Source organism: Trachypithecus francoisi, unplaced genomic scaffold (assembly GCF_009764315.1).
Source record: "Trachypithecus francoisi isolate TF-2019V2 unplaced genomic scaffold, Tfra_2.0 Lachesis_group3, whole genome shotgun sequence".
Taxonomy (NCBI): domain Eukaryota; kingdom Metazoa; phylum Chordata; class Mammalia; order Primates; family Cercopithecidae; genus Trachypithecus; species Trachypithecus francoisi.
The window spans coordinates 82,538,421-82,609,395 of record NW_022681468.1 but is presented as its reverse complement, the minus strand read 5'-3'; the positions used below and the strand labels follow the sequence as shown (position 1 = coordinate 82,609,395).

Sequence of the window (70,975 nt, the reverse complement as noted above, 5' to 3'; positions counted from 1 at the left end):
GCACGATCCTGGCTCACTGCAACATCTGCCTCCTGGGTTCAAGCAATTCTTGTGCCTCAGCCTCCTGAGTAGCTGGGACTACAGACATGCACCACCGTGCCCAGCTACTTTTTGTATTTTTGGTAGAGGCGGGGTTTTGTCATTTGCTCACGGCTGGTCTCAAACTCCTGGCCTTCTAGTGATCCACTTGCCTAGGACTCCCAAATGCTGGGATTACCGGCATGAGCCATCGCGCCTGGCTGCATTTGTTATTCTCTTTTTTTTTTTTTTTTTTTTTTTGAGACGGAGTCTCGCTCTGTCGCCCAGGCTAGAGTGCTGTGGCCGGATCTCAGCTCACTGCAAGCTCCGCCTCCCGGGTTCACGCCATTCTCCTGCCTCAGCCTCCCGAGTAGCTGGGACTACAGGCGCCCGCCACCTCGCCCGGCTAATTTTTTATATTTTTTAGTAGAGACGGGGTTTCACCGTGTTAGCCAGGATGGTCTCGATCTCCTGACCTCGTGATCCGCCCGTCTCGGCCTCCCAAAGTGCTGGGATTACAGGTTTGAGCCACCGCGCCCGGCCAACATTTGTTATTCTCTACGGTTTTGGTAAAAGCCATTTTAATTGGGGTTAGATGACATCTCATTGTGATTTTGATTTGCATTTCTCTGGTGATTAGTGATGCTAATCATTTTTTTTCACATAGCCGTTGGCCACTTGCATGTAATCTTTTTGAGAAATATCTATTCAGATCTTTTGCTCATTTTTAAATTGGATTATTAGTTTTGTTTGTTTGTTTGTTTTCCTATGGAGTTGTTTGAGCTCCTTATGTATTCTCATTGTTAATCTCTTGTCAGATGGATAGTTTGCAAATATTTTCTTCTATTCTGTGGGTTGTCCCTTGTCCTTTCACTTTAAGGTCTTTCCATATTTTTGCATCCTCTTCAGTTCTTTTCATCAGTGTTTTATGGTTTTGCTTGTGTAGATCTTTCACTTCTTTGGTTAGATTGATTCCTAGGTCTTTTGTTTTTCTTGAGATGGAGTCTACTCTGTTGCCCAGGCTGGAGTGCAGTGGTGTGATCTCGGCTTACTGCCACCTCCTCCTCACGGGTTCGAGAGATTCTCCTGCGTCAACCTCCTGAGTAACTGGGATTACAGGTGCGTGCCACCACGCCTGGCTAATTTTTGTATTTTTAGTAGAGATGGGGTTTCACCACGTTGGTCAGGCTGGTCTTGAATTCCTGACCTCGTGATCCACCCTCCTTGGCCTCCCAAAGTGCTGGGAGTTACCACGCCCAGCCGATTCTTAGGTATTTTATATTCTTTGTAGCTATTGTAAATAGGATTGCTTTCTGGATTTCTTCTTCAGATTGTTGGCTGTTGGTGTATATAAATGCTACTGATTTTTTTTTTTTTTTGAGACGGAGTCTCGCTCTGTCGCCCAGGCTGGAGTGCAGTGGCCGGATCTCAGCTCACTGCAAGCTCCGCCTCCCGGGTTTACGCCATTCTCCTGCCTCAGCCTCCCGAGTAGCTGGGACTACAGGCGCCGCCACCTCGCCCGGCTAGTTTTTGTATTTTTAGTAGAGACGGGGTTTCACCGTGTTCACCAGGATGGTCTCGAACTCCTGACCTCGTGATCCGCCCGTCTCGGCCTCCCAAAGTGCTGGGATTACAGGCTTGAGCCACTGCGCCCGGCCCGCTACTGATTTTTTTAATGTTAATTGTATCCTGCAACTTTACTGAATTTGTCAGTTCTAACAGTTTTTTGGTGGAATCTTTAGATTTTTCTAAGTCTAAGATCATGTTGTCTGTGAACGAGGCTAATTTGATATCTTCCTTTCAAATTTGGATGCCCTTTCATTGTTTCTCTTGCCTGATAGTTCTGGCCAGGACTTCTAGCGTTATGTTGAATAAAAGTGGTGAAAGTGGACATCCTTGTCTTATTACAGATCTTAGAGGAGTCTGGGTGTGGTAGCTCACTCCTGTAATCCCAGCACTTTGGGAGGCCGAGGCAGGTGCATCACTTGAGGTCAGGAGTTCAACACCAGCCTGGCCAACATGGTGAAACCCTGTCTCTACTTAAAAAAAAAAAAAAAAAAAAAAGCCGGATGTGGTGGTGCATACCTGTAATCCTAGCTACTTGGGAGGCTGAGGTGGGAGGATTGCTTGAACCAGGAGGCAGAGGTTGCAATGAGCCGAGATTGCGCCACTGCACACTCTCCAGCCTGGGGACTCTGTCTCAAAAAAAAAAAAAAAAAAAAAGATGAAAGGCTTTCAATTTCCCCCTACTCAGTAGGATGTTAACTGTGGGTTTGTCATATATGATTTTCTTTATTTTGAAGTATGTTTTGTCTACATCCAGTATGTTGAGTTTGTTTATTTTTTGAGGCAAGGTCTGTTTCTATTGCCCAGGTTGGAGTGTAGTGGGCTCACTGCCACCTCCACCTCCCAGGTTCAAGTCATCCTCCCAGCTCAGTCTCCTGAGTAGCTGGGATTACAGGTACGTGTTTACTACCATGCCTGGGTAACTATTTTTTTGGTATTTTTTTGTAGGTGGGGTTTCGCGGTGTTGCCCAAGCTGGTCTCGAACTCGTGAGCTCAAGTGATCTGCCCACATGGGCCTCCCAAAGTGTTAGGATTACAGGGGTGAGCCATCTCGCCTGGCTTGTTGAAGGTTTTTTTTTAAAAAATAATAAAGGGATGTTGAATTTTATCAAATACTTTTTCAGCAACTATTGAAATGATCATATGGTTTTTGTTCTTGGTTCTGTTAATTGATGTATCACATTTATCAATTTGGGTATGTTGAACCATCCTTGTATCCTTGAGATGAAACCTGCTTGATCATGGGAAATGATTTTTTTAATGTGTTGTTGAATTCAGTTTGCTAGTATTTCATTGAGGACTTTTGCATCTATGTTGACTAGTGGTATTGGCCTATAGTTTTCCTTTTTTGTTATATCCTTGTTTGATTTTGATATCAGGGTAATACTAATCTCATAGAATGAGTTTGGAAGTATTCCCTTCTTGTCAATTGTTTTGAAAAGTTTTAGTAGAATTGGTAATAATTCTTTAAACATTTAGTAGAATTCAGCAGTGAAACCATTGGATCTTGGGCTTTTCTTTGACAGGAAACTTTTTATCATGGCTTTGATCTCTAACTTGTTATTGGTTTGTCAATATTTTCTATTTCTTCATGGTTCAATCTTGGTAGACTGTATGTGTCCGAGAATTTATCCATTTCCTCTAGATTTGTCAATTTGTTGGTGTATATTAAGAGTTGCTCATAATAGTCTCTAATGATTCTTTAAGGTCTTTTGTTTGTTGTTTTGTTTTGAGACAGGGTTTCTCTCTGGAGCCCGCGCTAGAGTGCAGCAGTGCAATTATGGCTCACGGGGTCTCTCTCTGTAGCCCACGCTAGAGTGGAGCGGTGCAATTATGGCTCACGGCAGCCTCAACCTCCCTGACTCAAGCCATCCTCTTGCCTGAGCCTCCTGAGTAGCTGGGACTATAGGTGCATGCCACCCCACATGGCTAATTTTTACATTTTTTGTAGTGATGGAGTCTTGCCATGTTGCCCAGGCTGGTCTCAAACTCCTGAACTCTAGCAATCCTCCCACCTCGGCCTCCCAAAGTACTGGGATTACAGGCATGAGCCACTGTACCTGGCTGATTCTTTGTAGTTATAAGGTCTCAGTTGTTATGTATCCTTTTTTATTTCTGATTTTATTTGTTTGGGTCTTACTTCTTTTTTTCTTAGTCTAGTTAAAGGTTTGTTGATTTTATTTATCTTTTCAAAAAATCAACTTTTAACTTCGTCAGTTTTCTGTATTGTTTTGAGTCTCAATTTCATTTATTTCCCCTCTGATTTTTTTTTTTTTGAGACAGAGTCTTGCTCTGTTACCCAGGCTGGAGTGCAGTGGCGTAATCTCAGCCCACTGCAACCTCCGCCTCCTGGGTTTAAGCAATTCTTCTGCCTCAGCCTCCCGAGCAGCTGGAACTACAGGCATGTGCCACCACGCCCAGCTAATTTTTGTATTATTAGTAGAGATGGGGTTTCACCATATGGCCAGGCTGGTCTTGAACTCCTGACCTCGTGATCCACCTGCTTCGGCCTCCCAAAGTGCTGGGCCTACAGGCGTGAGCCACTGTGCCCGTCTCACTCTGAACTTTATTTCTTTCCTTCTGTTAATGGGTTTAATTAATGTTAACCCATTAACAGAATGTTAATGTTAATTCTGTTTTAGGTTTGATTTGTTCCTGCTTTTCTAGTTCCTTGAAGTGTATCATTATGTTATTTATTTGAAGTCTTTCTACTTTTTTTTTTTTTTTTGAGACAGGATCTTGCTCTGTCAACCAGGCTGGAGAGCAGTCGCATGGCCATAGCTCACTGCAGCCTCAGATTTCTGGATTCAAGAAATCCTCCTGTCTCAGCCTCCTAAGAACTATAGGTGCACACCACCATACCCGACTAATTTTTCAGTTTTTGTAGAAATGAGGTCTTGCTATGTTGCCCAGTCTGGTCTCAAACTCCTGGCCTCAGGTGATCCTTCTGCCTCAGCCTCTCGAAGTGTTGAGATTACAGGGATGAATCGTCATTCCTGGCCAAGTCTTTCTACTTTTGGATTTTGATGTTTTTTGCTATAAAATTCCCTTTTAGCACTGCTTTTGCTGTGCCCCATAGATTTTGGTATGTTGTATTTCCATTTGCATTTGTTTCAAGAATTTTTAAATGTCTTTCTTAATTTCTTCACTGACCATTGACTGTTTAGGAGCATGTTTAATTTCCTTGTGATTGTGTATTTTATGAGGTTCCTCTTGTTATTGATTTCTAGTTTTATTCCATTGTGGTCAGACAGGACATTTGATACGATTTCCACTTTTTTGAGTTTGTTAAGACTTGCTTTGTGGCATAAGGTATGGTCTATCCTGGAGAATGTTTCACGTACTGGCCAAAAGAATGTGTATCCTGCAGCAGTTGGGTAAAATGTTCTTTAAAAAAATATTTTGTAGAGATAAGGTCTTGCTATGCTGCTCATGCTAGTCTTGAACTCCTGGGCTCAAGTGAACCTCCTGCTTCAGCTTCCCAAAGTGTTGGTATTACAGGTGTGAGCCACTGCTCCTGGCCAAAATGTTCTTTACATGTCAGTTGGGCCTATTTGATCTAGCGTATAGTTTAACTGTGATATTTCTTTGTTCATTTCCTGTCTGGATGATCTGTCCCTTACTGAGTGTGGGATGTTGAAGTCCCCTGCTATTTTTGTATTGAAGTCTATCTGTCCCTTCAGATCTATTAATGTTTGCTTTATATACTGGGGGAGCTCCATTGGTGGGTGCATAGATATTTATCTTTCTTTTTTTTTTTCGAGGCGGAGTTTCACTCTTGTTGCCCAGGCTGGAGTGCAATGGTGCGACCTTGGCTCACTGCAACCTCTGCTTCCTGGGTTCAAGTGATTCTCCTGCCTCAGCCTCACGGGTAGCTGGGATTACAGGCATGCACCACCATGTCCAACTAATTTGGTATTTTTAGTAGAGATGGGGTTTCACAATGTTGCCCAGGGTGGTCTCAAACTCCTGACCTCAAGTGATCTGCCCGCCTTGGCCTCCCAAAGTGCTGAGATTACAGGTGTGAGCTACTGCACTCGACCTGATATTTATAATTGTTATATTCTCTTGCTGAATTCACCACTTTATCAAGATATGGTGACCCTCTTTATCTTTTTAAATTGTCTTTGATTTGTAGTCTCTTTTATCTGATATGAGTGTAGCTACTCCTGCCCTTTTTTGGTTTCCAGTTACGTGGAATATCTTTTCCACACTTTCAGTCTATGGCTTTATTGGTGAAGTGAGTTTCTTTTGGGAGCAAGATTATGCATTCAGCCACTCTGCGCCTTTTAATTAGAGAATTGAGTCCATTTACATTCGGCTTTATTATTAAGTAAGGACTTACTACTACCATTTTGTTGCTTGCTTTCTGTTTTATAACTCCTGTCTTCCTTTGTTGCTTTCTTACTTTCTTCCTTTGTGGTTAAGTGATTTTCTCAGGAGATCCACCTGCCTCTGCCTCCCACAGTGCTGGGATTACAGGCATGAGCCACCGTGCCAGGCCTATAATGCCTGTCTCTTAACAGGTTGCTGTAGGTATCATTGTTTTTGATAGATTTGTCTTTCGGGCTTCATATTAGAGTTATGAGTGGATAGCACACCACATTTACAATATTAGTGTTTTGGGTTTGTCTATGTACTTAATTTCCCCAATGGATTTTTTTTTTTTTTTTTGACACGGAGTCTCGCTCTGTCACCCAGGCTGCAGTGCAGTGGCTGGATCTCAGTTCACTGCAAGCTCCGCCTCCCAGGTTTACACCATTCTCCTGCCTCAACTACAGGCGTTCACCACCTCGCCCGGCTAGTTTTTTTTTTTTTTGTATTTTTTAGTAGAGACGGGGTTTTACCATGTTAGCCTGGATGGTCTTGATCTCCTGACCTCGTGGTCCGCCTGTCTTGGCCTCCCAAAGTGCTGGGATTACAGGCTTGAACCACTGTGCCCGGTCCCCAATGGGTTTTATGCCTTAAAAAATTATCTTTTTCACATTAGTGCTTTTTCTTTCAGACGAAGAACTCCCTTTAGCATTTCCCTTATAAGAAATGAGAAGAAAAAGTTAAGAGGTGAATTCTCTCACCCTTTTTTTTTGTTTGGGAAAGGCTATATCTCTTTCAAATTTGAAGGATAGCTTTGCTGGATACAGTACTCTTTGATGGGAGGTTTTTTGCTTTTGGCACTTTAAAAATGTTGTTCCACTCTCTTCTGGCCTGTATAGTTTCTGTTTTGGAAGTCTGCTGCCAGACGGTTTGGAGTTCCTTTATATGTTATTTACTTCTTTTCTCTTGCTGCTTTTAGGATCCTCTCTTTGTCCTTGTTCTTTCAGAGTTTGATTCTTATATGCCTTGGAGTAGTCTTGTTTGAGTTGGATCTCTTTAGTGTTCTCTGACTTTTTTGTACCTTAGTATTTATCTCTTTCTCAAGTTTTGTAAAGTTTTCTGTCATTATTTTTTTGAATAAGCTTTCCACCCCTGTTCTTACTCAATTCCCTCTTGAACACCAATACTTTTTAGATTTGGTTGGCCTTGAGGTAATTTTCTGTATCGGTTTTTTCTTTTTGGAACAGGATCTCACTTTGTCACACAGGCTGGAGTGTGGCACTTGGCTCACTGCAGCCTTGACCTCCTGGGCTCAAGTGATACTCCCACCTCAGCCTCCCAAGTAGGTGGGACTACGGTATAGGCCACCATGCCCAGCTAATTTTTAAATTTTCTTTTTATAGAGATGGGGATTTCACCATGTTGCCTAGGCTGGTCTTGAACTCCTGAGCTCAAGCAATGCACCCACCTGGGCCTTCCAAAGTGCTGGGATTAAGGCATGAGCCACTGTGCCTGGACAATTTTCTGTATCTTATACATGATCTTTGTTTCTTTTCATTCTTTTTTCTTTTTGTCCTCTGACTGAAATTTCAAATAATCTGTCTTCAAGCTCACAGATTCTTTCCTCTCCTTGATTCGTTCAGCTTTTGAGAGCCTCTATTGAATTTTTCAGTTTAGCAAATGTATTTTTCAGTTTCAAGATTTGATTTTTATTATATCAAACTCTTGTAAAATTTCTGTGATAAATTTCTGAATTGCTACCAGTCATAATGGAATAGAGAAGAAAAGAAAAAAAGTTCTGAATTGTTGTTCCGTGTTATCTTTTTGATCACTGAGTTTCCTCAAAACTGATATTTTTAATTCTTGGCCAGAGAGTTCAAACATATTGCTGTCTCATTAGGGCCAGTTGCTGGTTCCTTGCTTTGTCCATTTGAGGTCATCATTCTCAGATTGCTGTTGTTTCTTATGGATGTATGTCTATGTTTCAGCATTTAAGGATTCATTACTTATTCCAGTTTTCTCTATCTGCCGTTTTTTTTCCTTTTGAAGGTATTTTTATCCCTCATTGTTTTGTTTTTTATTCAGTATGTTTGCTTAGGAATTCTTTTTTTTGTTTTTGTTTTTGTTTTTTTTTTGAGACGGAGTCTCGCTCTGTCGCCCAGGCTGGAGTGCAGTGGCTGGATCTCAGCTCACTGCAAGCTCCACCTCCCGGATTCACGCCATTCTCCTGCCTCAGCCTCCCGAGTAGCTGGGACTACAGGTGCCTGCCACCTCACCAGGCTAGATTTTTGTATTTTTTAGTAGAGACGGGGTTTCACCGTGTTAGCCAGGATGGTCTCGATCTCCTGACCTCGTGATCCGCCCGTCTCGGCCTCCCAAAGTGCTGGGATTACAGGCTTGAGTCACTGCATCCAGCCTGCTTAGGAATTCTTTGTAATTTACCTGTCGATTTTCTTACTTCTTTTTTCCCTGCTAAGTCACTGCCTCCTTTTTGGCACTAGATGGTGCCTTAAGCCCAGATTTGCCTCAGTTTTAGTAAACAGTGTGCCTATTAAGAATGGGGGAGGTCCCAAAGGTAGTGTAGTGTAGGAAGGCTGCCTAAAGGTTCATGCCCAGGGACTTGTGGAATGAACTTCCTATAGTGTGGTGCTGCTGAAGAGCTGCTCTTGTTTGACATCTCCTTTGGCTGGGTTACAGAGCAGAGTGTCTCTGAGATATTTCTCCCCTTAGGGACTTCCAGTGCTTCCCCTGGGTTGAGGCAGGAACAGATCTTCTGCCGGGGGAACCCAAGATAGTGGGGAAGCTGGTTGTCCACGTCAATCTTTTTTTTTTTTTTTTTTTTTTTTTTTTTTTTTTTTTTTAGTGTAGAAACTGTGAGTCAGGGGAAATTTTCTATATACTTGGTGCTGGACAGATTGGGGGCAGGGACATTGTGGATAGGGAAGTCTGATTCTCTTACCATCTGCTTGGAGCTTTTTCGCTTTTTTGTGGCCCCAGAAACTGTCTCATCTTTATATTTGAGTTCTGGACTTCTGGGATATTGCTGGTGATAATCTTGGTACTGTATGTTGGTTACTAGTTTTCTGTGGAGAGGGAGTGAAGCCAGCTTGCTTCGTTTGTTTGTTTTTTGAGACTATCACTCTGTTTCCCAGGATGGAGTGCAGTAGCGTAATCTTGGCTCACTGCAATCTCCTCTTCCCGGGTTCAAGCAATTCGCATGCCTCAGCCTCCCAAATAGCTGGCATTACAGGCTTATGCCACCACACCTGGCTAACTTTGTATTTTTAGTAAAGATGGGGTTTCACCATGTTGGCCAGGCTGTCCTCGAACTCCCAACCTCAGGTGATCCACTTGCCTTGGCCTCCCAAAGTGCTGGGATTACAGGCATGAGCTAGTGCGCCCAGCCCAACTTGCTTCTTTATTGCCATTTTGGAATCAGAAGGCTAGAATTCTTAGTTTCTGATGTTTACTCTGAACTCAGTGGTTCAACCATCTTATTTTCCAGGGTGGAATTTTACTTCTCTCTCTTTTTTTTTTTTTTTTTTGAGCTGGAGTTTCACTCTTGTTGCCCAAGCTGGAGTGCAAAGGTGCAAACTTGGCTTACTGCAACCTCTGCCTCCCAGGTTCAAGCGATTCTCCTGCCTCAGCCTCCTGAGTAGCTGGGATTACAGGCATGCGCTACCACACCTGGCCAATTTTGTATTTTTAGTAGAGATGGAGTTTTTCCATATTGGTCAGGCTGGTCTCGAACTCCTGACCTCAAGTGATCTGCCCACCTCAGCCTCCCAAAGTGCTGGGATTACAGGCATGAACCACCATGCCTGGCTTTTTTTGTTTTTTGAGACAGAGTTTTGCTCTTGTTGTCCAGGCTGGAGTGCAATGGCGCGACCTTGGCTCACCACAACTTCTGCCTCCTGGGTTCAAGCGATTCTCCTGCCTCAGCCTCCCGAGTAGCTGGGATTACCAGCATGTGCCACCATGCCCAGCTAATTTTTGTATTTTTAGTAGAGATAGGGTTTCTCCATGTTGGTCAGGCTGGTCTTGAACTGCCAACCTCAGGTGATCTGCTCGCCTTGGCCTCCCAAAGTGCTGGGATTACAGGTGTGAGCCACTGCACCCAGTCTTTTTTCTTTTTTTTTTTTTTTTGGAGTTGCCCAGGCTGGATCGCAGTGGCACAATCTCAGCTCACTGCAACCTCTGCCTCCCAGTTCAAGTGATTCTCCTGCCTCAGCCTCCCAAGTAGCTGGGATTACAGGCACCTGTCACCAAGCCTGGCTAATTTTTGTATTTTTTGTAGTAGAGATGAGGTTTTACCATGTTGGCCAGGCTGGTCTTGAACCCCTGACCTCAGGTGATCCTCCCGCCTCGGCCTCCCAAAATGCTGGGATTACAGGCATGAACCATGGTGCCCAGCAGGAATTTTACTTCTTACAGCTGAGCTGTTACTTTGCACAGAACTTCCTTATTAAACAGGAAATTAGCAGATATTAAAGATATATTAACATCTAGTTGACTCTCTCTGATGAAAAAAGAAAAATTGAAAAACATATTTTTAAAGCAACATATTTGAAGAAAAATGGGAACAACTGTTCAGAATGATGTGTGCCAAAAATAAATGCAGGAGATTTCAGGATCTGTGAAATCCATTTTCAGGTAAAGAAGCTTCACCTTTTGCCCCATGGGGCCAACAGAGGCCCCACCCCTTTCTTCCCTTTGCCTTTGTGTGACGCCTTCTTCTAGACAAGGCTACCATGAACTCAGTTCCTGCTGTTTATACAAGAGCAGTCCTTGACCAGGATTTGCCCTTGTATAAATGTAACGGTGTTCACAACATGAGGTTAACCCTTAGCCTTACACTTCCCTAACGAAATCTTTGCATAAGCACATCAACCTTTCCAATTGGTTCTTTGACTACATAGTTTTCCCACAACCTTGGAATAGGTGGTGGTAAAGACTCATCATTACATGGAACATGGAGAAGTTGAGGTTGATTTCACTCTTCAGTGAGGACTGAGCAGTCGGTATGTACCCTGTTCCTTTGTGTGGGAGATATAAAGGAGGCGTCACACCTGGCAGGTCATGCTTCATGAACCAGGGCACCTCCCAGAAGTTCTCAGCTCTCCTTCTCTCACTACATGGGAGGGAGATATGCCTCATGTCTTTTTGTCAATGCTGTGGGTGCTTGACAGATGACACTGACCAGATAACTCAGGAAGAGGGCACCATTAGGCTGTGGATTCTTTTTGGTTTGTAGATTAGGTGGGAGATAATGGTGATAATAATTGGCATTCACTGAAGGTTTACTATGAACCAAGCCTTGTGCTAAGTTCTGTACTTGTAGTATCTCATTTAATTCTCAAAATAACCTGAGGTAAGCATTATTTATATTTGAGCCCATTTTACATGTAAACCCATTTTACAGATGAGAACACTGTGGGTTAGAGAGGTTGGTAACTGTATCTTAGGTCAATGGTTCTCAAACTTTAGCATACAATGAAATTAGTGGCAGAGCTTGTTAAAACAGTTTATGGGACCTCACCCCCAGAGTGTGATTCCATAGTCTGGGGTGGGGATCAAGAATTTTCCTTTCAGCCGGGCGCGGTGGCTCAAGCCTGTAATCCCAGCACTTTGGGAGGCCGAGACGGGCGGATCACGAGGTCAGGAGATCGAGACCATCCTGGCTAGCACAGTGAAACCCCGTCTCTACTAAAAATACAAAAAACTAGCCGGGCGAGGTGGCGGGCGCCTGTAGTCCCAGCTACTCGGGAGGCTGAGGCAGGAGAATGGTGTAAACCCGGGAGGCGGAGCTTGCAGTGAGCTGAGATCCGGCCACTGCACTCCAGCCCGGGCGACAGAGCGAGACTCTGTCTCCAAAAAAAAAAAAAAAAAAAAAAAAAAAAGAATTTTCCTTTCCAGCAATTTCCCAGGTTAGGCTGATGCTACTGGACCAAAGGCCACATTTTAAGGAATACTGCCCTTGGCCATACAGCTGCGAAGTGTAGAGTCATGTTCCTTTTCCCCCTAAAATCTATGTTTTTTAAACCACTGCACATGCTGCCTCATTACAAACTTTTCTATATAGATTCCCCCAAACCCTGACCTTGGTGGGAGATGAACTGGGTGAAGTAGACAGCCAGCCTCCCTCTCTTTACTCTAATCATACCTGTAGCTTTCTCTCTTCCTGGGAAGACTTGCCCCAGCCTCCCAGCTATTTTTCCATATGGCTGTGTGCTATGGTCTGAATATGTCCTCCACCTCAGATTCATATGTTAAAACCTCATCTCCAATCTCCTGGTGGTATTAGGAGGTGGGGCTTGGGAGGTGATTAGGAATAAGAGTGTAGCCATCCCAGAGAGCTGCCTTGCCTCTTCTACCATGGAAGGACGTAATTAGAAGGTGCCATCTGTGAACCAGGAAGTGTGCTCTCACCAGACACAGTCTGCTGGCACCTTGATCTTGGACTTCCAGCCTCCAGAACTGTAAGAAACAAATTTCTGTTGTTTGTAAGCCACCCAATCTGTGATACTTGGTTACAGCAGTCTGAACAGACGAAGACACTCTGTTACCCTGTCAGGAATATCTTCCTAATGATACCCATTCTACCGTCTCCTCTGTCCTTGATTCTGAAGGGCATCCTGCTCCTACCCAGTGGATGGAAGGAGCCTACAGGAGTAATTTGATAGTTTGGCTTCAAGGCCATGTGGCTGCTGGTCTTGAGATGATCCTGGGGCTCTTTTGTGCCATTGAGACTGACCTTGTGGCTTCATGCTCCAGATCACATAATGACTGAAGATCCTGCTTGTGGGTCCCTGACATTAACAGCCAGACCTCTTTTGTTTTGTTTGTTTGTTTTGTTTTTGAGACGGAGTCTCGCTCTGTTGCCTAGACTGGAGTACAGTGGCGTGATCTCGGCTCACTGCAAGCTCCGCCTCCCGGGTTCATGCCATTCTCCTGCCTCAGCCTCCCGAGTAGCTGGGACTACAAGCATGTGCCATCACGCCCAGCTAATTTTTTTGTATTTTTAGTAGAGACGGGGTTTCACCATGTTAGCCAGGATGGTCTCGATCTCCTGACCTTGTGATCCACCTGCCTTGGCCTCCCAAAGTGCTGGGATTACAGGCATGAGCCACCATGCCTGGCCACCAGACCTCTTTTGTACTGACCTCCTGCTCACTGGTATTGACAAGTCTCTTCCTGCTTGACCAGCACTCTGCTTATGCTGGCACAGGAGCTGTTCTGAATATGTTCAGAGTGACTGCGGGCATTCTTTCCTCTGGGGTGCATGTCTAAGGTCATAATCCCATTCTTGGAGGTGGGCTTCCCTTCATCTTAAACCACTACCATGTCTCCTTGCTGCTAAGCTACAGGAAAAGAAGAGAAGGGTAACTTTAACTGCACTAATATTTAGTGGTGATCCCGGCACCTCTTCCCTGGCAGAGCAAAGTCTTGGGGCTGAACTGAAGAGGTAGTGTGATCCTGTTTTATAACAGAAAGAACATGCAGGCATAACATGAATGCTGAGACCTGTCACCACATGGGCAGCTCAGGTGCCTAGTGAGGCTCCCACTGCAAAAGGCCACTGTTTCATCTTTAATAAAGCAAGCATTAGATAAAGCACATTAGAAGGCCAAGTGACTCATTTCTATTTCTGGTCTTCAGACATCAGTGACAGTGGTGACCTCAGGATGTGGACAGGAAGGATGGTTGAAGGGTTGGCAGTGGTAGGATGGGCCCCAAACCCTCTGCAGGAGACCCTGAACAACTTTGGAAAGACTTCTGACCATTTTTGCCTTGACTGATGATGCACCAGGGCCCTTCAGTCCTTGCCTTTGTTCAAATCTCACTTCTGTGCTCTCGTCTCCATGAGCTTACCTGTGAGCACCTCTCTTTCCCACCACATTCTCACCAGTTTCTGGATCACTCTCCCAGCAGAACTCGTGGCTCTCCCCTTTGGAATCCCATAGGACTTGGTTCCTCTGCATCTCAGGAGTTTCTTACATTGTCTTATCTGTGGTTGTGCTACCAGCACCTGACCCCTAGGCCCTAGAGGGCAGGGACCCATTCCCAGTGCTAAGCAAAGCCTGATAGTGATGACTAAAAAGCTACAGGCTGTCACATGACACTGGGGGCTGCTAGCGCTGCCTCAGGCCCCATTGGGTTGCCAGAGCCCAGGTATTAGATCCCTGGTTTTCTAGATTTGTCCTGAAATTCAAAGCTCAAGCTACTGTAGCCGAATGGTCACAGTGGGCAGGGAGGAGGCTGGCAGGGAGAGGGTAGACAGGATGCAGGAGCTCTGCGGAACTGTGCTGGGAGGAGAGGATTGTTCCTGCCTTGAGCCAGGCTCTGGAAAGGGAAATTTGGTCAGAAAGGAAGGGAAATGTTGGTGGGAGGGGTGCCCAAAGGACCCCAGCAGTTAGAGGAAAGAGGCTTCTGGAAGCCCATCTGGGCTGGACCCACCCACCCTTTGGAATGCATTTATGCTAATTAGATACCATGTCATAAAGTAGATTTAGAGGTTCATGTTTTTATTAAAAGAAAAGAATAAAAAGATACCATGTCAAATGGGTTTGGGATCTGATGGGAAGGTTGGGAAGGTGAGAAGTCCTGGGGTACCCGACGGAGAGGAAGCAAATGTGAAATTTGTGGTTTTGGCCGGGCGCGGTGGCTCAAGCCTGTAATCCCAGCACTTTGGGAGGCCGAGACGGGCGGATCACGAGGTCAGGAGATCGAGACCATCCTGGCTAACACTGTGAAACCCCGTCTCTACTAAAAATACAAAAAAACTAGCCGGGCGAGGTGGCGGGCGCCTGTAGTCCCAGCTACTCGGGAGGCTGAGGCAGGAGAATGGCGTGAACCCGGGAGGCGGAGCTTGCAGTGAGCTGAGATCCGGCCACTACACTCCAGCCTGGGCGACAGAGCGAGACTCCGTCTCAAGAAAAAAAAAAAAAAAAAAAAAAAAAAAAAAGAAATTTGTGGTTTCTTAGGCCAGTAACCTATCTTCGCTAGACCGCAGTTGCCTCTCTAGACACAGCTTTGGTGTTAGGTCTGAATTTATCCACCAGTTCCTCACAGACCACTGGGGCCCCTAATGAGGCTCCTGGGGGCTCTTTCCAGCACATCTGAGCAGGTTCTGGCGTCAGGAGGACCCTGCCAGGTTGTAGCTTCTGTGTCTTTGGAAAAGTTGTGCAACCTCGCTGAAACTCAGTTTTTCTTACTGTTAAAAAGGGTGTCATGGGCCGGGTGTGGTGACTCACGCCTGTAATTCCAGCACTTTGGGAGGCCGAGGCAGGAGGATCACAAGGTCAGGAGTTTGAGACCAACCTGATCAACATGGTGAAACTCTGTCTCTACTAAAAATACAAAAAAAATTAGCCAGGTGTGGTGGCATGCACCTGTAACCCCAGCTATTCAGGAGGCTGAGGCAGGAGAATTGCTTGAACATGGGTGGATGGAGGTTGCAGTGAGCTGAGATCATGCCATTGCACTCCAGCCTGGGCGACAAGAGTGAAACTCTGTCTCAAAACCAAACCAAACCAACCAACCAACCAACCAAACAAACAAAACCAGTTTATTAAGAAAGTAAAAGAATAAAGAATGGCTACTCCCTAGGCAGAGCAGTGGCTTGGGCTGCTGGTTGACCTTTTTTTTTTTTTTTTTTTTTTTTTTTTTTTGAGATGGAGTCTCGCTCTGTCGCCCAGGCTGGAGTGCAGTGGTGCAATCTTGGCTCACTGCAAACTCTGCCTCCTGGGTTCACGCCATTCTCCTGCCTCAGCCTCCTGAGTAGCTGGGACTACAGGCACCTGCCACCACACCCAGCTAATTTTTTTGTATTTTTAGTAGAGACGGGGTTTCACCGTGTTAGCCACAATGGTCTTGGTCTCCTGACCTCCTGATCCGCCTGCCTCGGCCTCCCAAAGTGCTGGGATTACAGGCGTGAGCCACCACGCCACGTTGACCATTTTTATGGTTATTTCTTGATTATATGCTAAACTAGGGATGGATTATTCATTTATTCATGAGTTTTCTGGGAAAGGGGTGGGGAATTCCCAAAACTGAGGGTTCCTCCCCATTTTAGACCATACAGGGTAACTTCCTACATGGCCATGGCATTTGTAAACTGCCATGGGGCTGGTGGGGGTGTCTTTTAGCAGCTAATGCATTACAATTAGCGTATGAGCAGTGAGGATGACCAGAGGTCACTCTCATTGCTATCTTGGTTTTGGTTGGTTTTGGCTGGCTTCTGTTTTTTTTTTTGAGACAGAGTTTCACTCTTGTCACCCAGGCTGGAGTGCAATGGCGTGATCTTCCCACTGCAACCTCTGCCTTCTGGGTTCAAGCAATTCTCCTGCCTCAGCCTCCCGAGTACCTGGGATTACAGGTGTGCACCACCATGCCCAGCTAATTTTTGTATTTTTAGTAGAGATGGGGTTTCACCATGTTGGCCAGGCTGATCTCAAACTCCTGACCTCAGGTGATCCACCTGCCTTGGCCTCCCAAATTACTGGGATTAGAGGTGTGAGCCACCGCACCTGGACTGGCTGGCTTCTTTAGTGCATCCCATTTTATCAGCAAGGTCTTTGTGACCTGTATCTTGTGCTGAACTTCTATGTCATTCTGTGACTAAGAATGCCTTAACCTCCTGGGAATGCACCCCAGTAGGTCTCAGCCTTATTTTACCCAGCCCCTATTCAAGATGGAATTGCTCTGTTTCGAACACCTCTGATAATACGTCACAGGTTATTAAGATAATTATGTGAGAAAGTACCTGAGGATGGGCACTACCAGGACTGGTCTAGAAGTTCTTGGACCTGGCCTCCCTTCATTCTTTTCCTCTAGCTCCAGGGAGTTGGGAGTTATGGAGTTACTATGTGGCTCTCTGGCAAAGTTTTTGGGCTCAGAGCCTCAATCCCCAGCCACTGTGGCTTCTCAGAGCCTTTGGCTTGGTGCTTCCAGTCCCCAGTACTCTCCCTGGGGCTCTGGAGCAGGAGGTTGAGTGCCAGGCCAGAGACCCCTCTGAGTTCTCATGGCTAGCATCTCCAGGCTGGGGAAGAGGGAGAGGGTGCTTGTTCCCTGATCTTTGCAGAGTGGAAACCGGCTCAAGTCCCACACCCTGAGTCAGCCACCCAATGTCTCTTCCTTCAAGGTTTCATTCTTTCTTGATGCCATTACCTGTCAGGAAAGGGGACAGGGATTGGCTATAGGTACTTCAAGCTTAAGCCTTGCATTGATTCACATAGGGCCCTAGCTTGTCAGAAAAAAAGGGCCCTGCTTAGAGGTGAATGTAGAGGCGTTAAAGATGACACATTTACTGCCTGCATTATTCTGCCAAGCCTAGCCCTTTTTGTCTTCACTTGTCTATACACAGAAGCTAGGTTGTCAGTCCTGACCCAACTGAAACCAGTGATTCTCGACAGTAGAGAAGATCTTTTCTCTGGCAGGGCATATCTTCCATAGAGCTTCATAAATAGGAAAATCCACCAAGAGTACAATTGTAAGAGGTGGAGAAAAGTCCACAGTTAGAGAATAAACTTGAATGGGCCAAAAAAAGAGATTTGTGCCAATAGCAGACATAGCTCTCTAGATACAATTAACAAAGGATTTGAGCTCCAAGCACTTACCAGAGACTCTCCCAGGGCACTGCTCATTGAGTTTTATACATGGTGGTTGCTGACTGAATGACAGCACAAAAGACACAGACAGAAGGGAAGGAAAAACACTGGGAAGAAGCGCTTGTGGAGGGAGACAGGCCTGTGTACAGCCTGGGCTGCAGGACAGGTGGGAAACATTGCAAACAGAAGGCGTGACAGGAAGCCCATTTATGCCAAACATGCACGAAGTCAGTGTCCCAGTCTTTGCGTGTCCGATGGCTATACCAACACATCACAGGATTGTCTGGCTTTTGATTTTCCCCGTGGCATGACACTCCTAATTCATGTTTAGGTTGTGGCCGACTGACTCACAGCTTTTCTTCTATTATTCTTGTACTCAGCCACTTAAGTACCAACCTACACTTGTGGGATTTGACTTTCTAGCTCTATTTTTAGAAGAGCAAGGCAATTCTAAGAACAGAGGGGTCAGTCATCTGGCAGTTTCTTCTCCCCACAGTTGTCATGGTCAGTCTTTTACATGAAAATCAGATGTGTCCCTTCTGTGTTCAAACCCCCTGCTCAGAGTAACATCAGAGTCCTCATTATGACTCGAAGCCTAACCCTCTCTGGGTTAGTTCCTATCCCTCTCTCTCAGCCTATTCACTCCAGGTACACTGAGCCTCCTTGCTGTTCCTTGAACTATGCCAAACACCCTCCTATCTCCTGCTTCTGCTTGGTTTTTCCCACTACCTGGACCATTCTTCACTCTTTCACTTTTTTAAGCCTCTACTCACTTGTCAGCTCTTCAGAGAGGCCATCCTGATATGGGAAACAAAAAAAATCACTTGGATCCTGCACTCCCTGTCTCCCTCACCTTGTTGTATTTTTCTTCAGAGCACTTCTCAGCACCTGCCATTTTTATGTCTACTTGTTTATTACCCGTCTTTCCCACAAGAATGTAGGATCCTTGAAGGCATAGACTTTTTTTTTTTTTTTTTTTCCACTCACTGCTGTATCAATAGCATCTAGAGTAGTGCCTGGCACACAAGAGGTGGTGAATAAATATTTGCTGGATTAATTAATGTCATGAAGACATTTAAAACACCCACAATCCTCTGTGCTCACAAGACAGTTCTTGGAGGGGTATCCCTAGCTGTCATGCTCTGGTCAGCCCTTTGCAAGGGCTGAGGTAGCCAGAGGTAATTCACCTGTGCTTGCTTACCCATGAGGGCAGAGGCCATCACAAGAATATCTGCAGGAACAGGGACCGTCAGCCAGTGCCCAGGTGTGTTCTGTAATCAGAGGCAGGGCCGGGAGAGTGCAGTATAGGGAGAGTTATCAGGAGGGAAGGCAGCTACCCCCGGGGTTCCATGTGTTTGCCAACAGGGAGGATTGACAGTCCTGATATGGGCTGAGCCGTCTCCATGCCTTTCTCCTGCATCATAAGAGACCGCCTCAGACCCTGCCTCTCATATACTCTCACAAGAGGAGGCTGTGTCTGCCTCCAGCTTGCTCCCAGGTCCCTGCCATCCCCTGAGGATGATTTCTGGAAGTTCTTTAGCTCATTACCCTCTTCGCAGGCATCCTCTTTACCTCTCAGCAGCGGCAACTGCTGCTCCCCATGCCCTTCTTCCTGAGCTTCTTTTCCCTTCAGTGTGGGGACACTCCTAATTTGCCTCTTCCGTCGCTGGCTTCTCCCTTTTGGCTTCCTTTTCTTCTTCCCATCTCTAAAATGGAAGGATTTCTGTGTCAGTCGGAGTCCAAGCAGGAAAACAATTCCATGCAAGGCGTTTCCCACAGAAGGGATGTGGATTGACTACTCCAGTGTTGGAGGGTTGGAAGGGCAGATGGAGATGCTGCAGTGACCAGATATGGTAACTGTAGGAGTTCCTCCTCAGGGCTGGAGGGATAGAAGAGAAGAAGCGGTGCCACCAGAGCCTCCAGGCTCAGCTTTGCCTGGCCCATGCTCAGACCACAGAATGAGAATGCACAGTGATGGGGTTGAGCCTCTGGGGTGCCAGTATTTCCAGGAAGTGTAGTTCACCTGCTGCCAGGAGTGTGAAGACTTAGGAGCTAGCATGGGCAACCTATTACCCATAGGCCAAATCCAGTTGCCACCTGTTGCTCCATGGCCCATGAGCTAAGAATGTTCTTCACATTTTGGCCAGGCACGGTGGTTCACGCCCATAATCCCAGCACTTTGGGAGGCCAAGGCAGATGGATGGTCTGAGGTCGGGAATTCGAGACCGGTCTGGCCAACGTGGCAAAACCCTGTTTCTACTAAAAATACAAAATTAGCCAGGTGTGGTGGTGCACACTTGTAGTCCCAGCTACTAGGGAAGCTGAGGGAGGAGAGTCGCTTGAACCCAGGAGGTGGAGGTTGCAGTGAGACGAGATTGCGCCACTGCACTCCAGACTGGGTGACAGAGCAAGAGTTCATCTCAAAAAACAAGCGAACAAACAAACAAAAGGAATATTCTTCACATTTTAAAAACAGCTGAAAATAAAACCGAAAAGGGAGATCTATCTCATGGCACATGAAAATTGTAAAACACTCAAACTACAGTGTCCATGAATAAAGTTTTATTGCAATGCAGTCACCCTTATTCATTTATATATTGTTTATGGCTGCTCTTGCCTTACAATGGCAGAGTTGAGGAGTTATAACAGAGACCATATGGCCTGTAAAGCTTAAACTACTTAATATCCAGCTCTTTACAGAAAAAATTTGCCAAGCCCTAGCCTAGAGCCCTCCCAGAGAGACATTGACAGGAGCTGGAAACAGGAGGAAGACCCTTCTCTCACCCTATGTCCTTCCAGCCACATCTCAGTGCCTCTTAGTAGCAGAATTGAATCGGAAGCCAGCTGGCAAGAGAGAGTCTGGCAAAGGCTGTTGGCTGAGGGCCCTCACACCACAGAGGAGGGTGGCGTGGGCCCAAGAGACAACAGACAAACAGCACAACTTGCAAGTATCTTATACTGGCCTTTTCCTCTTCTGTCTCTGCCCTCCCTCCCTTAGTAATCCTATGCACAGCCATGGCTTCTATCACATCTCTGTAGACAATGCACAGATCCATGGCTCCATGCTTGACTTCTTTTATCAGTCTTGCATTTCTAACTGCCTTCTTGACAACTCCATTTAGAAGGCTTCCCTTCATCTCAAAGTCACTATATCAATTGGTAGAATTCATATTTTGTATCAAGCTTGTTTCTTCTCCTCTGTTACCCATTTCTGTTGGCAATGCCAACATTGTCCCTGGCTTCATGTTTGGATCCTTTGTCTCTTTTCTCTCATGTCAAAGCACTTAGAAAGACCAGATCTTTCTCTGTAAGACTTTGCAACTATTCTCTACTTTCCCTTCCCAGCACCATCACCTGGGGTTGTGCCACCATTACCTCTTGCCTAGATTATGTATATGATCCTGTAATGGGTATTACCCCACACAAGTTTCATTCCAATTCATCTCACACATAGTTGCCAGATTAATCTTCTGAGCCATCAGATTCAAAGTCCTTTTGACTTCCCTTCGTCTATGCATTAGCCGAAAATTCAAAACTTTTATATAGTTCTGTATTAGTTCGTTTTCACGCTGCTGATAAAACATACCCAAGACTAGGTAATTTATAAAGAAAAAGAGGTTTAATGGACTCACAGTTCCATATGGCTGGGGAGACCTCACAATCATGGCAGAAGACCAAGGAAGAGCAAAGGGACTTCTTACATGGTGGGAGGCAAGAGAGAGAGCCACGCAGAAGGAGAAGCCCCTTATAAAAACATCAGATCTTGTGAGACTTATTCACTACCATGAGAACAGTATGGGGACAAAGCCAAACCATATCATTCTACTCCTGTGCTTCTGCAAGGTACAATCTCCCTCCCGATTTCTTTTATGGGCTGGTGTTGAGTGTCTGTGACTTTTCCAGGTGCATGGTGCAAGCTGTTAGTGGATCTACCATTCTAGGATCTGGAGGATGGTGGTCCTTTTCTCATAGCTCCACTAGGCAGTGCCCCCAGTGGGGACTCTGTGTGGGGGCTTCAACCCCACATTTCCAGGCCCCCGCTGCTGTGTATGGAAATGCCTTGATGTCCAGGCAGAAGTTTGCTGCAGGGGCAGGGCCCTCATGGAGAGCCTCTGCTAAGGCAGTGCAGAAGGGAAATGTGGGGAGGTACAATTCAAGATGAGCTTTGGGTGGGGACACCGCCAAACCATATCAAGTCCCAGTAACTACAGTTTGGTTTTCCAAATTTGTTTCTTATTTCTTTCTTTCCTGTTATCTTCCTTTCCAATACTTTCATATATCCTCTTGTTCCTTCAGGTTCTGTGCACTTTATTTTTACTCTCCCCTCTGCCAGAAATGTTTTTGGTACTTGTTAGGATTAGGTTCAGTTATGAGTGACAGAAAACCCAGTGTAAGGGGCCCATTGAGGTTGCACCAGAGCCCTTTAACCCGTTTAATCGTTTCCCACAGCTTCTGAACATTGAGAGAAGCAGGGGCAGCCTTTAGCTGAAGTAGATAAAAGCCTAGTTCCATTGTCTGAAATCTGGGCAAACTTTGAGGTGTAATTTACACTCCAGAGCTGACCTTTGGGACCAGGCTAAGCCTGGGGCTTTGCTGAAACATTCCCTTGCTTGTCCTCTTCCCTTCCCTGTCTTACTTTCCACACTCCCTTACTGGTTTCTCCTGGGAGCATTTCTTTAATTTTTATTTTTGAGACAAGGTCTCACTTTGTCACTAAGGCTGGAGGGCAGTGGCATAATCATAGCTCACTGTAATCTCAAACTTCTACGTTCAAAAGATCTTCCTGCCTCAGCCTCCTGAGTAGCTGGGACTATAGGCACATGTGACCTGACCAGCTAATTTTTAATTTTTTTTTTGTGGAGACAGGGGTCTCACTATGTTGCTCAGGCTGGTCTGAAACTTCTGGCCTCAAGCACTCCTCCTGTCTTGGTCTCCCAAAGTTCTGGGATTATAAGTAGGAGCCATTGCTCCCTGCTTGGAGCATCTGTTTAATAAACTACTTGCACATGAAGCCTTGTCTTAGGATCTGCTCTGGTAACCCAACCTAGGACACTTGTAACGGTGGCTTAAACAAGATTGTAGCAGGTCTCATATCATGCCTTCGTGATCAGACTGCCTCAACATTGTAGTCCACATCCTCAACATGTGCCTTCTGAGGCCGAAGATAGCTGCTTTGGTTCCAGTCATCAGAGTCACATTCTAGACAGCAGGAGGGAGACAAACAAAGGACGTGGGCATGCTCCTTCCGCTTGAGAACACCTCATGGAAGTTTCATCCCTGACTTCTCTATAACCTTTTGTGCAGAATGTGGTCAGGTAGCCATGCCTGGCTGCAAGGGAGGCTGGGAAATGTAGCCTTTATTCTCAGTGGTCAATTGTACAGCTACAATTTTGGAATATAATTGCTGTGGAAGAAGAGGAAACAGACATTAGGAGACAACTTATAGTTTCAGTTACATGCTCCTTCTCATCTCTGCCTGTCTAGAGTCTTCCAAACTCAGTGCAAATGCCACTTTCACCTCAAATCCTTCCTTGAGTGACTAGTTAAAGTTATCACTCCCTCATGGCACTTTGTATGCCCTTTACTTGTGGCACCACAGTTTTTCTATCTGGCTTGTAATTATTTAAATATGCCTTCCCCACAGGACTGTAGACATCTTTAGAGTAGACAGCAAGCTTCAGTGAATTTCTGAGTTGAAAATTGAAATAGTACAATCCCATACTCTGGAGAGTGTGGTTTTGGAGCCTGACAAATCTGGTTCAAATCAGGCTTTATCTTTAAACCAGTTATGCAACATTCATTTGCTTATTCTACAAACATTTATTGGTGCTTCCTCTCTGTCAGGCACTATTCCAGGTGCTGGAAACTTGGTGGAGAACAGACAAATGAGCACCCCACTCCCATGAAGGAACCATAAAGGATGAGGGCTAAGAGTACAGACTCCGCCAGGCGCGGGGACTCATGCCTGTAATCCCAGCACTTTGGGAGGCCAAGGTGGGCAGATCACCTGAGATCAGGAATTCGAGACCAGCCTGGCCAACGTGGTGAAAACCTGTCTCTATTAAAAGTACAAAAATTAGCTGGGCATGGTGGCGCACGCCTGTAATCCCAGCTACTCAGTAGGCCAAGGCAGGAGAATCGCTTGAACCCGGCAGGCAGAGGTTGCAGTGAGCCAAGATCACGCCACTGCACTCCAGCCTGGGTGACAGGAGCGAGACTCCGTCTCAAACAAAAACAAAAACAAAAACAACAACAAATAAAAACAGACTCCACAGCTAGACTGCCTGGGCTTGCATCCCAGCTTCATGACTTACAAGCTGTGTGGCCGTAGATAAGTTACCTTGCCTCTCTGTTGCTCAATTTTATCTCCAGAAACACAGAGATGTTCAGAGTGCAACTTTTCAGGATAGTGGTGGAGACTAAGTGAGTTTACACATATAAAGTACTTAGAACAGTGCCTGGCACAAAATAAGGACTACATTAGTGTTAGTTATTAGTATAAGCTTGCACAGCTTACATTCTAGTAGGTGAGGAAATAACCCAAACAGACAAACAAACAAAAAATATTAGGCAGGTGATAAATGCCATGAAGAAAATAAAAGAGAAAGGTGGGAGAGAGCACTACTGAGGGTCTGTCTCGTACCAGGTGACCTGGGAATGTCTGGAAGGGGAACATCACACACTGGGGCCTATCATGGGGAGGGGGGAGGAGGGAGGGATTGCATTGGGGAGTTATACATGATATAAATGATGAATTGATGGGTGCTGATGAGTTGATGGGTGCAGCACACCAACATGGCATAAGTATACATATGTAACAAACCTGCACGTTATGCACATGTACCCTAGAACTTAAAGTATAATAATAAAAAAAAAAGGGAATGTCTCTATGAGGGTTGACATTTAGCAGCAATGAAGTGTTTGTGGGAAGAGCTTTCAAGGGCCAGCAGATACAGGGGCTGTGAAGGCAGGCCTGAGCTGGCCGGCTGGAGGCTGGAGCTCGCAGGTGGAGGGGAAGGTGCAGCAGATAGTCTGGGAGGAGCTTGGGGCCAGACACCATTGGGGCTTTGTAAGTCCGGGAAATAATTTGGATTTGATTCTTAATACAATGGCAAGCCATTGCAGAGTTTTAAGCAGCAGAGACTGATGTTTAAAATGCTAATACTGTCTGCAGGTGGAAGGAGAATAGCTTGTGAGAGTGTACGAGTGTAATGAAGGGGTCAGATGAGAGAGCACGGCGGAGATGGAGAGAAGCAGAGAACTTGATGCATATTTTGGAGGCAAAATCAACAAGATTGGCTGATGGATTAGAAGCAGAAGGTAAGGTGAAGAGAAAACTCAAGGGCAACTGTAAAATTTTCGGCTAGAACACCTTTCGGAGATGGGGAGATGTGGAGAGACGGGTGGGAATCAAGAACTCTACTTTGGTTACATTCTGTTGGGCAAATCACTTCAGCTCTCTGGGCTTCAGTTTCCTGATCTAGAGTATGAAAATAATAATAATGTCCCCATACACAGAAGAGCACTGTGGTTAAGGGAAGAGGTGCCTGGGCTTAAATCTCAACTCTGTGTTTACTAGCTATGTGACCATGTGCCAGTTACTTTCTCTCTTTGTGTCTCAGTTTCCTCATCTGTGAAATCAGAACAATCCTAGTACCTATCTCAAATGGTTGTATGGAGAGTAAAATATTTAATATTTACAAAGTGGCTAAAATAATTTCTGGCACATGGTAAAGCTATACTAGAATCATAGATATATAAAACCAAATAGGGTAGGCCAGATGTGGTGGCTCATGCCTGTAATCCCAGCACCTTCAGGGGCTGAGGTGGGAAACTGCACGAGGCCAGGAATTCGAGATTAGCTTGGGCAACATAGCAAGACCCTGTCTCTACAAAAACTTAATAAATTAGCCAGTTGTGGTGGTGCACGCCCATAGTCCCAGCTACTTGGGAGGCCGAGGCAGGAGAATTGCTTGAACCCAGGAGTTTGAGGTTGTACTGAGCTATGATCATGCCATTGCATTCTAGCCTGGGTGACAGAGCGAGACCTCATCTCAAAATGCAAACAAAAACAAATAGGGTAGAATTGAACCTTGTATTAGATAAGTGACTCACCTCTACAAGATAATCATTAACCATTGTTAAACAAAGAAAGAAAGAAAGACTTGTCCCCTCTGGAATATACTAGAGAGATCTGCCCAATTCCACATAATCTCTTCCAGAAGTGGAAGAGGAGGGAATATTTCCCAATTCATTTTATAAAGCTAGTTTTATGCTGATATTAAAATCAAACGAAGATAGTACAAAAAAAGAAGAAAAAGGAAAACTACAGTCCAATGTCCCTCATAAATGTAGATGCAAAAACCCTTAACAAAATATTAGCAAATAGAATTCAGCAATTTCTAAAAAGCAGTATATACCATGACCAACCATGCAAATCTCATTCAATATTCAAAAATCAGTCCATGCAATTTACCATACTAAGGCATTTTTTCTTCTAAATGTTTTATAGTTTTATGTTTCACCTTTAAGTCTGTGTTCCGTTTTGAGTTAGTTTCTGTGTAGTGTGTGAGGTTTATGAGGTGGCTGACTTAATCAACACCTCTGGTACTGGAACCTAGGAGGGAGTGTAGGGAGAGGGAGGGCAGGAAGGAGTACAGGGGGTAGAAGAGAGTCCTGGGGATGTTAGGTGTTTTATATTGTGAAATGAACACATTACCAATTCCTAGAAAAATAACTTATGACTTGGCAACAGTTTGTTGAATCAATAACTAGGATTAACAGATGGAATATATCCTCAAGAAAGAAGGGGATAGGGGAAAAGCCTCCTGAAGGTCCTTGGCATGCAGCCTTGGAGGACATACCATCAATTTTTTCCATGAATTAACCCCTAGTTTCCAGGAGTCTGAGCTGTACTCACCTGGTGACGTCTTGGGGGTGGATAGGAATTGATAGACCCTTGGTTAGGTGTAGTGTCCCAGAGGAAGAAGCTGGAGCTCTTTGCCTGCTGACAGGGGATGGTGGGAAGTGGTTGGCTGTGTGGGAGTGCTCTCTGGGTCATTTTCCTCAGGGCAGGGTGATGGGGATCTGGGGGAAGCTCTGTCCGGGGGCCTGGCTATTTGTCCTGCTCTGCATGGGAATGCCCAGCCAGTCCTGGATGCCCCTAGGGCAATCTCGAACCTACTGCTCTGCCCCGCTGGTTGCCAAGTGGGCAACTCAGACCTGGGAGGCTAAGGGTGGGAAGGCATTGTAGGGGAGAAGGTCATGTGGGTTCAGGAAGGCGGGCAGGTACAGGTTGGGAAATAGGTTAAAGCCTTAGTTAAAATGGGAGGCCCTCAAAATGAGTCCCTGGGAATTTGGGAGTGATGGTGTCAGATTCCCTTCTCTCATCTTTTGTAGGGCAACAGACTGCCTCATCTGGCCATCCCTTACCACCCAGGGGCTGTGAGATCCATGGTGGGACATACAGGTGATACAAATAATTTGATGAGTGATTGTGTCGTTGAAAAGTGGCAGTCCCCAGGATTTCTTTCACTGACTTTTTATCCAGTAGGCCTTCAGTGATGTCAATGTATAAGGTTTTATTATACCTATATTATCTCAGCCTTTGTGTGGGTATCTCCAGCTACTGTAATACAATAACTTACCCTGGACTTCTCCCAGCTCTGGCATGGGGTGGCCAGAAGTATTTGGGGCTAGGCATGTAATATATGGGAAAGGAAAAGGGAAAGGGCCAGCCGCAGTGGCTCATGACTGTAATCTTAGCACTTTGAGAGGCCGAGGTGGGTGGATCACATGAGGTCAGGAGTTCGAGACCAGCCTGGCCAACATGGTAAAACCCCATCTCCACTAAAAATAAAAAATTAGCTGAGTGTGGTGGCAGACGCCTGTAATCCCACCTACTCAGGAGGCTGAGACAGGAGAATTGCTTAAACCTGGGAAGTGGAGGTTGCAGTGAGCCGAGATTGTGCCACTGCACTCCAGCCTGGGCAACAGAGCAAAACTCCATCTCAGAAAAAAAAAAAAAAAAAAAAAAAAGAGAGAGAGTTACCATCCTATCACTGTTTGCTATGTTCCAGGTATGCTGCTAGGTACTTCACAGGTATAAACCACTGCAACTCATTGGAAGAATCAGGCAGTTGTCAAGTTCATGATGGCAGATACAAATTTTTTACAATTCTAATTTTTGCTGGAAAGTTCAAATTTTATCATTGGCAGCAAATATTGTCAACTAATTTTCTTGAAGTGAGAGTCTCTTTGCATTTCTACGAAAGTGCCTGCAAAATACTCAGATCTGAATAATCATAGTTTGTCATTCTTTCCAGTAAAAATCGTGTTTCTTTTTTTGGTTTTTTGAGATGGAGTTTTTGCTCTGTTGCCCAGGCTGGAGTGCAATGGCATAATCTCAACTCACTGCAACCTCCACCTCCTGGGTTCAAGCGATTCTCCTGCCTCAGCCTCCTAAGTGACTTGTTTTTCTAAGACCACCAGAGCAGGCACAAAAGAACCAGCGACTAGGCAAGTGTAGGAGCAAAACTGCAAGTTTTTTTTGGTCACCTAGCTTCAGGGGAAGAAGGTGGGTGGGGAGAGGTCTGTCGGCCTCCGGCAAATGAGGCCCACAGAGTCGCCCGTGTAGCTCTCCGACGGAGTTCCGACAGTCCCGACCGCAGTGGGGAAGCTGGGAAGTCCGTGCGTGGCATTCGTCCGGAGCGGCTTTTCTAGGAGTGGGAGGGCGATAGGCGGGGCACGGGCGTGTCGGGGGCGTTCCGCAGGTGCGACCAGGTAAATCTTGGTCTCTTCGGATTGACATCACCTGGCGCATGCCTAGTTGGTCTGCACCTTCCCGGGTCACCGGCTGCATTTTCGCGCGCGTGGGAAAAGTTGGGGGGATGAAGAAGCCGGAAGTGCACCATCTTGCCTCCGTTCATCCAAACACTAAGTAGCTGGGATTACAGGCGCCCACCACCACGCCCGGCTAATTTTTTATTTTTTTGTATTTTTAGTAGAGAAGGGGTTTGACCATGTTAGCCAGGATGGTCTCGGTCTCCTGACCTCGTGATCCGCCCGTCTCAGCCTCCCAAAGTGCTGGGATTACAGGCTTGAGCCACCAAGTCCGGCCAAAAATCGTGTTTCATAAAAAATGTAGACAGTTCAGCTATCTCACATGATTGCACAAGTACTGTTTCTTGAGATATCATTGTTCTTTAGTATGCAACAGAAACCTTTAATGTATACTTCCCATTTCTTCACAAAGATTGTTGAAAAGACATGTTCTCATGAATCAAGATTTAAGAAAATAACCTGAAGTGAAACTGGCTTTTCTCCCTCATTGCAAGTGTGTGGCATTAAGGAACAGAATGACTACTGGGACAGTTTGGTGCCACTGCTTTGATTTGTGCTAAATGCCAGCAGTTTTACCCACCATTGCTTTTGTGTCATCAAAGAAAATATCAAAACTGTTGTTCTAGAAAAAAACATGAAATTAAAAAAAGGACTGAAAATTTTACCACCCTTAGTGTTTTTTCACGGCCAGTTTGAAAAGCTAACAATTTTTGGATTTTAAAGAGCTCACCATACCTACATTTAAAATGCTTAATTCGTTTTTCTCTAAACTCTGAATGATTGGTCTCAAAATGATGCTGCAACTAACTATTTATAGTGTACAATTAAGTTTAGTAATAGTATTGCTAAAATATTCTTCAAAATATTCTGTTGAATAAGACATAAGTTGAACTATTACTATACATATAGATGAGGAAAATATAGATTTCATTATATTTTTGGTTTTTATTTAGTTTTTCACAATTTCTTTGGCATATATCCCTCCCTTCAGCTAGTCAGAGAACCCTCTGATATGCCAATTTCATCTTTAAAAAAATTTATTATTTATTTATTTTATTTTTAAATTAAATTGATATAAAAAATAAATAGAGGTGGGGTCTTGCTGTGTTGCCCAGGCTGGTCTTGAACATATGGCCTCAAGCAAGCCTCTCACCTTGGCCTCCCAAAGTGCTGGGATTAGAGGTATAAGCAACTCCACCTGACCTAATTGCATTTTTTTTTCAGTATTTTTACACTGGGATGGTGCACCTGGGGGTTGAGAAAGCAAATCTAATCAATCCATCTTATGCCAATGATAAATCCTTTACTATAAGAATACATATATTGTAAAGGAATGGTCTAATAACAATTTTGGTTAAAATTACACAATTCATTAGGGTTTAAAAAACATTTTAAAATGTTATTACAAAACAAGACAAAGTGTATTATTTCTTGTGTTTTCAGATAGATGTAAGAAAAATTTCAGAATTTTAAAATAAAAATTTATTAGACAATAGTATTGCAATTACAGCAGGTATAACTGAAGACAGCTAGGAAGAACACAGTGAGAACACAAGAAGAAACTGAGTTATCTCCAAACAAGCATATATGTATACCCTAAATCTACTTCTTTAGAAAAGTTTGGAAAACAATGTATACATACACATTTCATTAGCTGTCAGAGCAGTGGTGTTATAACTTGCCAAGTAGCCTCTGGAAAACTCCACTGTACGTTTGTGAGAGAGTGAGGGTATAAAAGGCAAATAATGTCCTACTTCTATTATGAAAATAATTTGACCTCTTGGAACCCTACAGAGGGTTCTCCAAGGGGTTCCCTAGCTACATTTTGATAACTGTTAAACAAGGGTGATATTTATTCTGTGGAATGTTATGCAGCTTTACAAAGCAATGAGATAGATATACGTTGCCATGCAAAAAGTTGTACAACAATGCAATAGTGTTTACAATATGATACACACACACACACAGAACAAGCCTACATATTCTATACTTACATATATATATTCAAATGCATAGAAAAGCTCTAGAAGAACACACTGTTAACTGTGTTTACTTTTCAGAAGAGTACAGGAATCTGGTGGCTTAATGTTGGAGAACTTCTGCTTTATCTATATTTTTTAAATGGTTACAAGGAGAATGTACTCATTATTACTGGTGTCATTTAAATCTATTTATAAAGGATATTTTGTCTTCACTTTTCTTCTGGATGATGTACAAAATTTATACAATTTAGATTTTTTTTCAGATCAATTAATTGTCACTGTTCTCTGGAGAATCAGGGCAAAGGAGTATGATTGCTAGATAAAATACAGAATATCTAGTTAAGTTGGAATTGCAAATAAAACACATATCAGTGTTTTTTTTTAAATGTATGTATGTCCTATGCAATATTTGAGACATACTTATACTAAAAGGTTATTTGTTGTATACATGAAATTCAAATTTAACCTGGCATCCTATATTTTGATTTGCAAGTCTGGCAACCTCATAAAGGGGACATGGGGGGGTGGCCTTTAGTGCCAAGATGTGGAATAGAACCCAGATCCATTGGCAACTTACTGATGTTAACCAAAGTGTATGACATGCCACCCTTGACAGTCAGAGCTCACTAGAGGATAAGGAAGCTCTGACAGGAGGATAAGGAAGAATAAGGAAGGAGGATAAAGAGGATAATGAAGCTCTGATAGGCAGATAAGAAAGCTCTGACACGAGGATACTGGGGGCAAAGTCATGTAGGCAAGCCAACTTTTCTCCTGATAAATGCCTCTGTGGCTGGTCAAGTTAGTGAACTATTATGATAATGGGAATGGGGATTGAGTTGGAGGGAGGTTGTAAAATGTTACAACTGGCATTTGGGCTTTGTGTTTAAACACATACAACTCTTGCACAAAATGTAGCCCTTGGAGTTGCGCTTGCATAACTCTCCTGTAGCCACCATAAGGTTGGTAATATTTCCTGTGTTTCTGGACTCTAGTAAGGCACCTATCTTTCTACATTACCCAGTGGCTATCAAAGGCTGTGGCTACTACGGGGGATTTCCTTGAGATGGTAAAAAGTTATTGCAAGAACTTTCTTTTCCACCTTATTTTCTTCCCCTCAGGGAGATGTACATATACCATTTCCCCCAAAAGTGTTTTTCCACACTTTTTTGTCTTATGAAATTTCACCATAGTCAATACTTCCTCAAATGTGTAAACCCTTAGTATTTTTCCTTAGGGTTTTTTCTTCTTTTCTCAGTTTTTTACCTCTTTTCTCTCTTCCAGATTTTGCCATAGAGAAATCTCTTGCTTTTTAATCTCTCCAATTTGTGAACCAACCAACCAGTCTACCAACCAGCCAACCAACCAACTACTCCACCAGTCAACTAACTCCTTCCACAGACAAAGATTGGAGAATGCTTCAATCTGGTACAGAGATCAAAGCAAAGTAATACTGTATCATGTACAGATCTCAACTCTGTGAAGACAGTCCCTCATGCTGTAGGAAGTCAGCCTTGAATATCTAGGCTTAGGGGAGGCTGAGAAAGGTCAACACAGGAGAAGTAAGTGGTTAGGGGCAGGCCAGGATGCAGGCCTCTCAATCTCATGGAGAGATTTTGCTTTTTTAAAACGTCAGACCTACTGGTGTTTGCACTCAGTTTTCTTTCTTATAAAAATCAACTCTATTGAGATGTACTGCCCAATCAAGATACAGAACATTTTCATCACCCTAGAAAACTTCCTTGTGCCCCAAATCCCATCACTGATGTGATTTCTATTACTATTGCAGAGTTTTGTCTATCTTAGAACTTTGCATAAATTGTCCTTTTCTTTTGACTTTGTTTATGTAGTTTTTTTCTCATGTGGAAGAAAAAGAATTATTGCAGTTTTATGGTTTTTTAAAAATATTCAAATCAGATTCATCTGACATTTATTTTGGTGTAGTGTGTGAAAGGCACAGATCTAATCTCATTTATTTTCTCCCAGAGAGCTACCTGGTTGTTTCAACGTCATTTATTGATAAATGTATCTTTTATCTCACTAGTTTAAATGCCGCCTTTATCATATATTAAATTCCCAAGTGTGCTCGGGTATATTTCTGGACCCTCCTTTCTTTTCCTTTGATGTGTTTATTCATGTCTTAATACAATACTCTTTTAGTTATGGTTGGTTTATTTTTAAAATGTCTCATGTTTTAGAATTTTCTGCTCTATCTCTTCAATGGGTTACCTCTCACCAAGGTTCCCATATTGGTTATCTATTGCTGCATAACAAATTATCCTAAAACTTAGTAGCTTGAAAATGTGTTATCTCACACTTTCCGAGAGTCAGCAATCTGAGAGCACTGTAGCTGGGTAGTTCTGGCTTAGCGTCTCTCATGAGGTTGTGGCTATGCTGTCAGCACGGTTGCAGTTGTCTCAAGACTTGATTGGGGCTGAGAGATTCGCTTCCAGGCTCACTCACATGATTGAGTGAACAAGCCTTAGTTCCTCACTGGTCTCAGTTCCTCACTGACTGTTGGCTGGAGGACTCAGGTCTTTGCCACATGGGTTTGCAATAGGGATGCTCCCAATATGGCAGCCAGAGTGCTGAGAGACGAGAGAGAGAGAGAGAGAGAGAGAGAGAGAGAGAGCGCAAGCCTAAGACAGAACACTTGGTTTTTTACATCCTAACCTCGGAAGTGATGGACCATTACCACCTCTGGCAACTCTGGTGTGGTGTGAGGAGCTTACATGCGTGTGAATACCAGTGGGCAGGGATCATAGTGGCCATCTGGAGGCTGGCTCCCACAGTTCCAGTCCTGGCTCTCTTCTCTTTTCACTTTATTCAGGCTCCTGGGAGCTCTCTTCCATTTAATGAGGCTGCTTCTACCTATGACCAATAATCCCCAAATACTTCTCCTTTTCGCTAACTCAGTCTTGAAGTCCGGAACTATTTATCCAATTGTAGGGATACCGCCTCTGAAATATCCCATAGTGATCTCCATGCCTTTTATTTTTTTTATTTTTATTTTTATTTTTTTTATTTTTTGAGACGGAGTCTCGCTCTGTTGCCCAGGCTGGAGTGCAGTGGCCGGATCTCAGCTCACTGCAAGCTCCGCCTCCCGGGTTCACGCCATTCTCCTGCCTCAGCCTCCCAAGTAGCTGGGACTACAGGCGCCCGCCACCTCGCCCGGCTAGTTTTTTGTATTTTTTAGTAGAGACGGGGTTTCACCGTGTTAGCCAGGATGGTCTCAATCTCCTGACCTCGTGATCCGCCCGTCTCGGCCTCCCAAAGTGCTGGGATTACAGGCTTGAGCCACCGGGCCCGGCCCTCCATGCCTTTTATTATGCTTTCCTTGGGTGCCCTCTGAACCTTAGACCTTCTATTTTGATATGTATCCCTGCGTTGCATTTATTTGATCCTCCATTAGACTATAAGCTGATATTTATTTATTTATTTCTGTAAGCTTATTGAGGGTAGGGACTATGTTTTCATTATTTTTTGTGTTTGCAGTACTTGGTGCCTAGCACGAAGTGGGGTCTGGAGCCTACTTGAGTTTGGGTCTGTGGACTCGTGGGTTCATCTGTTTCCATCATGTGACAGCATCTTTGGGGACAGCCAGACTGCCAAGAATGCGTCCTTAAACTATGCTTTGTACTTTTTTTCTTCTTTTCCTTTCCCTCTTCCTCCTCCCAGTCTCAAGATATAACTTTGAGACAAACTGCATATGTGTTACCTTTCATCTCGAAATACAATCTCAGAGTGTGCTATGAACCTCCCTTTCTTTCTCATGCTATGCCCCCATGCCTTATGCACATTTATTTACCTAAATGCTTGTTAAGCACAAACCACGCTCTCTTATCTGCGATATATTTCCTTAGAAGCTTTGTTGCAGTAGGTAGTCAGGCAGACATGAGCAGGGCAGGAGAGGGCTCCCCACCCCACACCAGGAATACCAGTTGTTACGCTGTTTCTCTAAAATAATAATTGGCCACAGATGGTGCCAGGGAAAGGCCATCTCCCAATATATAGAAACACCTGAAGCTGGTGATCAGCCGCTTCCAGATAAGATCTCAGGAGGTGGGTGAGTAGGCTCAAGCATGCACATCAAGAGGTAAAATGGCTGAGTTTAACTGGTATATGACCTTCTTCTAGGAACACTCAACTGGTAAGGGAAGAATGCTTCAAGTGAGCATGCGTACAACTCCAGTATACACACTGCACATGAAGCCCCTCCTAGGTGCTGGCAGGCCATCACTGCACATGCAGAATGCCAATATATAAGAACCCAAGTCCAAGGTCAGACCTGGCACTCGATCTCTCAAGTTGCTTGCTTGGGCCTCCTTCTAGCATACTTCCTTTCATTCCTGCTCTAAAGCTTTTTAATAATCTTTCACACCTGCTCTAACACTTGCCTTGGTCTCTCACTCTGTCTTATGTCCCTCAGTTGAATTTTTTCTCCTGAGGAGGCAAGAATTGAGGTTGCTGCAGACCTGTATGGATTCACTGCTGCTAACATACTTTGGTGCCATGTGCCACGTTCCCTAGTGGTAAGAGATCTCTACATGTCACCTTCTTCAGCTGGAGGTGTTCAACTCCCATACGCAGTTTCCTTCTCTCTTTTCACTCTCCTGCCTACTAACCAGCCCTCAGAATGATTCCTCTCAGCTACAGAGGCTCTGCTACCCATGGCTGATCTCTCAGTTCACCCTAACAGGTGGCTTGAGGGGTTGGGAATGACCTTGGAGTCTGCATTGAGTAGCTCTGAGGGAGTAATGGCTCTCCTGGAGAGGAAGCTCACAAGAGTAGCAGGGCTAAAGCCTAAAACCATGCAATACCAGGGGTTTCCTCTGCTTTTTCAACTAAAATCCACTCTTTTCCAAAATCTGCAGTGTCTATTCTCCAGTTTTCCCTGTGTGTATTCTGAAATGGCCTTGCACACCCACTGACTGTCCGCCTCAGGGGCAAGTCTGCCTCTTCTCTGGTTTCACTTTGCATGCTGTGTGACTGTCTTCTCTGCCTTAAAACTCACACTCCCTGTTATTTGTGTACCCACAGCTCTTTGATGCATCTGCTCAGCAGCAAAGACAAGCGCTCCCTTTGTGATTATCCCCTGAGATTTATACTTGTTTTTACTCTACCAGCACAGATGACCTCCAGCCTTTCCCCTATCTACTGGCTCATTGCTGGGACAGACATTAATTGGAACTCTGGCTCTGCCAGCTTCTTATGACTCACAATATGCTCTTCACTCCTTTTATACTCCCAGGGCCAAGTTTTCTGGTGGCATTTGAAGCAGTTTGTCTGCCTGCATAGGACCTCACTCTGTTTTTTTTTTTAAATTTTTTTTTTGAGTTAGCACTCCTTTGGGGAGAGGGAAATTCTTCCTTTGTCATTTGCGAGTTCTTAACCCAAGCTCCATGTCCTGTGGAGGTTACTCGTTTATGTCAAGAGGGCAAATAAATGTTGCCCTCTCAAATCCAAGGGCTGATACTTTTGTGAGCATAAGACGGCTTTCTTTGAGTTTTCCTCTTGCTTCCTTCCACTTTCTCCAGCAGCCTCCATTTCTCTAACTACTTCCACGTCCTTGTCAATGTGCATCAAGACCTTCAAGGTCATATTCGAAGGGAGAGAAGTCCAGCCCCTTGAAGCAGTTAGCCAAAAAACAGGCTTCTGGTCCACTTAAAGAACATGGGAAATGGGAATCTGAGAAAAGAGATAATCATTTTGTTGCTCTGAGCGAGCGTCACTATAAGGTCATGGAGACAAGGATACAGGCCAACCCAAGGCTGCAGGAGCAAGAGAGCCATAGGACAGAACCAAAGGCTGGTCCCAAGCTAACAGATAACCATTAGAACAGAGACCAAGGCAAGGTTAGAGGTACACGGTAAGATCAGTTTCATTCTGGAACCCCAAGGATGAACAGGGGGCCCTCTGTTCACTCCAGTATCTCCTTTGTTATCAAGTGGGTAATTGTGATGAGATGGTACCAAGGTTAAAGGTATACAGTAAGACCAATTCATTCCAGAATGCTAAGGACAAATGGGGGACACCCTATTCAGGATAATAGGAAAGTAAGAAGGGGCACCATATTTTTCCTTTTTCCTCCTCTGTTCTTTCTTCACAGATGGGTAATTGTGTCTCCAGACCATCCCTTGGATTCATCCCCCAAAACTGGAAAAAGTTTGATTCCCCTAAACCTTAAAACAAAACAAAACAAAAACTTAGTTTTTCTTTTTTTTTGAGACGGAGTCTCTCTCTGTCACCCAGGCTGGAGTGCAGTGGCCAGATCTCAGCTCACTGCAAGCCCCGCCTCCTGGGTTTCTGCCATTCTCCTGCCTCAGCCTCCTGAGTAGCTGGGACTACAGGCGCCCGCCACCTCGCCCGGCTAGTTTTTTGTATTTTTTAGTAGAGACGGGGTTTCACAGTGTTAGCCAGGATGGTCTCGATCTCCTGACCTCGTGATCCACCCGTCTCGCCCAAAGTGCTGGGATTACAGGCTTGAGCCACCTCGTCCAGCCTAGTTTTTCTTTATAATATTGTTTGATCTAAAAATAAACTGGGAGAAAATACAAAAGTCAGCCTTAGAACTTAGTGCCTTTATGCAGGAAATCCTCAAATTAGCCTCCTTGGTCTTTTATAATTGAGAGCAGAATAAGGAGGGCAGGGCCAGGGAGAAAGAGAAATGCAGGGACTAGAGGCAGGCTGAACTACTAACTGCTTTGCAAGCCCACCAGTCCCCTCCAGGTTGCCCTAAGGACACTCCTCCAGGTAAGTGCCATTGGTGCTGAAAGCCAGGTCTCTGGAAGGCAAACTGCCCCAACGAGATAAATGGGAAAAAGGCCTACATGGCTTGCCTGTCTGCCACAAACTTGACCACTGGAGATGGGACTGTCCTGAAGGTTGAAGGGCCCCTGGGACAGAATCCCAGCCTCTGATGGCCCTGAGCTGAAGGGACTCTCCACTTCAGCTGGCTTCCAAATCAGTCATTGTCATTAATGTGACAAAGCCAAGGGCAACTCGGGAGGTGGCAAGCAAAATTTAAAATTTTTCTTTTGGGTTTAAGAGCTGCCTCCTCTGTGCTAATCTCCTTCTCTAAGCAACTCTCCTCCAAATCTTGTAGGGATCCACACCCCTTTATATTACTTAAGGGACTAATTACCATTCTCTCACCAGTCCCTGGTAATGTCTGGATACCCCACACCTCCTTGGGGCAAAAATATACTTTCCAAGATGGATGCCTACTTAATATTTACCCTATCTTGGAATTCATCTTTCCCTCTGGTAGCCCTATTTCTCCCAAAAAGCTACCTAAATCTTTAACCTAAACATTTCTACCTCAGGGGCTTAGAAATAGCCCACTATTAATTGAACAAGCCCTAGCAAAAAAATCTAACTGAGCAATCTCTTGAGAGGGATAACTTCTATAGTATGTAGACAATCTCTTTATCTGCTCCCCCTTCATGGGACTCGTGCAGCAACATGTAGTACAATGTTTAACTTTCTTACAGAAGGAAAATTACTTTTGTTTAATTCAAAGGTTATAAAGATAAAGAGGTATTTTTGGTGAGGAAGGTTATAAAGAAAAGAGATTTTATATGAGAAAGGTTCTTGTATGATAAATTCTTGTCCTAAAGTAAAATTACTGGTTGTTTAGAAAGAGAGATGTTTAGGACAAATCAGAAAGTCCAAGAATGTTGTAGATGGTTTGTGTAAGTCGTAAAATGATTTGTGAAAGGGAATTTATGAAAGAAATGTACAATTTTAAAGGTTAGTGGTCTACTAAATGCTTTAAGGTCATAAGCAACTACTATGACTCTAAACTGTACAGTTTGCCTGCTTTAAAGCTATTAAATTCTAGGTAAGTTCTTGGGACATACAGAGTTAATCATGCCCCCTAGCTATGCTGGAAAGTCAAACCTTATCTGCACTTCTGTCTGGTGTTTTAGGCTCCAAACCTAGTACATAATTAGAATATCTTACTTACTAGGATTTTCATCAAAAGTAAAAATTGCTAAGAGTTAACAATGTAACTTGTCTGGAAAAGCAGTTTTACATGCAAGTTGTATAAGGAAAATAGAATGTGTTTTTGGTAAAACATTATAAGAAGGCATGGCAAGGTAGACATTTTTGCCTAGTTTAGAGGTTAAATAATGGTTTTAAGTTAGACAGAATAAAGCTGAAGATTTGAGCAAGTTGTAGGAAGTCTGTGAAAGACTAATCTTGTAAAAGAAATTCTGTGTGTTTAGCTAAAATTAAAGGAGCATTATTCAGTTTATCCATAAATTGAACACTGGAATAAAAGTACAACAAGGTTTTCTTAGAGCTTTGTTCTGTTCTTTAACAGAAAATTGTAAAGGGTTATAAAAGGTTTATAAAAATCTTACCTTATGGTCAAACTGATTAAGATTGGACAGATTTATCTACAAAGTTTTATTAAGAATTGTGTTTGACATCAACAGTATACTAATGCAAAGGTAATATTTGGCCAAAATTGTGTAAAACCCTTGTAATTCTGATATGTTAGTATATGTTACCAGTGATAATTGTAATTGTTATGTTAAATTATTGTGTGCTACAAAGATAGCAAATTTCCTTGTCAATTACTTCTTTGGCTGTGGCTGCCCTAAGACTTTTTGTCATCCACAGACCATTATTGTATGTCTGTAAAAGGAGGTTTTATAATTGCTATAGGACTCTAATGGGTGCTCTTAAATCCAGGTTTCTGATAACTTTGGAGATTGTGACATTAGAATAGAAGAAAAAACTTTCAGGACTCTCATGGAGAGCTGAAATGTTCATGAATATCAAGCAGAATAGGAGTTAACTGCATGGACTGAACTAATAGAAGACTGAAATAATCCTTTTGTGACTTTTTGCTGAAAACATTGCTGATTCTTTGTTTTTCAGAGCCAAGAAAACTTTTCTTCTGAGCAGTTTATAGCTTTTAACAATTAAGTAACATATATTCCTGTAAACAAAATTTGGAGCATGTTTGTTTCTACCTGAATTATTTAGAATTTGGAAACTATTTGTGAGTATTCTTAAGTTATGGCAATTAGTTATTTGCATAAGTGCAATAAGAATCTGTTTCCTTTTGCAACAGGACACAATTGGAGAAACTGATTATTTTACCAAGGTTTTGACTAGAATGGTGTGCTTTCCTTTAAGGAATCAAATTTGACTTACAGAGCCAATAAAAGCCCCTTGGGAACACTGCCCTTGTAGCTTGTCTACACAGTTCTTGTACAGGGTTCTTGACTTGTGGTAAGTAGAGAATGTCACTTTCTGACAGGTCCTGGAGCCTCAAGTTATCCTGGGACCTCTAGAAGAGAGGAATTTACCCCACTCATACAGGTATTTGATGGCACAAACCAACGGCTTGTCTTAAGGCTTTAAAAAGTCTTATCTGACATTCCTCATGGAACAAAGTTTCATCAAAGCCCATTTTAAAAGGAGACTATTTAGCAAATAATTATTTTTACTGTATTTTATGTAAATAATTAGGCCAAGTATAATAAGACTAAAGTTCATTTTGTAAACAAGTCAGTCCTACCATGATTTGTTTTTAGTTAAAAAAAAAGGGGAGAATAGAGAGAAAAATTATGTTTCAAGAACTGTGGTACACCTGTTATTAGATTCTAGTCTTATCAGTTGCTTTTGAGTTTTTTTTCCCCCTGCAATTTAGACTGACCCTGCTTATTCCTGTGAACCAACCAGTGATCTCTGGCTGCAACTCAGAAGAAACAAGAGGGATGGGCCATCAAGCTCCAGATAATCCTCAATGAGGGATACTATCCTGTCAATATTCAGTAGTCACCCTTCTACAGAGGACCCCTAGACTGCTCATCAGTGGGACACAACAGAGGCGAAATTCTGCCCCTGCCTCCCTTGGACCTGGCTGAATGCTGCTTTCACCAACCCATGGAGCCACCCTGCCCCGACAGCTAGCAAAAGGCCAAGACTCACAGAACAACCACCACTGCCCATCTGTCAGCAGGAGGTAGCTACAGAAGACTGATCTTTGTCCATTTTCCCCAAAGAATTGGGAGTCTTGGATGAACTCTTGATGGGGGAAGTGTTTACAGTAGGTAGTCAGGTAGACATGAACAGGATAGGAGAGGCCTCCCACCCACCCAGGAATGTCAGGAGACCATCAGGTGATAGTCAGACAGTTGTTATACTGTCTCTCTAAAATAATAATTGGTCACAGCTGGTGCCAGGGAAAGGCTGTCTCCCAATAGATAGAAACACCTGAAGCTGGTGATCAGCAGCTTCTTGATAAGATCTCAGGAGTTGGGTGAGTGGGCTCAAGCATGCACATCAAGAGGCAAAATGTTGGAGTTTAGTATATGACCTTTTTCTAAGAACACTTGACTGGTAAGGGAAGAATGCCTCAAGTGAGCATGTGTACAACTCCAGTAAACACACTGTGCATGCAGCCCCTCCCAAGTGCTGGCAGACCACTGTGCATGCGGACAGCCCACCCCAAGGGAAGAATCAGGGGAGAAGTAACACAATCCCGGAAGCATGGCAACATATAAGACACCAAGTCAAAGGTCAAACTGGGCACTTGATTTCTCAAGTCACCTGCTTGGCCCTCTTCTAAGTGCACTTGACTTTCTTTCATTCCTGCACTGGAGCTTTTTAATAAACTTCCACTCCTGTTCAAAAAGTTCCCCCAGTTTCTCACTCTGCCTTATGCTCCTCAGTCGAATTGTTTCTTCTGAGGAGACAAAAACTGAGGTTGCTGCAGACCCATATTGATTTGCTGTTGCTAACATACTTCGGTGCAATGTGACTCATATGTTCCCTAGTGGTAACATCTTCAGGTCTCAGATCCTGATAGGGACCAGAAAGCTCTGGAATTCTCTCTCCAACAAAAGATTACATCAGGGACAGAACTCACTCCCAGCTGAAGAGTGACTTGGTTATTAGGTTGGTGCAAACATAATTGTGGTTTTCGCGTTGTTGAAATCTGCCGTTTGATATTGGAATACGTTCTTAAATAAATATGCTTATGTTATACATAATTTTAATGTGCATTTATTGCTTTGCATTGTTTTTGCTAATAACTTGTTACTTGCTGTTTATTTTATACTTAGACTATGGAAATGATGTTAGACAAAAAGCAAATTTGAGCGATTTTCTTGAATTCAAAATGGGTTGTAAAGCAGTGGAAACAACTCACATCATAAACAACACATTTGGCCCAGGAACTGCTAACAAATATACAGTGCAGTGGTGGTTCAAGAAGTTTTGCAAAGGAGACGGGAACCTTGAAGATGAGGAGTGTAGTGGCTGGTCATTGGAAGTTGATGACAAATTGAGAGCAATTATTGAAGCTGATCCTCTTACAACTACACTAGGAGGTGCTGACCATTCTACATTCAGCATTTGAAGCAAATTGGAAAGGTGAAAAAGCTCGATAAATGGGTGCCTCATGAGCTGACTGAAGGTCAAAAAATTATTGTTTTAAAGTGTCATCTTCTCTTATTCTATTCAATAACAATGAACTACTTTCCAGTTGAATTGTGACGTGCAATGAAAAGTGAATTTTATATATCAACCAGCAATGACCAGCTCAGTGATTGGACTGAGAAGAAACTCCAAAGCACTTCCTAAAGTCAATCTTGCACCAAAAAAAGGTCATGGTCACTGTTTGGTTGTCTGCTGCTGGTTTGATCCACTACAACTTTCTGAATCCTGGCAAAGCCATTACTTCTAAGAAGACTGCTCAGCAAATTGATGAGATGCACTGAAAACTGCAACATCTGCAGCAGGCATCGGTCAACAGAAAAGGTCCAGTACTCCACGACAACGTCCAACCAGTCATTGCACAACCAACATTTCAAAAGTTGAATGAATTCGGCTTTGAAATTTTGCCTCATCTGTCATATTAACCTGACATCTCACCAACTGACTACTACTTCTTCAAGTATCTCGACAACTTTTTGCAGGGAAAACACTTCCACAACCAGTGGGATGCAGAAAATGCTTTCCAAGAGTTCGCTGAAATCTGAAGGATGGATTTTTATGCTACAGGAATAAATAAACTTATTTCTTATTGGCAAAAATGTGTTGATTGTAATGGTTCCTATTTTTATTACTAAAGATGTGTTTGAGCCTAGTTATAATGATTTAAATAATTTGATAGTTATATTATTATATTATCAATACTATATAATTAGTCATATTTTGCATTCCAAACCCTTTCTTTGAAAACTCCTATGTTCCCTTCACAAATTGAAGAGTGGAATTGCTTTCTACTCTTCCCCTGCTAGCATGGATAATAAAGACGTCTTGCTCCCTCTTATCATAACTACTATTATTTTGACTTCTTACCACAAGCGGCAAGCAGCTGTACTCTTTTGCTGGTTATGCTTCTTAAGTGGTATGTGCAGCATTCTGCAGAATGTTACTCAGACAACGAGTCCTGCACTTCCCCTAGGTTTCCTCACAAGGCATGGGGGGCCTTTTCAGAAACCCTCCTCCCACCTTTCTGAATTCTGGGGCTATAAATTCCAGGAATCTTTGAGTTGTTCAGATAGAATCTGCAGTGCCTGAAATCCAGCCTGCTGCTTACTCACATCCTCACACTCAGCTGCAGATTGCCTGACAGAAGGGCTGCCGACCTGCACTCCAGACAGACAGGTGTACAGCAAGGTAAGCCTGGGCCAGCATCACCACTCTGCCCAGGGCAGGCATGATGTGGCTCTGGTTGGGGCTCCTGTGCCTCACTGCCTTGTGTTGGGTCTATAATGACTGGAACCGCTCATCTTCACTCCTGTTTACTTTTTATGTTGATGCTTCTTTCTTCTTGGCTCTATGTCTGCAGCTCAATCTATTTCTTCTTTGATTATCATTACAAACCTCTTGGGGCTATCAGAGTCCTTTGGACCACCCAAGTCAACCCCTTATTTTACTGTGATATAGATGGAGCAAGAGGGGAACAGACTTGCCCAAGATCACACAGCTTCTGTTGATATCTCCTTAGTGCTGATGAAAAAGAGTCAAACTGTAAAGTATTTGAAGAGATTTATTCTGAGCCAAACGTGAGGACCATGACCCATGACACAGGTCCAGGAAGTCCTGAGAATATATGCCCAAGGTGGTTGGGTTATAGCTTGATTTTATACATCTTAGGAGAACAGAAGCTACAGGCAGAGACACAAGTCAATACATGTAAGGATTACATTGTTTAGGCCCAGAAAGGCAGGACATCTTGAAGTGGGGGCTTCCAGGTCATAGGTGGACTTAAAGATTTTCTGATTGGCAACTGGTTGAAAGGGTTAAGCTCTGCCTAAAGAGTTGAGGTCAGGCCGGGCGCGGTGGCTCAAGCCTGTAATCCCAGCACTTTGGGAGGCCGAGACGGGTGGATCACGAGGTCAGGAGATCGAGACCATCCTGGCTAACACGGTGAAACCCCGTCTCTACTAAAAAATACAAAAAAATTAGCTGGGCGAGGTGGCGGGCGCCTGTAGTCCCAGCTACTCGGGAGGCTGAGGCAGGAGAATGGCGTGAACCCGGGAGGTGGAGCTTGCAGTGAGCTGAGATCCAGCCACTGCACTCCAGCCTGGGCGGCAGAGCCAGACTCCGTCTCAAAAAAAAAAAAAAAAAAAAAGAGTTGAGGTCAATAGAAAGAAATGTTTGTAGTTAAGATAAGGGGAGTTGTGGAAGCCAAAGTTCTTGTTATGTAGATGAAGCCTCCAGGTAGTAGGCCTGATAGATAATAGATTGTAAATATATTTTATCAGACCCTAAAAGGTGCCAGACTCTTAGTTAAATCTCTCTTGGATCAGGAAAAGACCTGGAAAGGGAAGGGGATTTTCTATAGGATGTAAATTTTCCTCACAAGAGACAGCTTTGCAGGGCCATTTCAAAAAATGTCAAAGAAATGCATTTTGGTGTAAAATACTTCAGTTTTTTTCAGGACCTGCTATCTGTCATGTGATGCTATACTACAGTCAGGTTAGAATTTGGTTATCTTATTGCTACAAAGTCTGTTTTTTGAGCCCTAAGATCTCCATTTTAATGTAATGCTGGTCAGTCATGCCTGAACTCAAAAGGGAGGAGGGTATAATGAGGCATGTCCAACCCCACATTCCCATCATGGCTGCATTGGTTTTTTAGGTTGACTTTGGAATGCCCTTTGCCAAGTGGAGGAGTGCTTTCAGTTCGTTGGTGAGCTTAGAATTTTATTTTCTGCTTACATTATTCTTTCTTTTCTGATTTTCAGTGTTTCTAACTCCTCCATGTCTTTCATTCTTTCTCCTCTAATCTTTGTTTTTTTCTTCCGCCCACCCCCCATCCCTTTCCGTTTCCCTTCTCTTCTCTCTTTGGACCAGTGCTGAAGACCATTCACCTCCAAGATGGGACTGGGTTAAGGGTGTGTCCATTCAGCTTCCCCACCCCCAGTTTAGGCATCTGAATTGATCAGCATGGAAAGGGGTATCAGAGTGGACAGTGCCGAGCTCAGGGACCATTCTAAGCTCCTAGGACCTGTGGTCAATTCTGCTACAGCTGACCCAGCTGACTGTTTTGGGGAAAGCATGAGTGAGTGGGGAAGGGTGAACTAGAGGCCTTGGAAGCTGCTCACTCTTCCCATCCTCCCAGCCAAAAGAGGGGCATTACATGGGAAGGGGAAGCAGGGGAGACAGAGGAGGCCTGATTTCATTTCTGCAGGTTGTTTACCTGCAACAGGCCAGACAGAGTTGCCTTTCCTTACAATAGGTCAGCTTTCCTGCAAACCACATTGAAGCAAGTTCAGACAAGCAGGGCTTGGTGAGAAGGGTTAGAAGCCAGAAAGGGGACAGCCAGACTTGCTGAGACAGGAACATTTCTCAGATGTGCGGTTACTCTAGCCTTCCAGCAGGGGGCGTCCTGTCCCGACAAAAGGCGAGTCCTCTTTTTCCTGCTGTCCTCGCAGTCAAGGAGACTGCATTTCCCTCAACCTCAAAAGGGGGTTAATCTATGCTCGCAGCAGAGGGAGAGGAGTTCCCCAGGGGGGCATAACAATGTTCAGAATCTGGTATCCTGTTTAGAAAAGGTAGACCAATCAGGAGCTGAAACCTCTTGTCTCCACGAAATGCAAGGCTGTAAATATGACCTTGCAGGAAGGAGAGAGGGCGTGTGAGAGAGAAAGCGAGAGCAACAGCAGGCAGAGTGGAAGCAGTTGAGAGGAAAGAGCGGGGAGGTCTAGGACCTGCAAAGATTGTTTTTGGAAATACAATATCGGAAGAGACATAAATAGGAAACCAAGGCTTCCTTCCCAAAGCAGAGCATTTGGTCGCCTGCATTTTGACACTGAGTACAGACTGATATTTAATAGAAAATTTCTTCACAATTCCTGAGCAGCACCCATTCACTTATAATTTATAGATACAGACCCCTAACTCGAGGGAACTGAGTTATGCAAGGGTTGCTAAGGAACAAGGGGAGATGCAGTAGGTAAGGCAGGGGTTACTTAGTAACCAGGAGTCCTTTGGTGATGGAGTGGCCAGAGCAGGTCTGGAACTGATGAAGGTCTGTAGACAGAGTCATCCCATGCCAGAGCCTCCTGAAATTTCACATCTGTCGGCCCCTTGGCCCAGAGCTGCCAGAGCCTGCCTCTCTTCACCTTCCTGGCACTGTCCAGTCCCACATGAAAAGCACACTCCCAAGACCCTGAGTGACCTGCTAACCCCTTGCTTGAACCACTGCCTCCCTCCCTCTCTCAGGAAGCTGATCAGATTCTTCCATTAGAGCAGGGGATGGCAGGCCAATGGGAATCCCACATGGGGGAAGGCAGGAGCCTCTGGGCTAACATGAATGAGGAACTGGGAAATTAGGGTTTGGGTGAAAGAGGGTCCCTTAGAGAAGCAACCCTAGCATTTTCCAGTTCATGGTGAAATATCTTCATACCTGAGTCTCCCATGCCAGATCCTCTCCCTGCCTTCACATCTGCGCATAGCTAGAGAGGCACACCCTTCCCTTCTGAAGGGCCTCCTGAGGGCACAGGTCTCCACACAGCAGCCTGGCTGTCTGTGGCTGCTTTAACCGGCCCAGCTCCACAGACCTCCCTTCAGAGAGCTTCAATCAGCACCGGCCTGCTGGAGTCATTCAAAACTGCAGTCTGCTTTCTCAGGCATGAGCTCCCCAATGTCTGTATTCCAGACACATAGGCATCCCTGCTCTCTCCCAAACACCCTGGACATCCACACCCTCCATTCCTCCTCTCAGCCTGTTCCCCTTAACAGGAGGATCTATCCTGTTGTGTCAAAATCCTCCTCAGTCTTCCAGGTCCTATACCTGCAACTTTCCCAGCCTGATTATCTCACCAGCCTTATTGAGCACTCGTGTGTTTCAAGCCCTGGGCCCCATGAGGGAGGAGTGGAGCGTTCAAGGAACTCATGTGACACTCATTACCGATCCTCTGCTTCCTGGCTAGGATACTCCATGGAAACCCTCTGTGAAATGAATGTTTAAAATCAGAAAGTTTTGCTTATTTAAAGCAAAGCCCTTTGCATAGAACATCTTTGAGAAAGTATCTGAAATGCTGGCAGATTTTCTTTTTTTTTTTTTTTTTTTTTTGAGACGGAGTCTCGCTCTGTCGCCCAGGCTGGAGTGCAGTGGCCGGATCTCAGCTCACTGCAAGCTCCGCCTCCCGGGTTTACGCCATTCTCCTGCCTCAGCCTCCTGGGTAGCTGGGACTACAGGCGCCCGCCATCTCGCCCGGCTAGTTTTTTGTATTTTTAGTAGAGACGGGGTTTCATCGTGTTAGCCAGGATGGTCTCGATCTCCTGACCTCGTGATCCGCCCGTCTCGGCCTCCCAAAGTGCTGGGATTACAGGCTTGAGCCACCGCGCCCGGCCAGATTTTCTTCTGAGAAGGGAATCGGAGGATTTAGTTTTTGAATTAGTTTTAACCTGCTTGAATTTTAAAATTTACCATGAGCAGGTAATCTTTACTTTTAAACTTTTAAATTGTGAATTATAACACATACATAAAATGTATACACATACATAGGTGATATTATATATCTTCCTGGACATCATGTAAGCATCATTTGCTTATCAAATACAACATTGTCAGCACCCTAGAAGCTCTTTAATTTGCCCCCTTTTTTTTAGATGGAGTCTCCCTCTGTCACCCAGCATGGAGTGCAGTGGCTTAATCTTGGCTCACTGCAACCTGCAACTCCTGGGTTCAAGCGATTCTCCTGCCTCTGCCTCAGTCTCCCAAATAGCTGGGACTATAGGCACATGCCACCACACCTGGCTCATTTTTGTATTTTTCACAGAGATGAGGTTTCACCATGTTGGCTAGGCTGGTCTCCATCTCCTGACCTCAAGTGATCCACCTGCCTCAGCCTCCAAAGTGCTGGGAATATAGGCATGAACCACTGTGCCTAGCCTATTTGCCCCTTCTTAATCATAACTGCCTCCCCACAGCTTTACCCCAGAAATACCCACTCTCCTGACTTTTGTGGTGATCACTGCCCTGCATTTCTCTATTTTTGTCACCTGTTTGCCTTCTTAAGCAACATAGAATTGTTTTACCTGTTGCTGAAACTTGTAGATTCACATAACATGTATCCTTTTGTGTCTGACTTGTTTACTCAAAAATATATGTATATATTTTATTTTATTTTTATTTTTTACTTTTTAATTTTTATTATACTTTAAGTTCTAGGGTACATGTGCACAATGTGCAGGTTTGTTACATATATACATGTGCCATGTTGGTGTGCTGCACCCATCAACTAGTCAGCACCCATCAACTCGTCATTTACATCAGTTATAACTCCCAATGCCATCCCTCCCCCCTTCCCCCCTCCCCATAATAGGCCCCAGTATGTGATGTTCCCCTTCCCATGTCCAAGTGATCTCATTGTTCAATTTCCACCTATGAGTGAGAACATGCGGTGTTTGGTTTTCTGTTCTTGTGAAAGTTTGCTGAGAATGATGGTTTCCAGCTGCACCCATGTCCCTACAAATGACACGAACTCATCCTTTTTCATGGCTGCATAGTATTCCATGGTGTATATGTGCCACATTTTCTTAATCCAGTCTGTCACTGATGGACATTTGGGTTGATTCCAAGTCTTTGCTATTGTGAATAGTGCCACAATAAACATACATGTGCATGTGTCCTTATAGCAGCATGATTTATAATCCTCTGGGTATATACCCCGTAATGTGATGGCTGGGTCATATGGGACTTCTAGTTGTAGATCCTTGAGGAATTGCCATACTGTTTTCCACAATGGTTGAACTAGTTTACAATCCCACCAACAGTGTAAAAGTGTTCCTATTTCTCCACATCCTCTCCAGCACCTATTATTTCCTGACTTTTTAATGATTGCCATTCTAACTGGTGTGAGATGGTATCTCATTGTGGTTTTGATTTGCATTTCTCTGATGGCCAGTGAGGGCGAGCATTTTTTCATATGTCTGTTGGCTGTATGAATGTCTTCTTTTGAGAAGTGTCTGTTCATATCCTTTGCCCACTTTTTGATGGGGTTGTTTGTTTTTTTCTTGTAAATTTGTTTGAGTTCTTTGTAGGTTCTGGATATTAGCCCTTTGTCAGATGAGTAGATTGCAAAAATTTTCTCCCATTCTGTGGGTTGCCTGTTCACTCTGATGGTAGTTTCTTTTGCTGTGCAGAAGCTCTTTCGTTTAATTAGATCCCATTTGTCAATTTTGGCTTTTGTTGCCATTGCTTTTGGTGTTTTAGACATGAAGTCCTTACCCATGCTTATGTCCTGAATGGTATTACCTAGGTTTTCTTCTACGATTTTTATGGTATTAGGTCTAACATTTAAGTGTCTAATCCCTCTTGAATTAATTTTTGTATAAGGAGTAAGGAAAGGATCTAGTTTCAGCTTTCTACTTATGGCTAGCCAATTTTCCCAGCACCATTTATTAAATAGGGAATCATTTCCCCATTTCTTGTTTTTCTCAGGTTTGTCAAAGATCAGATGGCTGTAGATGTGTGGTATTATTTCTGAGGACTCTGTTCTGTTCCATTGGTCTATATCTCTGTTTTGGTACCAGTACCATGCTGTTTTGGTTACTGTAGCCTTGTAGTAGAGTTTGAAGTCAGGTAGCGTGATGCCTCCAGCTTTGTTCTTTTGACTTAGGATTGTCTTGGCAATGCGGGCTCTTTTTTTGGTTCCATATGAACTTTAAAGCAGTTTTTTCCAATTCTGTGAAGAAAGTCATTGGTAGCTTGATGGGGATGGCATTGAATCTATAATTTACCTTGGGCAGTATGGCCATTTTCATGATATTGATTCTTCTTAGCCATGAGCATGGTATGTTCTTCCATTTGTTTGTGTCCTCTTTTATTTCACTGAGCAGTGGTTTGTAGTTCTCCTTGAAGAGGTCCTTTACATCCCTTGTAAGTTGGATTCCCAGGTATTTTATTCTCTTTGAAGCAATTGTGAATAGAAGTTCATTCATGATTTGGCTCTCTGTTTGTCTGTTACTGGTGTATAAGAATGCTTGTGATTTCTGCACATTGATTTTGTATGCTGAGACTTTGCTGAAGTTACTTATCAGCTTAAGGAGATTTTGGGCTGAGATGATGGGGTTTTCTAAATATACAATCATGTCATCTGCAAACAGGGACAATTTGACTTCTTCTTTTCCTAACTGGATACCCTTTATTTCTTTCTCTTGCCTGATTGCCCTAGCCAGAACTTCCAACGCTGTGTTGAATAGGAGTGGTGAGAGAGGGCATCCCTGTCTTGTGCCAGTTTTCAAAGGGAATGCTTCCAGTTTTTGCCCATTCAGTATGATATTGGCTGTGGATTTGTCATAAATAGCTCTTATTATTTTGAGGTACATTCCATCAATACCAAATTTATTGAGAGATTTTAGCATTAAGTGCTGTTGAATTTTGTCAAAGGCCTTTTCTGCATCTATTGAGATAATCATGTGGTTTCTGTCTTTGGTTCTGTTTATATGCTGCATTATGTTTATTGATTTGTGTATGTTGAACTAGCCTTGCATCCCAGGGATGAAGCCCACTTGATCATGGTGGATAAGTTTTTTGATGTGCTGCTGGATTCAGTTTGCCAGTATTTTATTGAGGATTTTTGCATCGATGTTCATCAGGGATATTGGTCTAAAATTCTCTTTTTTTTGTTGTGTCTCTGCCAGGCTTTGGTATCAGGATGATGTTGGCTTCATAAAATGAGTTAAGGAGAATTCCCTCTTTTTCTATTGATTGGAATAGTTTCAGAAGGAATGGTACCAGCTCCTCCTTGTACCTCTGGTAGAATTCGGCTGTGAATCCATCTGGTCCTGGACTTTTTTTGGTTGGTAGGCTATTAATTATTGTCTCAATTTCAGAGCCTGCTATTGGTCTATCAGGGATTCAACTTCTTCCTGGTTTAGTCTTGGGAGAGTGTAAGTGTCCAGGAAATTATCCATTTCTTCCAGGTTTTCTAGTTTATTTGCATAGAGGTGTTTATAGTATTCTCTGATGGTAGTTTGTATTTCTGTGGGGTCAGTGGTGATATCCCCTTTATCATTTTTTGTTGTGTCTATTTGATTCTTCTCTATTTATTCTTTATTAGTCTTGCTAGCTGTCTATCAGTTTTGTTGATCTTTTCAAACAACCAGCTCCTGGATTCATTGATTTTTTGGAGAGTTTTTTGTGTCTCTATCTCCTTCAGTTCTGCTCTGATCTTAGTTATTTCTTGCCTTCTGCTAGCTTTTGAATGTGTTTGCTCTTGCTTCACTAGTTCTTTTAATTGTGATGTTAGATTGTCAATTTTAGATCTTTCCAGCTTTCTCTTGTGGGCATTTAGTGCTATAAATTTCCCTCTACACACTGCTTTAAATGTGTCCCAGAGATTCTGGTATGTTGTATCTTTGTTCTCATTGGTTTCAAAGAACATCTTCATTTCTGCCTTCATTTCCCTATATACCCAGTAGTCATTCAGGAGCAGGTTGTTCAGTTTCCATGTAGTTGAGTGGTTTTGATTGAGTTTCTTAGTCCTGAGTTCTAGTTTGTTTGCACTGTGATCTGAGAGACAGTTTGTTATAATTTCTGTTCTTTTACATTTGCTGAGGAGTGCTTTACTTCCAAAGATGTGGTCAATTTTGGAATAAGTGCAATGTGGTGCTGGGAAGAATGTATATTCTCTTGATTTGGGGTGAAGATTTCTGTAGATGTCTATTAGGTCTGCTTGGTGCAGAGTTGAGTTCAATTCCTGGATATCTTGTTAACTTTCTGTCTCGTTGAGCTGTCTAATGTTGACAGTGGGGTGTTGAAGTCTCCCATTATTATTGTATGGGAGTCTAAGTCTCTTTGTAAGTCTCTAAGGACTTGCTTTATGAATCTGGGTGCTCCTGTATTGGGTGCATATATATTTAGGATAGTTAGCTCTTCCTGTTGAATTGATCCCTTTACCATTATGTAATGGCCTTCTTTGTCTCTTTTGATCTTTGATGGTTTAAAGTCTGTTTTATCAGAGACTAGGATTGCAACCCCTGCTTTTTTTTGTTCTCCATTTGCTTGGTAGATCTTCCTCCATCCCTTTATTTTGAGCCTATGTGTGTCTCTGCATGTGAGATGGGTCTCCCAAATACAGCAAACTGATGGATCTTGATTCTTTATCCAGTTTGCCAGTCTGTGTCTTTTAATTGGACCATTTAGTCCATTTACATTTAAGGTTAATATTGTTATGTGTGAACTTGATCCTGTCATTGTGATATTAGCTGGTTATTGTGCTCGTTAGTTGATGCAGTGTCTTCCTAGCATCAGTGGTCTTTACCTTTTGGCATATTTTTGCAATGGCTCGTACCAGTTGTTCCTTTCCATATTTAGTGCTTCCTTCAGGGTCTCTTGTAGGGCAGGCCTGGTGGTGACAAAATCTCTAAGCATTTGCTTGTCTGTAAAGGATTTTATTTCTTCTTCACTTATGAAACTTAGTTTGGCTGGATATGAAATTCTGGGTTTAAAATTATTTTCTTTAAGAATGTTGATATTGGCCCCCACTCTCTTCTGACTTGTAGAGTTTCTGCCAAGAGGTCTGCTGTTAGTCTGATGGGTTTCCCTTTGTGTGTAACCTGACCTTTCTGTCTGGCTGCCCTTAACATTTTTTCCTTCATTTCAACTTTGGTGAATCTGACAATGTACATGTTTTGGAGTTGCTCTTCTCGAGGAGTAGCTTTGTGATGTTCTCTGTATTTCCTGAATTTGAATGTTGGCCTGCCTTACTAGGTTGAGGAAGTTCTCCTGGATGATACCCTGCAGAGTGTTTTCCAACTTGGTTCCATTATCCCCCTCACTTTCAGGCACATCAATCCGACGTAGATTTAGTCTTTTCACATAATCCCATATTTCTTGAAGGCTTTGTTCATTTCTTTTTCCTCTTTTTTCTCTAGACTTCTCTTCTTGCTTCATTTCATTTGTTTGATCTTCAATCATTGATACTCTTTCTTCCAGTTGATCGAGTCAGTTACTGAAGCTTGTGCATTTGTCATGTATTTCTCGTGTCATGATTTTTATCTCTGTCAGTTCGTTTATGGCCTTCTCTGCATTGATTATTCTAGTTATCCATTCTTCCATTCTTTTTTCAAGATTTTTACTTTCTTTGCACTGGTTACGTTATTCCTCCTTTAGCTCTGAGAAGTTTGATCAACTGAAGCCTTCTTTCTCAGCTCGTCAAAGTCATTCTCTGTCCAGCTTTGATCCATTCCTGGTGATGATGTGCGTTCCTTTGGAGGGGGAGATGTGCTCTGATTTTTTGAATTTCCAACTTTTCTTCCTTGCTTTTTTCCCATCTTTGTGGTTTTATCTGCCTTTGGTCTTTGATGACGGTGACGAACTGATGGGGTTTTGGTGTGGGTGTCCTTTCTGTTTGTCAGTTTTCCTTCTAACAGTCAGGACCCTCAGCTGTAGATCTGTTGGAGATTGCTTGAGGTCCACTCTAGACCTTGTTTGTCTGGGTATCAGCAGTGGAGACTGCAGAAGATAGAATATTGCCGAACAGTGAGTGTTGCTGTCTGATTCTTCCTCTGGAAGCTTCGTCTCAGGGGTGTACCCACTGAGCGAGGTGTGAGGTGTCGGTCTGCACCTAGTGGAGGTTGTCTTACTGTTAGGCTACTCAGAGGTCAGGGACCCACTTGAGCAGGCAGTCTGTATGTTCTCAGATCTCAAACTCTGTGCTGGGAGATCCACTGCTTTCTTCAAAGCCATCAGACAGGATCATTTACCTCTGCCAAGGTTTCTGCTGCTTTTTGTTTAGCTATGCTCTGTCCCCAGAGGTGGAATCTACAGAGACAGGCAGGCCCCCTTGAGCTGCAGTGGGCTCCACCCAGTTCGAGATTCCTGGTGGCTTTGTTTACCTACTTAAGCCTCAGCAATGGCAGGTGCCCCTCCCCCAGACTTGCTGCTGCCTTGCAGTTAGATCTCAGACTGCTGTGCTAGCAATGAGGGAGGCTATGTGGACGTGGGACCCTCCCATCCAGGTGTGGGATATAATCTTCTGGTGTGCCATTTGCTAAGACCCTTGGTAAAACGCAGTATTAGGGTGGGAGTTACCCGATTTTCCAGGTGTTTTGTGTCTCAGTTTCCCTTGGCTAGGAAAAGGGATTCCCTTCCCCCTTGCACTTCCCAGGTGAGGTGATGGCTTGCCCTGCTTCAGCTCTTGCTGGTTGGGCTGCACCAGCTGACCAGCACCGATTGTCCAGCACTTTCCAGTGAGATGAACCTGGTACCTTGGTTGAAAATGCAGAAATCACCCATCCTCTGTGACACTCATTCTGGGAGCTGGAGGCTGGAGCTGCTCCTATTTGGCCATATTGCTCTGGGACCAACAATATATATTATTAGATTCCTTTATGTTGTTCAGTGTGGCTTCAGTTCATTCATTTTCATTATTGTATAGTATTCCATTATAGAAATGCAACATGATTTATTTATCCATTCCACCGTTAATAGGCATATAGACTTTGATATGGTTTAGGTATGTGTCCCTGCCAAAATCTCATGTTGAAATGTAATCCCCAATGTTGGAGGAGGGGGCCTAGTGGAAGGTGATTGGATCATGGGGGTTAGATTTCCCCCTTGCTGTTCTTGTGATAGTCAGTGAGTTCACATGAGATCGCGTTGTTTAAAAGTGTGTAGCACCTCCCGCTTTGCTCTGCTCCAGCTGTGTAAGACCTGCCTGCTTCACTTCACCTTCTGCCCTAATTGTAAGTTTCCTGAGGCCTTCCAAGCCTTGCTTCCTGTGCAGCCTGTGAAATTGTGAGTCAATTAAACCTTGTTTCTTTATAAATTACCCAGTCTCAGGTAGTTTTTTTTTTTTTTTAGAGAGGGTCTTGGCCTGTCTCCCAGGCTGGAGTATGGTGTACAATCTCAACTCACTGCAGCCTTGACCTCCTGGGCTCAAGCAATCATCCCATCTTAGGCACTCGAGTAGTTGACTACAAGTGCACACCACCACCCTCAGCTAATTTTTGTAGAGACAGGATTTCGCCATGTTGCCCAGGCTGGTCTCAAATTCCTGAGTTCAAGGGATATGCCCACCTTGGCCTCCCAGAGTACTGGGATTACAGGTGTGAGCTACCGTGCCTGGCCTCAGGTAGTTCTTTATCGCAGTGTGAAAACAAACTAATACAGACTTGTTTCCAGTTTGGAACATTCTAAGCAGGCTTCTGTGAATGTGTGTGTACAGTCTCTTGGTGCACGCATGACCTCCCTTCTGCAGGATGCTAGTTCCCTCTACAGAGTCAGAGATCTATATTTTCAACTTCTCCATATAATGCCAAATCATTTCCCAAAGTGATCATGTGTCCATAATTGGTGGGTTCTTGGTCTCAGTGACTTCAAGAATGAAGCCGCAGACCCTTGTGGTGAGTGTTACAGTTCTTAAAGATGGTAGTCCAGAGTCTGTTCCTTTAGATGTCCAGATGTGTCTGGAGCTTCTTCCTTCAGGTGGGTTTGTGGCCTCTGACAGGAGTGAAGTTGCAGACCTTGATGGTAAGTGTTACAGCTTTTAAAGGTGGTGCGTCTGGAGTTGTTTGTTCCTCCCGGTGGATGGGTTTGTGGTCTCTCTGGCTTCAGGAGTGAAGCTGTAGACCTTCGTGGTGAGTGTTACAACTCATAAAGGCAGCATGGACCCAAAGAGTGATCAGCAGCAAGATTTATTGCAAAGAGCAAAAGAACAAAGCTTCCACCAGTGTGGAAGGCAACCCGAGACAGTTGCTGCTGGCTGGCTGGGCAGCCTGCTTTTATTCCCTTGTCTGACCCCACCCACATCCTGCTGATTGGTCCATTTTACAGAGAGCTGATTGGTCCGTTTTACAGAGAGCTGATTGGTCCATTTTACAGAAAGCTGATTGGTCCATTTTGTCAGAGTGATGATTAGTGCATTTACAATCCCTGAGATAGACACAGAGTGCTGATTAGTGCATTTACAATCCTCTAGCTGGACATAAAAGTTCTCCAAGTTCCCACTAGGTTAACTAGATACAGAGTACTGATTGGTGTATTTACAAACCCTGAACTAGACACAAAGTGCTGATTGGTGTATTTACAAACCCTGAGCTAGACACAGAGTGCTAGACACAAAAGTTCTCCAAGTCCCCACTAGGTCAACCAGACACAGAGCACTGATTGGTGTATTCACAAACCTTGAGCCAGTTACAGAGTGCTGACTGGTGTATCCACAAACCCTGAACTAGACACAGAGTGCTGATTGGCACATTCACAACCCCCCAGTTAGACACAAAAGTCCTCCAAGTCCCCACTAGACTCAGTAGCTTCACCTAGTGGATCCCGTGCCAGGGCCCTGGGTGGAGCTGCCTGCCAGTCCCACGTCATGCACCCATACTCCTCAGCCCCTGGGCGGTTGATGAGACTGAGTGCCGTGGAGCAAGGGGCAGGCTGGCACTGCTGGGGGACCCGGTGCATCCACCGCAGCTGCTGGTCCAGCTGCTAAGCCCCTCACTGCCCTGGGCTGGTGGTGCTGGCCTGAGGTGGTGCTGCTCTGAGTGTGGGGCCTGCTGAGCCCGCACCCACAGGAACTTGCACTGGCCTGTGAGCACTGTGCGCAGCCCCAGTTCCCGCCCATGTCTCTCCCTCCCCACCTTCCCACAAGCAGAGGGAGCTGGCTCCAGCCTCGGCCAGCCCAGAGAGGGGCTCCCACAGTGCAGTGGTGGGCTAAAGGGCTCCTCAAGTGCTGCCAGAGTGGACACCGAGGCTGAGGAGGCACTGAGAGTGAGGGCTCCTAGTATATTGTCACCTTTCAATTATACTTACCCTGTATCCAGTAGTGAATGAGAGTTTCTGTTGGTTTTGCTTTTTCAGCTAGAAGTGAGAGGTAACAACCTGCCAGCAGCCCTCATTCACTCTCCGCCTCAGCGTCCACTCTGGCCATGCTCAAGGAGCCCTTCAGCCCACCGCTGTGCTGTGGGGGCCCCTCTTGGGCTGGCCGAGGCTGGAGTCAGCTCCTTCTGCACAGGGGGAGGTGTGGAGGGAGAGGCATGGGCAGGAGCTGGGGCTGCACGTGGCACTCATGGGCCCGGGCGGGTTCCAGGTGGGCATGGGCTCAGCCCTGCACTCACCCAGAACCAGCACAGGCTGGTACCTGCTGGGCTTGACTGGGGGATGAGCTCCCTCCGGGCTGCCAGAGTGCCCTGGCTAGGTGCTGCAAAGTCTGACGGAGCGTGCCATTGAGAGGTGAAATTGGCTGGGCTTCTGGGTCAGGTGGGGACCTAGAGAACTTTTCTGTCTAGCTAAAGGTTTGTAAACACACCAATCAGCACTCTGTCTAGCTAAAGGTTTGTAAATGCACCAATCAGCACTCTGTCAAAATGGACCAATCAGCTCTCTGTATAATGGACCAATCAGCTCTCTGTAAAATGGACCAATCAGCAGGGTGTGGGTGTGGCCAGATAAGGGAATAAAAGCAGGCCACCTGAGCCAGCAGGGGAACCGCTGGCGTCCCTTTCCACTCTGTAGAAGCTTTGTTCTTTCCCTCTTCGCAATACATCTTGCTGTTGCTCACTCTTTGGGTCGGCACTGCTTTTAAGAGCTGTAACACTCACCGCCAAGGTCTGCAACTGCGCTCCTGAGGCCAGCGAGACCACAAACCCACTGGAAGGAACGAACAACTCCAGATGCACTGCCTTTAAGAGCTGTTAACAGTTACTGCGAAGGTCTGCAACTTCCCCCCTGAAGCTAGCAAGACCGGGAACCCACCAGCAGGAATGAACAACTCTGGAGAGAAGAAATGAACAACTCTGAACACACCATCTTTAAGAACTGTAACATTCACCACAAGGGTCCACGGCTTCATTCTTGAAGTCAGCGAGAGCAAGAACCCACCAATTCCAGACACAGAAGCAGTTAATTACTGGCATAATTATTTGTTGGTGCCTGGCGTCCTCATTTAACTGGGAAGCTGCATGGGTGGGGTTCAGGGCTGAGTCTGTGGTTTACTAGGGTGTCCCCACCTCTACTGCCCAGTGCCTGACACATTGCCAGTGCTCAATGTTTACTATGCAATGAATGGAAAAATCACTCTTGTCTCCCGAATGTTGAGTCTCACATTTTAATTTGTGAATAATTTCCCCAGTTTTATAGCTTAGGAGTGTTCATGGATTGCTTTCCTCACCTGAGGTTCATGTTTGAAATTTACCCTAACCAGCCTGACTCTCTGCCACTCTCTATTGCTGGCCTTGTCTGTCTGGAGGAAGGAGGAAGGTAGGTTACCTTCATGCTCACTGAGGCATCAGTGATAAGTGAAATTTATTATCTGCCCTAGGCCTGATTCAGCAGGAAGCATCGCAGACACCAACCACCATGCTGCCAGCAGTGGCCCGGGGCCACCGGGGCTGGTTTCATCCCTGTGCTAGGCTTTCTGTGAGGATGAGCAGCACTGGGATGGACCGGAAGGGCATTCTAGCTGAAAGAGTAGCCGTGGTCACAGGGTCCACCAGTGGGTGAGTGCTGGATTGCCCATGGGTCCTGACCCCTCACAGGGTCCTTGTGGCTTCCACAAGGACTCAGGGTTTCAAAGCAAGACCCAGCTTTATTTGCTGATTTCCAGAATTGGGTAGAGGAAGGACAGTGGGGAGAGGCTGAGGCTGACTTGTGCCCTCCATTTCTGCATTCAGGATCGGCTTTGCCATTGCCCGGCGTCTGGCCCAGGACGGGGCCCACGTGGTCATCAGCAGCCGGAAGCAGCAGAACGTGGACAGGGCTGTGGCCCAGCTGCAGAGGGAGGGACTGAGCGTGGCGGGCATTGTGTGCCACGTGGGGAAGGCTGAGGACCGGGGGCAGCTGGTGGCCACGGTGAGGTGGCAGGTGGTGAAAGGACACAGAGAGGGGAACATGCAGAACCTTTCCTTTACTGCTCAGACCTGGGAGGGGTCTAGAATACGTCCTGAGGCCGTGACTGTGCCTAGGCTGACCTCGCTGCCCAGAAGGTCCCTCGGGAAAGTGGCCTGTTCGTGAGAGGACCGTCACCCCACCCCCAGGCCCTGGGAGAATCATTGTGGAGAAAGAGTCTGAAGGGGTGAGGGAGGTCCCCAGAGGGACCTTCCTCTCTCGGTGCCTGGCCCCAGGAGCCTGCCCTTGGGACACCTAGGTCACTTTCCTTCAGGAGAGTTTGGTTTTTCACAGGAGCCTTGTAACCATTTCTGGTTGAAGCATCTGCTCTGCAAGCTTTGCCTAAAGGCCCTATGACCTGGACTGCCCTGGGAGGGAGAGCCCTCCTTAGGCTGTCTCCACACTCACCCAAGCCTTCTCCACAGGCCCTGGAACACTGTGGGGGCGTCGACTTCCTGGTGTGCTGTGCAGGGGTCAACCCTCTGGTGGGGAGTACGCTGGGAACCAGTGAGCAGATCTGGGACAAGGTGAGAGGCCTGCCCCCGGGAGGCGGCCGAGGGACAGATGCCAGCTCTGCACTGGGCTCCAGCATGCCTGTGCCCACCAAGGCTCTCTGTTTCCCTCCAGAGGTTACTGGAGAAGCAGGCCCTGGGTGGTAGTCCTGCCTGGCTAGCTGTCTCCCAAAATGTGCCCGGATGCTACTTTCTGGCTTGTTGATTCTTAAATCTGGCCCCTACACTTTCCACTTTCTTTTCTCTTCTCATCCTTTTTGCATTTAATCATTCAGCAGATATTTATTGCTGTGTGCCAGGCACCAGCATTCCAGGCTCTAGGGATACAGCTGTGAATGGTTAGTCAGAGTCTCTTTGTAAGAGTCAAGCATTTCTGTGTGTGGCACCCTTTTGTAGGGGGAGATACAGGTACTGTGTTTTTCTTTGGTGACCTGTGCCTCTTACAGAGACTCTCTGTCTCCTAGAAGGGGGCTCCTCATTGAGTCTACCCGAACTTGCTGTCAGGACCAGATCCAGCCATCAGCATTCTGGGGAATTAGACATCCCAGCCTGCTGCCAGTCCATTTAAGGATTCTGCCACCTGGTCCACTAGGGACTGGAGAGACCTTGTAAAATGCCTTGAAGCCCATCTTGGGCCTAATTGTTCCCCAATGACTTATGTTCCTTTCACTCTCATGTTTTGTTCCCTGTTCTCTCTGTCAGAATGCATGGTGATGAATCTCATTCTTTCTGCCATTGTGAGCATTCCCCACTCTGCCCTAAGCACTGGGTCAAAGTGTTTCCTGCCTTCTGGCCTTAGTGTGTTCTGCCTTCCTTAGCTCCTGCGCTCTCATTTGCCAACATCATCTTCAGGCTGGCCCCTCCCTTCTATCTGCCCTTGGCTGGGTGCCCTTGGCTACATCCTCAGAGATGATCTGAAATTTGAGCTCCCTGCAGCCCCTGCTGAGCTGCTTCCCCAGGCTCTTTAGCTGTATTCTTAATGCCTCCAAAGGATCATTTGTGAGTTTATAGCTGGGATTTTATTGCTGACAGTCTCCTAACCCTCCTGAATCATTTTCCTGTTTAGTGTCTCAGTTCACAGGATCATGACTCTTTTTCTCGAAACTGTTTGCAGTCTTCCCTCCTGAAGCTGAGGGCAGATGCCAACAATCTGACCTTACTTTCTCTGATTCTCCCCTGTTCTCCAAGGACTTGGCCTTCAGTGAGCGATTCTATACCACTGGACAGAAATCATTGATGACTTGTCCCCGATCACCTCTGCCATCACCTCGGAGGTGAAATTGTCACAAAATGAGTTTAGAATTTACCAGATGCTCTGCTTTCAACTAAATGCAGTTTTCAGTAGGTGTCCTGTAAGGAGAATTCCTTACCACTCATCTTATTCTTGAGCCAGTTTTGAGGCCATCTCCAGCAGGTTTCACCATTAGGGAAACCTCTAATCTGTTAAACCACCAAAACCACATCACCTCCATCCTTCTCCTTACCCAGTGACTCCAGCGTGCGCCCTCTTTCAGGCTCATGGGTAGTTCTCTGCTCAGGACTACTTGCCACAGAGAGCTACTCTCTCTTACTTTCTAATGGGGCAGTTTTCTTCATCAAGGGAGGGAGTCTCACCTTTTCTTTGGCATGGGTTTTGTTCCTGAGTCTCGGAGGGGCCTTACCTCAGCCCATCACTCAGCCTGATGCACATGGAGTTTTGGACAGATATCCTGTGGGCTGGTTGGGTTCTATTTTGTCCAGAAAACACTTACAGCTAGCCTAATCCTCAATTCCTTCTTAATAGGGACCTCAGGGTGGTACCCCCTTCTGACATCTGGGCCACTTTTTGCAGTCATGGGGGGTCATCCCCCACACTGGTAACATGTCGTCAAATGGGCCACAGCAACATTCAGCTTAAGTATTTCCCCCGCCCACATCCAAGGGATTGAGTGGGCATGAGATCGGGGAGTGGAAAAAACATTGAACAGTCCTGGTCAGTTGCAGATGTGCAGTCTCATTCCCTAGAGATGCAGGATGCAGATGACCTGAATCAGGACAGATCCCTGCAGGAGGGGTTCCTGGTGCCATGTCAGTCCCACTTGGCACATTGCCCTAGCTCCCAGGCTCCGCCTCTGCATCTTTCCTTGCCACTTCCTCTCTCACTTCTCCCCTGTTCCCAGATCCAGCAGACAGATCCTCCAGAGTGTCAGGACCTGTGTGGCTTAGCCTGGATTCAGACTTTAGTTACAAGCAGGATCAGCATAGACATCTAGCTCCCAGAATGGCAATTCTGTTTTGTCTCCCTGTTCGTATTGGCTGCAGGAAAGCTCAGAGCCAAGTCTGCGATAATCTGGTGTGTGTAGGCCTTCACAGCCTGAGTTTTGGTAACCAAATAATAGAATAAATGCTCAGTCATTATCACATGCTGTGAACTGTAGGCACCAACCTCACTCTTGCTTTTTCTTATTTTTCTGCACTGATTTTTCCTTTTCTCCATTTCTTCACACATTGTACCTATTTGATTTGTTTCATGCTGTTGCATTGTGAGTATGCCTTAAATTCTATGGGGACAAGGCGAGAGCACAAGCAAATGAAAGCTCAGAGAGACAAGGCTGTTTCAGAAATCTCCCTTGCTTCTAGCACCTGCTTCCCCTCCATCAGACTGTTTTCAGTCTTTCTCCAGAGGCCTCTGCTTACAGTTTGTTGTTGCTGTTTTTTCAAGAGACAGGATCTCACTCTGTCACCCAGGCTGGAGTGCAGTGACATGATCATGGCGCACTGCAGCTTCAAATTCCTGGGCTTAAGGGATCCTCCTGCCTCAGCCTCCTGAGTAGCTAGGATTACAGGTGTGCACCACCACACCAGGCCAATTATTTAAAAAATTTCTTATAGAGACAGGTTCTCACTATGTTGCTCAGGCTGGTCTTGAACTTTTGACCTTGAGTAATCCTCCTACCTTGGTCTCCTAAAGTGCTGAGATTACAGGCATGACCCACTGCCCCCAGTCCCCATTTTCTTTAAAAGGCCTGAACATTTCCTTCCTCGTGTCAGTCCTGAACAATTCACATTTTCAGGGCTCTGCTCACAGGCCTGTGACTTAACCTACCTGCCTATGAAACCATTAGCAAATTGGAAATACCTCTTGCACCAGTCAGAAGGGGGATTAGTTTCTCTTATCTGCATACAAATTGGGTCTGCTGCACAAATTACGGGGCTCCGAGTGTCTTATGAGATCAGGGCCTGGGCTGACCATGTCTCTGCCCTCATCCATGCTCTGCTCTGATTTCAGATCCTAAATGTGAACGTGAAGTCCCCAGCCCTGCTGCTGAGCCAGTTGCTGCCCTACATGGAGAACAGGTACTGCAGGGTGGAAGTGGGGACCAGTGGGAGTTGGGGACCTGAGTTGGGCACCAAAGTAGAGTCAGTAACACAGCCGGTAGTGGGTGGAAGACAGAAGAGGTCTCTCTGGGATTTCCACATCCCTTATCTTGTCCTGCCTCACCTTCTGTGTGGCTACCATTCCCAATTCCAGTGGCTGCAGGATGAGCGCAGTATTCCAGGAGCCCAGGCATAGTCTCCTTGGCCTTGACATCAGCAGGTTTGGGACAAGGCTATGCTTTAATTCCTTGACCTTGCTGGCTGGTCGTTGTTACCTTACCTGCTCTCTGTTCTTACCAACTTAAAACCAATGACAGGGTTAGCCCCATTCCTCTCCATAGGAAAAAGCCTTCCTCGTGCCTGCGCTTGGTCTTCAGGGACCCTGCCTGTGTTCTAGGTCCTGCAGATCTGACTGTACTCCTCACAGACACACCCTTAGGAACTGGCTAGGGGCTGTCTTCAGTAGAAGGAAAGTTCCTGACCGTCACTTCTGGTCTCCCTTGCCCCATCTGCTCCTTAGAGGTTGCCCATGGATAGGCACTCACCATCAGCCTTGGGTGCCTGTTCACCAAATCCACAGGCACAGGGTGGCCTGCCCTCTCCTTCAAGCACCTAGCAAGACAGGAAGCAGAGTATAAGGGTTCTGAGCATGGACATTGTATTTATGAGAAATAGGGATGGAATCCCAGCTCTGCCGTGTATTGGCTGGTACTAAACCTCTCTGAGCCTCAGTTTCCTGAACTCTGAGATGAGGATAGTAATAGGACCTGTGTTGCTTCTGGGAGGGTTACATCATTTAATGACCGCATGATGGTATCACCATCAGTGGTAAGCTCTTAGCTTCAGCTTCTCTTGTGTTTGTCTCATCTCAGGAAGGGTGCTGTCACCCTGGTCTCTTCCATTGCAGCTTATTTTCCAAGAGTGGTAAGTGCTTGGTCCTTGTGCTCCTGAGTGGTGTAGGGTGAGGGGCAACTTTGTCCTCTTCCTCAGAGCCTTACAGAGAAAGTGCCTGGGACAGACTCCCACCATCCTCCTGCTGCCCTGGGCTGAGCTTGTCTCCATGTGGGTGGGAGGGCTGCTGCGCCTGTGAGAGCCTTGTAGGTGAGAAATCCAACCAATGCTTTCCCCCACTCTCCCATATCCTAATCACTCTCTCAATTCCCCTCCCAGGAGCTAGGTGTCTACAATGTCAGCAAGACAGCGCTGCTGGCTCTCACTAGAACATTGGCATTGGAGCTGGCCCCCAAGGACATCCGGGTAAACTGCCTGGTTCCAGGAGCAATCAAGACTGACTTCAGCAAAGTGGTGAGGATTGGGTGTGTCCTCCATCTCCCAGTCTGGCTAAGTGGGAACCCTGTCCAGTGACTAAGGGATAAAGGGGTGACTGAATCCTTAGGTCAGCATGCCTATGACTGAGGTCTTCATTGTTCTCTGAACTCAGCCATGGTGCAGTCCCTCCATCCTGAGAAAATGCTCCTTCTTTTGAGAAGGGCAAACCTGCCCTAGGTGCTCTGCCTGGTGGCCCTCCCGGGGCCCTGCCCATCTCCTTGTTTTAGTAGCACTGACTCTTTCATTTCTTCCCTTTCCCCAGTTACGTGGGAATGAGTCTGTCTTCAAGTACCTCAGGGAGTATCATCAGATGCAGAGGCAAGTGGGATTTGGAGATTTGGTGGTCTGTGTGTGGCTGGGCAGGAGCAGTTGAGTCTATTGCAAGAGCAGACCCCTCCCTGTCATCTGACCATTCTTTTTTGCTGAAATCCGGAGTCCACATGGCCCTGGAGGGTGCAAGTAGCCCTGCTGCGTCCACCTCGTTCCCCATAGAGCCCACTCCCACCTATCGTCCATGAGCCCCAGAGCAGCAGAATCAGAGTACAAGATGCTTGACACTGTGTCCTCCTTCCATCCAGGTTTGGGGAGCCGGAGGACTGTGCAGGAGTCGTGTCCTTCCTGTGCTCTCCAGATGCCGGCTACATCACCGGGGAGAACATCGCAGTGGCAGGCTTCTCCTCTCGGCTCTGAGGGGAGTGGGGGTGGCTGTGCAGCTGTGGTCCCAGGCCCAGGAGCCTGAGGGGGTGTCTAGGTGATTCTTTGGATCTGGAGACAGGGTCTGCCATTCTGCCAGACTAGAAATTTGGGGACTTACTCATGCTAGGCTCGAGGGAGAAGAAAAACCCTTCAGTATTCTCCTTAGGACTTATCTGCACGACTGTTGTAGATTTGGCTGATCCACTCAACATGTGGGGTTCTCGGTGTGGGGCTGGGGAGCTGAAGGAGTTTATGGAGCTGTTGCTTTGGAGGAACCTTAAGGGAAAGGAGTAGAAGCTCAGGCCTCTGAAGGATCTCAGCTCCTCCTCTCTGTAATTTGTGCTTTAAGCATTTTTTTCCCCTAAAATAAACTCAAATTTATCCTCAAGTCTGGAAGCATCTGTCAAGGGTAGAGCCCAGGGCAACATGGTGGGAAGAGGCCTCTACCGCCAGCTGCCCTGAGCTTGCTGCAGACACACGGAGGTGGGAGTGAGTGTGCTGCCTTGCAGAAGGCTTTGTGTGTGCTCCATTATCTGAACTGGGCCTGCTGGGGGCTCAGCAAGGTGGTGGTGGGTGACGGTGGAAAGATTCTGGGGTTCTCCCGGGGTCCTCCAGGCTGGTACTTCTTAACATTTTCTGGGCCACACAGGCCTTTGAGAACCTAGAGAAAACAGTTATACCAAATCTTGTGCATAGTTCCAGTTAGAAGAGAGTAGTCAGAGCTGAAGTTCTTCTTGGGGTGAACACACGACTGTCTTGGAAAGGGCTCTGTGTATTGTCCTGAGTCATATTCGGGGGCACCACCCTCTGTGCATGCATACCCAAGCTCAGCCCAGTGGAGGGGCAACAGTGGTCCTCAAGTTTCCTGTGGCCCTGAGCACCCCTCTTGTCACCCATAAGTGTTGTCCTGTACCAGTCCAGAGGGAGGAACTGAGACAAGACTTCCAAGCTGACTCCCAGCATTGGTCTCATGGAAGCCCTTCAACAATGCCTCCTCTCCACACCACCTGGGGACGGGTCCTTATGGAGTGAATAGTTCAGTTACAAAAGCATTTGTGCATCTTACTACAAGCTATGCATTGTGCCAGGCACCCTGGAGAACACGGACGTAAATAAGACCAAACCTCCCTCCAGGTCTTTCAGTGTGGTGGGAAAACAGAAGGCGGAACACTCATCAGAAAATGAGGCAGAACATGTGTATTCATTTGATGCATTTATTGACTACCACTCTGTGCCAGTCACTGTTCCAGGAGCTTAGAGTATAGCAATGAACGAAACAAACTTTGCTGCCCTATGAGCTCACATGCTAGTCAGGAGAGACTGTAATAAATAACAAACATATGTAGTGTTAGTAGGTACAGAATAAAAAAGATAAGGAGTAGGGCAGAGGAGTTGAGGGTGTGGGGGTGGTGGGCAAGCCAGGGTAGGTACATCATATGCAAAGCCTCACAGGACCACAGAGGACCATGGCTTCCAGTGAGGCTGGTGGAGGTGCCATCGGAGCTGAGACCCTCATTAAACATAAGAACAAATTGGGTTGCAGGAATGCTGTCCTTCAGTGGGAAGACCAGGATCTGAACAGGTGGCACTGTTAATGGTGAAGGGATAAATGCACCTCTGGGATCCTCAAGACATGGGAAGAAATATTATAGTAATGGACAAGACCAGAGTCTGGATGTGTTTTTGGCCCTCCAGATCCACTCCCCACCCTTCTCTGCCTGGCGTGGTGCCGGGCTGACCTCTATACTGCATCATGGAGGTTCCCTTGCTTTCAGGTTTCCACTCAGGGGTGGAACTGGGGAGGTCACATGTTTCCCTGGCCCCCTTCCTGAAGGCAGTGGCTGTGTCCACCAAGGACTACAGCTCCTGTGAGGCCACTGCCACCCCCCCAACCACCAACTTGCTCCCCACTTGGTCCCTTCATGCTGGGAATCACTGTTGCTGATTCCTGGTGTTTCACTACCCTTTGCTGGTTCCTTTAATCTTGCCCACCTATTATTCCTTCATTTCATTCTCTTTAATTACTCCTTTGAATGTGGCCTGACAGGGGAGCCACAGCCAGGTCAGAGTAGGGCAACCCTGATAGGTTTAACTACTGAAATCTTTCTAACCACCCCCAGCCAGGCTGCTCTGGCCTCTTCCTTGGGTTCCTCCAGGCATTCCTATGACTCAGCAGCCAAAGGGTGAAGGGATGACATAGCAGACTTGCCTCCTTTGTGGCCCAGGCCCTGCAGTAGATAAAAGACAAATACAAGAAGATCTCTAGAGGTGCCAGGGACCTGCCTGAGACCCCCCCGGGCATCACCTTCCTCCTCCTGGCCTTCTGCAGCCAGGCTCCCACTCCTTTCCAGGAACTCCATGGAAAGGAAGAGAAATGCAGTTACTTGGAGGTGAGCAGTGATTTCTCACTGGTTCAGAGACCACTTTTTATAGCTCCTCAATGTCCCTACTTCCAAAGCTATTTTGGATGTTGAGCAGGGAGGGTCTTCCGGCTGAGCAGTGCCTGGCCCTGCCTACTGCTCCTTCTCTTCCCACTATCTAAGTTGTTTCCTCCCTCCTTCCTCATGGAATTGGGCCACCTGCAGCTCCTGTGTTGGGCCTCCCTAAAACCAGCTCTCCCTGCCTGGACATCTGTGCTATATCCAGGCTGCTCACCCTGGAAGGTGGGTACTGCCATGTGTCAGCCTCAGGCCACCCACCTCCATGGGCTGCTGAAGGAATGCATTCTTATGGAAGCACACCCCTCAGCCTGGGTTCTCCAGAAAGCAGAGCCAGATATCAATGCTTCTGTGGCTTCTAGAGGAAGACAGGAAGAGCCAGAATTAAAATGAGGTCTCCATTCTCCAGCCCTCCATGATCCTTGCTGGTGGCATCGTCACTGCTTGGACTAAGTCCCCTGGTGGAGTCGTTGCCCCAAACCTGCCCTGACTGGGAAGTAAGATTGGGAGCCTCAGTTTCTGAGAAATGGGGGTCCCCCAAAATCCTTCCTGACTTCAAGGTGTGTGATTCTCATCTAATATTTGGTTCACAGCCCTCTCTCATGCAGCAAATGGGTGTGAATCCCTCCTATGGCAGTGTGTGGTGGGCATCCCAGGGTCCCAGGGGAGATTTGAACCAGTTACTGGGCTAGGTGCAACTTAGAATCAGGGCCAAACAGAAGAGTGTCTGAGTTACCTAGAGCCCCATACAGGTTCTAGTGGGTGAATTTGTAGTGGAATCAGGCAACATAGACACAAGGCTTTTCTAGCCAAACTCAGCAACTCTGGAGTGAGTATGAAGGAAAATGGATAACGAGGTCTTCCTGGGTTTGGGACATGTCCAGGCCACAGTTCAGTGCCAGGATGTCACCTGAAGTGGCCCAATGGAGGGATCCCAGTGTGGGGGATGGTAGGGATCCAAATTCTCCAGTGACCCAAAAGCATAAGGTCTCAGCACTGAGGCTTCAGTCAGTGTGGGGAAGGTTCTACGGCCTGGATGAGCTGGGGAGACAGAGCAAGGTGTAGTAGGAGATGCAGGAAGGAATGGAAGGCTGAATTCTCCAGGTGAGAAGCCCAGGCCCAGAGAGGTGACTCACTCAAAGGTTCTGTAGCTCTGGAACAGCCAAGGCAGTGAACACGGCCCTGCCACTCTTGCTTCAGCACCATGACCTTCTCCTTCACCTTCAGTGGCTGAGTGCAGAGAAAGTAACCATGTAAGATGGGACAATGTCCTGTAGGCTTACAGGAGAGACACCGAGAGTGGAGAGATTGGCTGCAGAGAGGCTGGTGGAACTGCAGTTCGAAAGCAGGACAGGGCACTGATCTCTGTCCTCCCTGCAATGAGAGTAGGGAAAGCTTTGACTTCCTAGGTAAGAGCAGAGAGACGTCACCAAGACAGAAAGCCCCGTTTCTGTACACAGTGGGGAGAAGAGAACTTTGCACACAGCCGAGCAATGCTCAAAGCGGGGATTTGGAGTCCTGGTGACATGTGTGTTTGTGTGTGTGCAAGTGTGTGTGTGTCATGTGTGTGTGGTACAGTAGGACTGACCTTAGGGATAACGGAAGGGGTGGTCCCAGGGTGGCTTGAGGCAGTGTGGCTCTGCTGAAGGTAGAACATGAGTTTTTTATGGAGGCTTGGTTCTGTGGAGTCAGGTGAGGACAGAAATGGGTGCATGCCTGAGGCAGTGTTTATTTACTGCTGACTTCAGCAGCAAACATCCTGGATTAGATCTTGCCGAGAAGATGAGTTGTCCTTCCAAAGTAAATGGTCCCTTTGGTCAATTGTATAGTGAGGGTAAGCACTGGCTGATTGACAAAGTAAAGGAGTGACAGGAGTAGGATAGAAATGGAAGCAGTGGTCACAGGTCAAGGGGAAGGGGTTGGAGAAAGTGTGAGTGAGAATGTGGGAGGTGTGGAGGGGCATTTGCACTTGACTTAGGGCTCTTGCCTCTTCCTCTGTTGAAATACCTATCCTGGGTTCAAGTTGAGCCAAGCCTTGCAGAGTGAGGAGTGGGGAACAGAGAGAAGGGAAGGCCTTTGTGCTCTGACTCAGCTTATCCACCCTGCCATGCTCCTTGGTTGCCTCACAGCCCCCTAAGTGGACAGAGTGCAGTGTCTGGTGGCCTAACTGGGTAGGGTGAGGACAAGGGCTGGGACTGACTGAGTCTCCCATCTCCTTCTCCCGTAGTCTTTCTCAGTCCATGTTTCCAGCACAGGGGCTACTGGTTGTGGATAACCACACACATGTGCTTTCTTGGGATAAATCACCTCAGTATTTGGTTTCCAATAGCCTTGGGTGATACTGAGACTATTACCTGGGCTAATCAATGAGAAACAAAAAACAAAACAACAGCCAGAGGGTTTCTGTTGGCTTGGAAGTGTCTGGGAGCTGGGAAGGAGGAGGAAATGGAACCCTGAAAGTGACGAAAGGCAGTGAGTGGGACTGAGTTTACAGCTCTTCAGGTGTGGGCAGAGCGCCTCAGGGTGGGTCAGACTCTGGGGGCTGGAGTTGGAATAGCAGACTCTCCACTTTGGGAGCACTTTGTTGCCTACTTGTACATTTCAGGTTAATTCCCTTATCTCTGATCCCTTAAGAGAAAAGAGAAAAGGTCCCTTGGCTATGGGGGAATTCTAGAGTGTGCAGGGATGGCCACAGATAAGCATTCTGGTAAACTGGGGTAATGGCATTCCAGCCCGTGGGGTCTCTGTCTGGTGACTCCCCAGGCAACCCATGCTTGTTTGGATGTTATCCCCACACCCTGGAATCAAAAGTGGTGCAAGCTTCACCCCTGTTTTTGCTTTCTCCAGACCACTGTGTGGATGGGGGAGATCCTCTTGTCCACTGTAATGTAGCGCTCACCTCGGCACTGTGTATCTCCAGCTGTCCCTGCCAATGCAATGTTCTGCTTGTGAGGCTGGGCTCATCTAGCAGGAAGGAGGTCAGGGCAGTGCCAGGGTGAGGAATCCAGTGCTAAATTATAACAGAAGGGGTGGTCCCAGAGTGGCTTGAGACAGTGTGGCTGTGCTGAAGGTAGAACGTGAGGTTTTTATGGAGGCTTGGTTCTGTGGAGTCAGGTGAGGACAGAAATGGGTGCATGCCTGAGGCAGTGTTTATTTACTGTTGACTTCAGCAGCAAACATCCTGGATTAGATTTTGCCGAGAAGATGAGTTGTCCTTCCAAAGTAAATGGTCCCTTTGGTCAATTGTATAGTGAGGGTAAGCACTGGCTGATTGACAAAGTAAAGGAGTGACAGGAGTAGGATGGCAATGGAAGCAGTGGTCACAGGTCAAGGTTCAGAATGAAGGCCACAAGCCACAATATGCCTCATGCCTCCTCATGTGTAGGGCTGGGAGAGTGTGTCGAGGCAGGTGGAGGAACCTGAAGGAGCAGTGCAGGCCATAACTGTTTTGTGTGCCCTGGATGGCTGGACTCAAGTTTAAAGTTTCTGTCCCTTTAGCCCTTGAAGGCTAAAAGATGCTGTCCTCTATACAGGCAGCATTCTTATGAATCCTAGTGAGTGAAATGACTCCCCTTGCTGATCATTTTATCTGTGACTTTGGATGTTTTCTAATTGCTACTCACTCTAGAGAAGTTAATTTGTGAATATACACACACAGCTTCCAAGAGGCAAAGTTGGGATTTGAATCTGAGTCTTTTTCTTAACCATCCTCCATGACAAAATGATGGCCAAGGCTCTATGAGCCCAGTTCTCTCCTCTGGCTATTCTGTCGTGTTCTGTGTCTCTTGAAAGTAGAGCCCGAGGCTTTCAATATTTGGACAAGATATGGGAGGGAGCTGGAGCGACCGAGGGAGTGGTGAGAGAGTTAGGGAGGCAGGAAAGCCACTACAGGGGTGCATCACGGAGGGAGCCCCCACATGTCCTTCCCCGTAGGACCTCTTATAAGAGTGTGGAATGCCTCTGGAAGTGTGAGACGGCAGATGGAGCATTCATCCACG

The 70,975-nt window shown here is 45.6% G+C and overlaps 1 protein-coding gene across 3 annotated transcripts; it reads left to right on the top strand.

The window, feature by feature from the left end:
- The first annotated feature begins 42,861 nt into the window (after positions 1-42,861).
- On the top strand, positions 42,862-64,927 carry LOC117069946 (dehydrogenase/reductase SDR family member 2, mitochondrial). 3 transcript variants are annotated; one of them, XM_033188503.1, is made up of 9 exons: positions 57,332-57,671; positions 58,080-58,257; positions 58,432-58,609; positions 59,071-59,172; positions 62,426-62,493; positions 63,387-63,438; positions 63,685-63,819; positions 64,106-64,161; positions 64,422-64,927. In XM_033188503.1, exons 2-9 carry the CDS (start codon positions 58,118-58,120, stop codon positions 64,531-64,533), a joined length of 843 nt encoding a protein of 280 aa, XP_033044394.1. In that variant the 5' UTR covers positions 57,332-57,671; positions 58,080-58,117; the 3' UTR covers positions 64,534-64,927. The 3 variants fall into 3 exon arrangements, with proteins under 3 accessions (XP_033044395.1, XP_033044394.1, XP_033044393.1); XM_033188502.1 differs by having other exon boundaries at positions 58,432-58,621; XM_033188504.1 differs by lacking the exons at positions 57,332-57,671; positions 62,426-62,493; positions 63,387-63,438; ... (1 more) ...; positions 64,106-64,161; positions 64,422-64,927 and adding exons at positions 42,862-42,976; positions 60,941-61,711.
- The last annotated feature ends 6,048 nt before the right edge of the window (positions 64,928-70,975 follow it).

Coding starts and splice junctions, on each gene's coding strand:
- LOC117069946 (XM_033188502.1), top strand. CDS start 58,118: ATGCTGCCAGCAGTGGCCCGGGGCCACCGGGGCTGGTTTCATCCCTGT. Junction 58,258..58,431: donor GTCACAGGGTCCACCAGTGG/GTGAGTGCTGGA, acceptor TTCTGCATTCAG/GATCGGCTTTGCCATTGCCC. Junction 64,162..64,421: donor GAGTATCATCAGATGCAGAG/GCAAGTGGGATT, acceptor CCTTCCATCCAG/GTTTGGGGAGCCGGAGGACT.